Here is a 70,968-nt window from a genome sequence, read left to right on the forward strand (position 1 = left end):
GGCAACTGTTTTTTCCTGTGTCTCCCTCCCTAGAGATCCCAGCCCAGCCCCCTAGCAGAATCTGACTGGGGGAGGGGGTTGCCCTGCCACTCCAGACTTGTGATTAGAACCCCTCCTCCCACTGGCTCTGACATCACGGAATCTCCCTCCCACGTCAGAAAGTAGGAGCCCTTCCCCACATGAGGAGGAAGCTAGTGAGTTTCTTGGGGGGTCTCTGGCAGAGGTGACAGCACCCACCAGACACCCACTGAGGGCTGCAAGGAGACCCCCCTACACAGCCCCCTGCTACGAGGGGCTGCGGGGTGCCTAGCCAGGGTCAGGAGGTGAGATGGGGTCGCAGTGGCAGGAAGGGGGCAGAGCTGGGGGTGGTGCCAGGTCGTTGCTGGCTACACAGGGAAAAACCACACTGCTCCATTACGGATTTCCCAAGGTTATGGCTGAATACAGGGTTTGGAATGACTTCAGGGAAATATTTTGTTTCCAAACAGACTCCATATACCAAATGATGGTGCTAATATGCTCCCCCTGAACCCTCCCCCATGACTCCAGGATCCCAGCATCTTCCTAATTTGTAGGGTAGTTCTCCTCCCAGGCTCGTGCGAAGGCGGGAAGCACCACCAGCCCCATTTCCCGCACGGGAGAACTGAGGCCCAGAGAGGCTGAGTGATGTGCCCAAGGACACTTGGAAGTCTGTGGCAGAGCAAAGCATGTTTATGCCTCCCCCGTCCCGGGTCTGGCCTGCTCCTGGGTCACTGGGTGGTGCAGGGGCAGGAACTTGGGGGAAGGGGCAATGTGAGGGCAGAGGAGGGGTGTATTGGGGAGGGGCAGTGCGGGAGTGGGGATTCGGGGGAAGGGGCAGAGTGAGGGTGGGGCATTGGAGGAAGGGACAGGTGATGTGAGGCAGGGACCTCGGGGGCAGGAGCAGCGTGAGGGCAGGACCGCAGGGGCAGGGCTTTGGGGGAACGGGCGGAGCGAGGGGGGGCTCGGGGATGAGGAGGGTTAATTCAGTTCAGTGGCAGCTTTGTCTGTGGGTGACACTGTTACTGCAGGGGGTGTTCAAAGCCGGGCTCACCCGAGGGAGGAGGAAGGGGGGGATGGCTGGGGAGGGACAGCGGGAGTGAGGGGCGCTGACCAGTAGCCGGGTACAATGCTCCTCAGACACGCACAGACACCAGCTCACCCCCGGGGGGGGGTTAAAGCCCCAGCAAACAAGGGGCGCTGGGACCATCCCCGCGGTGCAGACACATGTGTAAAGTCACCGGACGGAGACAGACCCGGCACTCACCTGCCCCGCACAGACCTGCCCCCCCCCCCGCCAGGTTTGGGGGGCGGCGGGAGCTTCGGCCGCCCCGCTCCTCGCCCCTCCCCCCGCCCCGCTCCGCTGCTTTGTGCAGGGGGCGAAGCAGCGCGGCACGTTCCTACGCGGGGCAGGTTAATACACTGCATGGGGGTGGGAGGGGAGAGGTGTCAGGTTGACCCAGGGACCCGCCCTTCCCTGGGCTCCAGAGGACGGGGCGCCCAGGGCAGGCTGGGAGTTGTAGTTCCTGGCTCTTCTCAGAGCGGAAGGGACGGCCTGGTTGCTCAGACAACGCGCCCCCTCCCAGTGCACGCTGGGTAGTGTAGTTCTCCCTCTCGCAGGCGGCCTCTAGTGGAGGAGGGGCCCTATCCTGTCACTTCGCCGCACCCCTCCCCGCTCCCTGATTGGCGGAGAGAGCGCGGGACAGAGACTCGGCGCGAGGGGTAATGCCCCGCTTCCCTCGCCCCGAGGCTTCGCCGCCCCCCGCCCCACCCCGGGCGCGCGCTGCGGCCGTTGGGATTCGAATCCTGCTCGCGGCCAGGGGCGGCCCCAGCCCCGGGGGGGGGGGGGGGGTTGCGCGGCTCAGTCCCCGCGGGCGGCCCCAGTGGGACTCCCGCCCCGGCGCTGCTGGGGGGCTCGAAGCGGGGGGGCGCGGGGGCAGCCGGCGGCCGGGGCGGGGCAGGTCCGAGGAGCGCTGAGGCGGGATGGTGAGTGGCGGCTCCGCATGGGCTGGGGGCTCAGACCCCCAGTGCCAGGCGCCAGGCCCAGCCCCTGCCGCGCCCCTGCCCCGGGAGCCGGGCTGGGGCGGGGGGGCCATAGGGCAGAGGCAGCGCAGCGTGAAAGGGCTTCACCCCCCCCCCCAGCGGGGCCTGGGGGGCAGCAGCAGGTGGGGCAGGGGCTGAGCTGCCAGGGTGCAGCCCCACGAGCGGCGGCCTGGGGCCGCGGAGCCGGGCGAGGTCCCGTCCCGTGTGCGCAGGGACCGAGGGGCAGAGTCAAGCTGAGCGTTGTCCGGCAGTTCCGGGGCTGCAGCCTCTTCGCGCCCACGGGCACTTTGTGACCCTCAGAGCAGCCCCGGATCTGCCGTGGCCCCTCCCCGCAGCCCTGCCCCGCTCACGCCGTCCCCCTTCCTCCCTCGCTCACTCTCCCCCACCCTCACTCACTGTCACCAGGCGGGGGGGGGGGCAGGCTCTGGGCTGGATTAACATGGAGGCAAATAAAATCAGGACATGTCCCTATGGGGAGGGGGTTTCAGGGGTTGCTAAAGGTGGGGGAAGCCCTCAGTCTCTGTCTGATTGTGTGTGTCTCTCTCTCTCCTCAGGAGATTGGCGTTGAGTTTCCTTGGTGAGACGCTGCTGATTCAGAAAAGGATTAGACATTTATATGGACCATATCATCCAAACTTCGCTGGTATACAAAATGTAGAAGGGATATAAATCCTTATGCTTCAGGATATAAGCCTACCACCAACTGATAGGGGTCAGGAAGAAACTTCTCCTATGGGCAGGTTAATCCATAATTGTTTGATATTGTGTTTCTCAGACTTTCCTCTGAGGCAGCTGGGCCTGTGACTTGCCCTGAAAAATAGATCATTGGTGGGCCTTTATATTATGGGGCTGATCATTTTTTGTTTTATGGTAGTGTTTAGATGTCCCAACCAAACTTCAGGGTCCCATTACAAAAACATAGTAAGAGATTGTCCTGTGCCTCAAATACAATCTAAACAAATAGACAAGATAGGCAAACAGTAGGATAAAGTATTATTAACCTCCATTTATAGATGGGGAACTGAGGCAGAGATGAAGGACAAGATTTTCAAAGATATTTAGGTGCTTAAGATGCAAACAGATGCTTAAAGGTGCTTTTGAAAATTGCAGTTTGTGAGTTAATTAACTCTTGCTGGCCCCGTCGCCTTACAATGAGATATTACATTACACGCCGATCACCACAAAGTCTCGGTGGCTTTGAGCTCCTTAGGACCTAGCCTTTAAAACGCTCTTTGCCACTGTCCAATCCCAATGAGAAGGGTGCAGGTCTCCCCTTTCTAGCTCCTCTTGGGCTGCTGGCACTTGCTGGGCAATGAGACCACGCTCTCCTGAGGGAACGGAGGTCTCTCCTTTACGGCGCTTTTCTCTCTGCCCCATTCGAACGCCCCTGGCTTGAGGACCACCTTGAAAGGAAGGTTTGGGTCTCCTTTGCTAAGCAAATTAAACCACAGGTCACTTTGACACGCCCGGCAAAATGAATGCCCTGTAACCAGGGTGTAAGGTCTTATCCCTCGCACGCTTAAACTAGGAGAGCCTTTTTGTGCCTGTGGCTGAGCGACACCCCACCCCTTGAGAAGGCTTGAGCTTCCGTTTCTCTTAGTGACAGGAAATTCCCCCACAATTATTTCTACTGGACTTTTTTGAGATTTGAAGTGAAATCTTACTTGCCACCTATCCAGGTCAGATGCAACATAGTGTGGCGAAGGGGCAGCTGTGGGGGATGGTGGAAGCCGTGGGAAAATTCACCCCTTTTCTCAAAAAAGCCAAGAAATGGCCCAACCATGCAAATGTCACACTGTCTGGAAAAGAACAGGTGAGGTGGTGGGGGCTCCTTTCACACCCTCACTTCCACCTCATCCTTCCTCAAGTCCTTTTGCCCTGCCCAATTTACACCGCTCAACCAACCACAACTTTGACCCTTTGTTTTCTTGTGCACAAGAAAGACACCATCGCACTGATGAGTGTTCAACTGTAGACATTCGGACAGCTCCCTCAGCTGTGTCCAAATTCCAGGCCTTGTGTCTCTTTGGAGATAGACAGAGGAGATTCCTAGGGCTACGTCCGAAGGGATGTGGTGGTCCTTTCTGAAATGTGTTGATGTTCAGGTGTTGTAATCACATGCTGTGGTATTCAGAGCCAGCACGTGGGTGCACCTAACCCTACTAACAGGATTGCGTCACAAGGACGAGGGGTCTTTTCTGGTAAAGGTTAGGGAGCACCAAGTTATTTTCTTGGTGAGGTAGGAAGGTAAGTCCGGAAGGGTGTCGCTGAGAGATGGAGGATTGATCGGAAAGGAGACACTCAGCAGGATCCCTCCCTTTCCTGTTCATTTCCAGATCTTTTCACATTGGGGACTTCCCGCCCCACCCACACCGAATTTAAAGGGGCATATTTTACTACAGAAAGGGTGACCGCCCTGTAATCAGGGTTCAGGCCCCTTTTCTCCTGTCTACATTGGCCCTCTTAATGGCACCCAACATAGTCACTCTGCAGAGCAGATTCTGGCCCCTCCGCAGCCACAGAGCCCCGTACCCAAGGAGGAAGCACACGGCCTATGAAGGAAACTACAGCAAGTACAGATGAGGAACAGCCTGTTATGCAGAAACCCGAGGACTATTCATGTCTCTTTAGACGGATGGCCAGGCTTCTCAGATCCACTTCTACATATTCTCCTCCGGCGAGGGCTCCTGGACAATTCCTCTGCAAACTAATAAAGCCAAGCAAGGACCATCATTACACAGAGCTCTATTCATGTCTTCATCCCTGCCTCCCTCTCCCATTCCATCTATATTCGCCGGACTCAATGAACAGAGACTAAGTCAACATCCCCAGCACTGCCCCACTCTAGCGCCCACTATCCTGCATGATTTTCATCCCCTCCTACTTGTTCATAGCTCCCGAGACCAAGCCTGTGGGGATGCACACCTAGCACTCCTGCCCCTGTTCTATGAAGGGAGACGACACAAGGAGAGGCAAGGACAGAGACAGAGAGAGAAAGAGAGTGTTGGCCAACACACTAGAGAAGAGAGAGAGAGAGAGAGAAAAACACAGGAGAAAGGCAAGTAACTCACCATCTGGAGTCATCCTCCTCGATCCAACCTTCTCCTGCGGAGGACACACTGCTTGTGAACAGAGCAATGACAAGCCCCTGAAAATGGGGACCTTGTCTCCCTTGTATCCCCAGCTAGTCAGGAAACTCTTCTGACAAACCAGCCCCAGCTAACTGGGTGTCTGTACCTGGAGTCAGATGGGCTGTTCACAGAACCCTCAGCAAAACAGACACTTATCTCACTGACAGTGGCATTTGCTTGGCTCCCAAATGAACAGCTCTTGCCTGGCATGAACAATGCTCACAGGCTCGCTGCTCTCACTCACTTTCCATTGCATGAGGGCAGTAGACTCTGACATGTGACTTATTTTTCCTTGGTACTAAACCCAGCAGAGGAGAGAAAAACAAACAAATTAGCATCTCCATCGGCAATGTCACGTAGTCTCTTCATCTCATATATCCCACGGCTCCGCCATCAAACCATCTCCTATTACTACTTTACATCTGCAACTAGAAGGGATCCATTGTAACTGCACCCAAAATAGTCACTTTGCTCAGGAGAGTCTTGTCCCTTCCCCAGCCTTAATACCACAGTGTCCTGTACCCAGCGAGGAAGCACAAGGCCTGTGAAGTAAACTACAGCGAGTACAGAGAAGGAATTTAAAGCACTGACCGCTTACTCACAGCCAGTTGTTCAGAAGGCAGAAAGCTGAGGACTGTTCCTGTCTGGTTAGAACCGTGTCCAAGCTGTTCAGATCCACCTCTGCCAGTTTCTCCTCCGGCTCGAGCTCCTGGACAATTCCTCTGGAAACGCAGCTGCAAAAGCCAAGCATGCGCCATCTCTACACACAGTTCTAATGGTGCTTGAAATGTTGCCCTCAATCCTGCCTCCCTCTTCCACCCATCTACATCAGCCCCACTTGAACAGAGACCAATTCAACACTGACAGTCACTGCTCCACTCTCGCACCCACTACCCCGCATGGTTTTCGTCCCCTCCTACTACTCCAGGGCTTTCAAGACCTAACCTGTGGAGATGCACCACCTCGCAGGCCTGCCTGTGTCCTAAGAAGGGAGATGGCACAAGAAAAGGAAAGGACAGATTAAGAGAGAGCGTTGGCCAACACACTAAAGAGACAGAGCGAGAAAATGAGAAACACGGGAGGAAGGCAAGCAACTTGTCACCTGGAGTCATCCTCCTGGATCCAACCTTCCGCTGCAGAGGACTCACCGGTACTGGCCAGAGGACTGAGCAGCCCCTGAAAATAGGGACCTTGTCTCCCTCAACCACAGCAGAGCCTTCACCTAACTAGACACTTATCTCACGGACAGTGGTCCTTGCTCCGCTCCCAGCTGGATGGCTCTTCCCTGGCATCAACAATGCTTAGAATCTCCCAGTTCTCGCTCCCTTTCCATGGCATGTGCGGAGTGGACTCTGACTCTGCACTTGGTACTAAACCCAGCACTAGGGGGAAAAACAAATCAGTTAGCATCTCAGTCTGCAACGTGCATAGGTTCTTCTCGCATCTACCACACCTCAGGGCTCCGCCCTCAACCCTCCTCCCATTACAGCTTTAGCACTACAACTAAAAAGCACCCCACTGCACCTACATCCAAGATACTCACTCTGCACAGGAGACTTGTGCCTTTGCCTCATCTGAATCCCACAGAGCACCGTGTCCAATGAAGAAATTCAGAGCCTCTGAACAAAACCGGAGCCAGTACAGATGAGGGATTCCAAGCACTGACCGCTTACTCACAGCCAGTTGTGCGGGAGGCAGAAATCTGAGGACCATTCATGTCTGCTTAGAAGGATGTCCAGGCTCCTCAGGTCCGCGTCTGCCACTTTCTCCTTCAGCTGCTGCTCCTGGACAATTCCTCTGCAAGCGCAGGAAATGAGCAAAGCAAGAGCCATCACTACACAAAATTCAATTGGTGCAGGTAATCTTGCCCTCATCTCTGCCTATCTACATCAGGCCCACTTGAAGAGAGACAGTCAACATCCACAGTCACCCCTCCACTCTAGCACCCACTACGATGCATGATTTCCGTCCCCTCCTACTTTTTCATAGCTCCCGAGACCTAGCCTGAGGGGATGCACACATAGCACTCTTGCCCGTGCCCTATGAAGGGAGACAGCCGAGAGAGAGAGAGTGTGTTGGCCAACACAGTAGAGTAGAGTAGAGAAGACAGAGAGAAACAGAGGAGGAAGGCAAGCAACTCACCACCTGGAGTCATCCCTCATGGATCTAACCTTCTCCTGCTGAGGACACACCGATCCTGGCCAGAGAAATCATCAGCCCCTGAAAATGGGGACTGTGTCTCCCTCAAAACCACAGCTAGTCAGGAACCTTTTCTTACAAACCCACTCCACCTAACGGGGTGTCTCTACCTGTAGCCAGGTGGGCCGTGAGCAGAACCCTCAGCAAAACAGATACTTATCTCAGTGATAGTAGCAGCTGTTCCGCTCCCAGATGGACGGCTCCTGCCTGGCACCAACAACGCTCGCAGTCTCGTCACTCTCACTCATAAGGGCAGTAGACTTTGACATGTGACGTCTTTTTGCTTGGTACTAAAACCAGGGTAGAGAACAAATAAGCTACCGTCTCAGTCAGAAATGTCTCTTAGGCTCTTCTTTTCCCCTCTCACGCACGGCGGGGTTCCGCCCTCTACCCATTTAGTCCTAAAGGTGTAAAGTACAAAGCACCTCTTACAACACCCAACAGAGTCACTCTGCACAGCAGACTCTGGCCCCTCCTCACCCTTAATCCCACAGAGCCCTGTACCCAACAAGAAACCACACCGTCAGTGAAGAATACTACAGTGAGTACAGATGACTCTGTGAGTTCAAAGCACTGAGCCCTTAACTCACAGCCAGTTATGCAGAAGGCAGAAACCTGAGAACTATTCTTGTTTCCTTAGAAGGATGTCCAGGCTGCTCAGGTCCACTTCTGACATTCTCATCCGGCTGGGGCTCCTGGACGATTCCTCTGCAAACTAATAAAGCCAAGCACGAACTGTCACTACACAGAGCTCTATGAATGCCCTCATTCCTGCCTCCCTCTCCCATCTCATCTACATCAGCCCGACTAGATGAACAGAGACTGAGTCAACACTGACGGTCACCGCTCCACTCTAGCACCCACTACCCTGCATTATTTTCATCCCCTCCTACTTCTTCATAGCTCCTGAGACCTAGCCTGTGGGGATGCATACCTAGCACTCCTGCCCGTGTCCTATGAAGGGAGACAGCACAAGGAGAGGCAAGGACAGAGACAGAGAGTGTTGGCCAACACACTAGAGGAGAGAGAGAGAAACACGAGGGAAAGGCAAGCAATTCACCACCTGGACTCATTCTCCTAGATGCAACCTTCTGCTGCGTAGGACACACGCTCCTGGCCAGAAAACTGAGCAGCCCCTAAAAATGGGGATCTTCTCTCTCTCTCTCTCTCTCTCAAAACCACAGCTAGTCAGGAACCTTTTCTTACAAACACAGCCTCAGCAAACAGGGCATCCCTTTCAGGAGCAAGGTGGGCCGTGAGCAGAGCAATCACCAAAACAGACACTTATCTCATTGACAGTGATGACTGTTCCATTCCCAGTCGTACGGCTTTTTCAAGGCATTAATAATTCTCGCAGTCCCAGCACTCTCGCTCGCTTTCCATCGCATGAGGGCAGTAGACTGACTTATCACTTCTTTTCCCTTGGTACTAAATCCAGCGGAAAAACAAGTCAGTCACCATCTCAATTGGCAATGTTGGGCAGCCACTTCTTTTTGCCTCTCCCACATGGTGGGGCTCTGCCCTGAACCCTCCTCCCATCACGCCTTTATGACTACAAGTAGAAAGCACCCCTTGCGACGACACCTGAAATAGTCACTCTGCACAGACGACTCTGGTCAGACACACCAAACCTGTGGGGAAAACACGTAGAAATTGTGCTTCTTTTTGCCTTGTAACTTATTGCTTCTTGTAGCTTTTTGCTTCCAGCAAGCACGGACAAGGAGGAGCAAAGGGGACGGCTAGCTGAGGTGCACAGCGGGCCCACCACAGTCCCAGACTGCACGCCAGGGAAGATCTAGTCATTGAGTGTTGGAGTTCTTAGGGATTGGCTTGTTTTGGCCTTGTTTTCAAATGGGTTTATCTTGATTTTTGGCTTAATGTCAAAGTCGGGGTGCTTATTTCCCCAGTGAAAGTTAGCAATTGTGACTCTGGTCCCTTCCCCGGCCTTAATCCCAAAGAGCCCCACACCCAACAAGGAAGCAAACAAAGTGTGAAGAAAATCACAGCAAATACAGATGAGGAATTCCAAGCACTGACCACTTACCCACAGCCAGTTATGCACGAGGCAGAAAGCTGAGGACTGTTCATGTCTCCTTAGAAGAATGTCCAGGCTCCTCAGGCCCACGTCTGCCAATTTCTCCTCCGGCTGCTGCTCCTGGACAATTCCTCTACAAGTGCAGCAAATAAGCCAACCAAGAGCCCTCACTAAAAAAAATTCAATTGGTGTGTGAAATCTTGCCCTCATCCCTGCCTCCCACATCAGCCCCACTAGAGCAGAGACTCAGTCAACACCCACAGTCACCGCTTCACTCTAGCGCCCACTGCCCTGCATCATTTCGGTCCCCTACTTGTTCATAGCTCACAAGACCTAGCCTGTGGGGATGCACACCTAACACACCTGCCCGTGTCCTATGAAGGAAGACAGCACAAGAAGGGGCAAGGACAGAGAGAGAATGAGAGAGAGACAGACAGACAGAGGGTGTGTTGGCCAACACAGAGGAGAGAGAGAGAAAAACGTGGGAGGGAGTCAAGAAACTCACCAGCTGGAGTCATCCCCCTGGATCTAATATGCTGCGGAGGACACACTGGTCCTAGCCAGAGACATGAGCAGCCCCTGAAAATGGGGACATCGTCTCCCTTGTAACCACAACTAGTCAGGAACCTTTTCTTACAAACCCAGCCCCAGCTAATGGGGCGTCCCTACCAGGAGCAAGATGGGCCTTGAGCAGAGCGATCACCAAAGAAGACACTTATCTCATTGGAGAGTGGTGGCGGTTCCGCTCCCAGATGGACGCCTTCTGCGTCGCATCAACAACGCTTGGAGACTCATCGCTCTTGCTCTCTTTCCATTGCACGAGGGCAATAGACTCTGGCCTGTGACTTCTTTTCTCTTGCTACTAAACCCAGCACAAGGGGGAAAAACAAAATCAGTTACCCTTTCAGTCAGCAACTTTGGGTAGGCGCTTATTTTCCCCTCCTGCTCCGCCCTCAACCCTTTCCCCATTACACCGGTAGGACCAGGGCCGGCTCCAGAGCCCAGCGCGCCAAGCAGGCGCGTGGGACGGCATTGTTGGGGCAGGGCGGCATTTGACTCCGGCGGACCTTCCGCAGTCATGCCTGCGGGAGGTCCACCGGAGCCCGGGACGAGCAGACCTGCCGCAGGCATGACTGCGGCGGGTCCCCTCTTCCGGCGGGTCCGCTTGAGCTCCCGCAGGCATGACTGCGGATGCTCCACCGGAGCCGTGGGACCACCACACCCGCCGCAGACACTTCTGCCCCGGCCGCGGGACCGGGGAAGGGCGGCGCGGCGCGGCGCCCTGCTTGGGGCGCCGTATTTTATAGAGCCGCCCCTGGGTAGGACTGCAAGTAGAAAACACCCCTTGCAACGACACCCAAAATAGTCACTTTGCACAGCAGACTCTGGTCACACACACCAAATCTCAAGGGGGAAAATAAAACATACAAATCGGGCTTGGTTTTAGCCTGTAGCTTATTGCTCATTGTAGCTTGCTACTTCCGGCAAGCAGGGGCAAAGAGGGGAGAGAGAGTCAGGGGTGCACAGCGGACCCACCACAGTCCCAGACTGCACGCCAGGAGAGATCTAGTCATTGAGTGCTGGGGTTCTTAGGAATTGGCTTGTTTTGGCCTTATTTGAAATAGGATTAGCTTGATTTTTGGAATATTGTGAATTCAGGGTTCTTATCTACACAGTGAAAGTTGGCAAGTATGACTCTGGTCTCTTCCCCTGCCTTAATCCCACAGTGCCCCATACCAAACAAGGAAGGAAATGGCCTATGAAGAAAATTACAGTGAGTACAAAAATTCCAAGCACTCACTGCTTACTCACAGCCAGTTAGGCAGAAGGCAGAAGCCTGAGGACTGTTGAGGTCTCCTCAGAAGGATGTCCAGGCTGCTCACATCCACTTCTGCATATTCTCATTCGGTGAGGGCTCCTGGATGATTCCTCTGCAAACTAATGAAGTCAAGTAAGTACCATCACTACACATAGCACTACTGATGCATTTAATCTTGCCCTCATCCCTGCTTCCCTCTCCCATCCCATCTACATCCGCTCGATGAACAGAGACTGAGTCAACATCCACAGACACCGCTCCACTCTAGCGCCCAATACCCTGCATGATTTTCATCTCCTCCGATTTGTTCATAGCTCCCGAGATCTAGCCTGTGGGGATGCACACCTAGCACTCCTATCCGTGTCCTATGAAGGGAGACAGCACAAGAAGAAGCAAGGACAGAGAGTGAGAGACAGAGACAGAGACAGAGTGTGTGTTGGCCAACACATTAGAGGAGAGAGAGAGAGAAAAAAACATGGGAGGGAGTCAAGAAACTCAAGAGCTGGAGTCATCCCCCTGGATCCAACCTTCTGCTGCAGAGGACACACCCCTCCTGGCCAGAGAAATTACCAGCCCCAGAAAATGGGGACCTTGTCTCCTTCATAACCACTAGTTAGGAACCTTTTCTTACAAACCCAGACCTTGCTAATGGGGTGTCCCTACCAGGAGCTGAGCTGTGAGCAGAGCAATCACCAAACCAGACACTTATCTCAGTGACAGTGGCCTCTGCTCGGCTCCCAGATGGACGGCTCTTGCCTGGCATGAACAATGCTCACAGGCTCGCTGCTCTCACTCACTGTCCATCGCATGAGGGCAGTAGACTCCGACGTGTGACTTTTTTTCCTTGGTACTAAACCCAGCAGAGGGGAGAAAAGCAAAAAAAGAAAACAGCATCTCCGTCTGCAATGTCACGTAGTCTCTTCATTTCACAGCTCCTGTATCCCACGGTTCTGCCCTCAACCCATCTCCCATCACTACTTTACACTTGTAACTAAGAAGGGACCCATTGTAACTGCACCCAAAATAGTCACTTTGCTCAGGAGACTCTTGGCCCTTCCCCCACCTTAATGCCAAAGAGCCTCATGCCCAACGAGGAAGCACATGGCATGTGAAGAAAAGTACAGCAAGAACAGATGAGGAATTCAAAGCACTGACAGCTAACTCACAGCCAGTTCTGTGGGAAGCAGAAAGCCAAGGACTGTTCGTGTCTGCTCAGAAGGATGTTCAGTTTCCTCATGTCCACATCTGCCAACCTCTCCTCCGGCTACGGCTCCTGGGAAATTCCTCTGGAAATGGATCTGCAAATGCCAAGCATGAGCCATCACTACACACATCTCTATTGATGCTTGAAATCTTGCCCTCATCCCTGCCTCCCTCTTCCAGCCCATCTACATCTGCCCCACTTGATGAACAGAGACCAAATTAACACTGACAGTCACCCCTCCACTCCCGCGCCCGCTACCTTGCACAATTTTCGTCCCCTCCTACTTCATCATGGCTCCCGAGACCTACCCTGTGGGGGTGCACACCGAGCACACGTGCTCGTGTCGTACGAACGGAGACAGCACAAGGAAAAGCAAGGACAGAAAGAGAAAGGGTGTGTGTTGGCCAACGTACTGGAGAAGGGAGAGAGAAAAAAAAACACAGGAGGAAGGCAAGCAACTCGCCACCTGGAATCAACCTCCTGGATCCAACTTTTTCTGCAGAGGACACAGCTCTTGTGAACAAAGAAATGAGCAGCCCCTGAAAATGGGGACCTTGTCTCCTTCAGAACCACACCTAGTCAGGAATATTTTGTTACAAACCCAGTCCCAGCTAATGGGGCATTTGTATCTGGATTCAGGTGGGCAGCGAGCAGAGCAATCACCAAAACAGATACTTATCTCATTGACAGTGGCGGCTGCTCCACTCCCAGCTGGACGGCTCTTGCCTGGCATCCAAAATGCTTGCAATCTCGTCGCTCTCACTCGCTTTCCGTAATGCGAGGTGAGCCGACGCTGACCCTCCACTTCTTTTCTCTTGGTCCTGAACCCAGCACAAGGGGGTGGAGGAGAAACAAACGAGTTAGCATCTCAGTTGGCAACATCACATAAGTTCTTCTCCCATTTACCGCACCCCAGACCTCCACCCATAACCCTTCTTCCGTTACACCTTCAGGACCACCACTAGAAAGCAGCCTGTTGCTCCGCCCTCAACTCTTTCCATCACACCTTTAGCACTACAGCGAAAAATGAGCCTGTTGCACCTATACTTAAAATAGTCACGTACCCAACGAGGAAGCACATGGCCTTATGACAGCAATTACAGAGAAGGAATTCAAAGTACAGACCACGTACTCACAGCCAGTTATGCAGGAGACAGAAAGCTGAGGACTGTTCGTGTCTGCTTAAAAGGATGTCCAAGCTGCTCAGGTCCACTTCTGCCTCTTCCTCCTCCAGCTAGGGCTCCTGGACAATTCCTCTGCAAGAGCAGCTGCAAATACCAAGCATGAGCCATCACTACACAAAGCTCTGTTGATGCTTGAAATCTTGCCCTCATTCCTGCCTCCCTCTTCCATTCCGTCTGCATCGGCCCCACTTGATGAACAGAGACCGAGTTAATAGCGACAATCACCGCTCCACTCTCACACCCACTGCCCTGCATTATTTTCATCCCCTCCTACTTTGCCAGGCTTACCGAAACCTGGCCTCTGCGGACGCACAGCTAGCTCACCTGCCTGTGTGCCATGAAGAGAGACAGCAGAAGGAGAGGCAAGGACAGACTGACAGAGTGTGTTGGCCAACACTAGAGAAGAGAGAGAGAGATTAACATGGGAGGAAGGCAAGCAACTCGCCACCTGGAATCATGCTCCTGGATCCAAGCTTTTCTGCAGAGGACACACCGCTTGTGAACAGAGAAATGAGCTGATGCTGAAAATGGGGACCTTGTCTCCCACATATCCACAGCTCGTCAGGAACATTTTGTTACACACCCAGCCGTAGCTAACTGGGCATCCGTACCTGAAGCCAAGTGGGAAGTGAGCAGAGCCCTCACCTAACAAGACACTTATCTCACTGACGGTGACGGCTGCTCGGCTCCAAGCTGGACGGCTCTTGCCTGGCATCAGTAATGTTCGCTGTCTCTCCGGTCTTACTTGCTTTCCATCGCATGAGGGGAGCGGACTCTGACCCTCCACTTCTTTTCCCTTGGTACTAAACCCAGCACAAGGGGGGAAAACAAATCAGTTACCATCTAAGTCAGCAACACGCATAGTTTCTTCTTCTCGCATCTACTGCACCCCAGGGCTCCATCCTCAACCCTCCTCCAATTACAGCTTTAGCACAAACTGAAGCGACTACAGATGAGGGATTCCAAACACCGACTGCTTAATTAGAGTCACATGCTTAACAGCCTCACCTGACTCTTAGCAGGTTAATTGGAGTCAGGTGTTCTCATTAGCCTGGAGCAGCCCCTGCTCTGGTCACTCAGGGAACAGAAAACTACTTATCCAGAGGCAGGTTTATCTCCCTTCTACTACTCTGCTGTTCCCTGGCCTGGGTCTATCACAGCAGATACTGGATAGAGAGAGATTTCACAAAAACACACACCTGCTCCTCGAATATCACGAGAGCACTCCTTAGCTCCACTGCCAAGTGAAAAACATCTAGATTGTGCAGGTCTGGTTCCTCCAGATGCTTCTCCTCTGTCTGGGGCGGCTCCACTGGCCTTGAGCGGGCCTCTGCAAGAACAGCAAACCACCTATGGAAGAGCCATCACTGTCCAACATGCTACCATGCTAGATATTTTACAATATCTGTCTCCACTCTCGCACCCACAACCCCACATAATTTTCATCCCCTCCTACTTCTTCCTGGCTCCCGAGACCTAGCCTGTGGGGATCCACACCTATCCGTGTCCTATAAAGGGAGAAAGCACAGGGAGAGGCAAGGGCACAGACAGAGAGAAAGAGAGTGTGTGTTGGCCAACACAGTACAGAAAAGAGAGAGAAAGAGAAACGCAGGAGGAGGGGAAGGAACTCGCCAGCTCGAGGCATCCCCCTGGATCCAACCTTCTCTTGCGGAGGACACACTGCTTGTGGATGGAAAAATGAGCAGCCCCTGAAAACGGGGACCTTGTCTCCCTCGTATCCACAGCTAGTCAGGAACCTTTTCTTACAAACCCAGCCCGAGCTAACAGGGTGTCTTTACCTGGAGTCAGATCGGCCGTGAGCAGAACCCTCAGCAAAACAGACACTTATCTCACCGACAGTAGCATCTCCTCGGCTCCCAGATGTACGGCTCTTGCCTGGCCTGAACAATGCTCACAGGCTCGCTGCTCTCACTCACTTGCCATCGCATGAGGGCAGTAGACTCTGACGTGTGACTTCTTTTTCCTTGGTACTAAACCCAGCAGAGGGGAGAAAAAGAAAAACAACAACAGCATCTCGGTCTGCAATGTTGCACAGTCTCTTCATTTCACATCTCCTGTATCCCACAGCTCCGCCCTCAAACCATCTCCCGTTACTACTTCACACCTGCAACTAGAAGGGACCCATTGTAACTGCACCCAAAATGGTCACTTTCCTCAGGAGACTCCTGTCCCTTCCCCAGCCTTAATACCACTGTGCCTGGTACCCAACGAGGAAGCACATGGCCTGTGAAGAAAACTACAGCAAGTACAAATAAGGAATTGAAAGCACTGACCGCTTACTCACAGGCAGTTGTTCAGAAGGCTGAAAGCTGAGGACTGTTCATGTCTCCTTAGAAGGATGTCCAGGCTGCTCAGATCCACTTCTGCCACTTTCTCCTTGGGCTGGGGCTCCTGGACAATTCCTCTGCAAGCGCAGCTGCAAAAGCCAAGCATGAGCCATAACTACACACAGCTCTATTGGTGCTTGAAATCTTGGCCTCATCCCTGCCTCCCTCTTCCATCCCATCTGCATCGGCCCCACTTGACGAACAGAGACCGAGTTAACACCAACAGTCACCGCTCCACTTTAGCACCTACTGCCCAACATGGTTTTCATCCCTTCCTACTACTCCACGGCTTCCAAGACCTAACCTGTGGGGATGCACACCTCACAGGCCTGCCTGTGTCCTAAGAAGGGAGACAGCATAAGGAAAGGTAAGGATATAGACAGGGTGTGTGTTGGCCAACATACTAGAGAACAGAGAGAGGGAGAGAGAGAGACACACACAGGAGGAAGGCAAGCAACTCTCCACCTGCAGCCAGCCATTCTCCTGGATCTAACCTTCTGCTGCGGAGGACACACTGCTCCTGGCCAGAGAACTGAGCAGCCCCTGGAAATGGGGACCTTGTCTCCCTCATAACCACTAGTCGGGAACCTTTTCTTACAAACCCAGCCCCAGCTAACGGAGCATTGCTACCAGAAGCAAGGGGGCCATGAGCAGAGCAATCACCAAAACAGACACTTATCATTGAGAGTAGCAGCTGTTCCCACTCCCAGTTGGACGGCTTTTCCATAGCAGCAATAGCTCTCGCGGTCCAATCACTTTCCAATGTATGAAGGGAGTAGACTCTGATGCCTGATTTATTTTTTCCCCTTGCGCTGGCTTTAGTACCAAGGGAAAAGAACTTACCATCTAAGCGGGCAACATCGCATTAGCTCTTCTTTTCACCTCTCCCACACGGCAGCGCTCCACCCTCTTCCCATGACACCTTTAGCATTTCAGCCAAAAAGCAGCCCTTGCAACAGCATCCGACAGTCACTCTGAACAGCAGACTCTGGCCACTCCCCAGCCTTAATACCACAGAGTCCTGTACCCAACGAGGAAGCACACGGCCTGTGAACAATACTAGAGCAAATAAAGAGGAGAAATTAAAAATTTAAGTTTTAAACAAACAATTTAATACTGTAACCAGTAATGATGATTGTGAAGCTTGGTTGAGGTGGTGTAGTCAGAGGGTGGGATATTTCCCAGGGAATGCCTTACTGCTAAATGATGAACTAGCACTCAGCTGAGCCCTCAAGGATTAACGCATTGTTGTTAATGTAACCTCACACTCTACAAGGCAGCACGAATGGAGGGAGGGAGGGCAGACAGCATCGCAGAGAGAGACAGAGACACACCCTGTGTGTGTGTGGGGGGAGGGGGGGAGAAGAGAGCGAGAGATGCACATTGCCCCTTCAAGTGCGCTGACACCACTTTAAGGACATTGCCTTTTTAAGTAGGTCAGGAAGTTGAGACAGCAGCTGCAGGCAACAGACTCTTTCCACCCTGAGCCCTGTCCTGTCCCCACCCTGCTCTAGATGGAGAAGGGGTAAGTGGGGGGCAGGAGTAGGGGGAGGGGGACACCCTGACATTAGCCCCCCTTTCCCCTCTCCCCTGCACAGCAAGCAGGAGCCTCCGGGGAGAAGCTCCAAGGCAGAGGGCAGGAGCAGCACATGGCAGTGGGGGGGAAGGGACAGCTGAACTGCCGGCAATTGATAGCCTGCTGGGTGGCTGCCGCACAGGGAACTTAGCAGGGCGGGGAGCTGATGGGGGGCTGCCGGTCCACCCTGGTTCCAAGCCCCCACCAGCTAGCTGAAACGGGCTGCTCTTCCTGCAAGGACTGGATAAACCAGGCAGCTGCCAAGCAACGTTATAAGGGAGCATTGCCCAATGTTACACGAGCATGTTCCCTAATTGATCAGCAACGTAACAACGTTAACCGGGGTGACTTTAAGTGAGGAGTTCAGTGCTTTGAATACAGTATCGCTTACTCACAGCCAGTTATGTGCAAGGCAGAAAGCTGAGGACTGTTAATCTCTGCTTAGAAGAATGCCCAAACTGCTCAGGTCCACGTCTGCCACCTTCTCCTTCGGCTGCTGCTCCTCCATGCTTCCTCTAGAAGCGCAGCTGCAAAAGCCAAGCATGAGACATCACTACATACAGCTCTATTGCTGCGTGAAATCCACTCAATGAATACAGACCGAGTACACACTGACAGTCACCGCTCCACTCTTGCACCCACTGTCCAGCATGATTTTCATCCCCTCCTACTTCTTCATGGTTCCTGAGACCTAGCCTGCGGGGATGCACAGCTAGCACCACTGCCCGTGTCCTATGAAGGGAAACGGCACAAGGAGAGGCAAGGACAGAGAGAGAGAGAGAGAGAGAGAGAGAGAGAGAGAGAGAGACACACACACACACACACACACACACACACACAGGGAGAGAGAGTTCGCCAACACATTAGAAGAGAAAGAGAAAAACACAGGATGAAGGCAAGCAACTCACCACCTGCACTCATCCTCCTGGATCCAACCTTCTGCTGCAGAGAACTCGCCGCTCCTGGCCAGAGAACTGAGCAGCCTCTGAAAATGGGGACCTTGTGCCCTTCGTAACTACAGCTAGTCAAGAACATTTTCTTACAAACCCAGCCCCAGCTAATGTGGTGTCCCTACCAGGAGCAGGGAGGGCCGTGAGCAGAGCAATCACCAAAACAGACACTTATCGCATTGAGAGTGGCAGCTGTTCCGCTCCCAGTTGGACAGCTTTTGCGTGGCATCGACAATACTCGCAGTGTCATCGCTCTCCTTCACTTTCCATCGCATGAGGGCAGTAGATTCTGGCACGTGACTTATTTTCCCTTGGTACTAAACCCAGCACAAGGGGAGAAAACAGATCAGTTACCACCTTAGTTCATAATGTCTTCTAGGCTCTTCCTTTCAACTCTCCCGCATGGCACGGCTCTGCCCTCAACCCTCTTCCCGTTATACCTTTAGCATTGCAACCAAAAGCACCCCTTGCAACGGCACCCGACATAGTCACTCTGCACAGCAGACTCTGGCCCCTCCCCAGCCTCAATACCACGGAGCCCCATACCCAATGAGGAAGCACACGTGCTGTGAAGAATACTACAGTGAGTACAGATGAGGATTTCAAAGCACTGACCTCTTACTCACAGCCAGTTAAGCGGGAGGCAGGAAGCGGAGGACTATTCATGTCTCCTTAGAAGGATGCCCAGGCTGCTCACATCCACTTCTGCATATTCTCGTCCAGCGAGGGCTCCTGGATGATTCCTCTGGAAACTAATAAAGCCAAGCAAGTACCATCACTACACACAGCACTACTGGTGCATTTAATCTTGCCCTCATCCCTGCCTCCCTCTCCCATCCCATCTACATCCGCTCGACTCCATGAACAGAGACTGAGTCAACATCCACAGACACCGCTCCACTCTAGCGCCCACTGCCCCGCATGATTTTCATCTCCTCCTATTTGTTCATAGCTCCCGAGATCTAGCCTGTGGGGATGCACACCTAGCACTCCTATCCGTGTCCTATGAAGGAAGACAGCACAAGAAGCAGCAAGGACAGAGACAGAGTGAGAGAGACAGACAGACAGAGTGTGTGTTGGCCAACACATTAGAGGAGAGAGAGAGAGAAAAAAACATGGGAGGGAGTCAAGAAACTCACGAGCTGGAGTCATCCCCCTGGATCCAACCTTCTGCTGCAGAGGACACACCCCTCCTGGCCAGAGAAATTACCAGCCCCAGAAAATGGGGACCTTGTCTCCTTCATAACCACTAGTTAGCAACCTTTTCTTACAAACCCAGATCTTGCTAATGGGGCGTCCCTACCAGGAGCTGAGCCGTGAGCAGAGCAATCACCAAACCAGACACTTATCTCAGTGACAGTGGCCTCTGCTCCGCTCCCAGCTGGACGGCTCTTGCCTGGCATGAACAATGCTCACAGGCTCGCTGCTCTCACTCGCTTTCCGTATCATGAGATGAGCCGACGCTGACCCTCCACTTCTTTTCTCTTGGTCCTGAACCCAGCACAAGGGGGTGGAGGAGAAACAAACGAGTTAGCATCTCAGTTGGCAACATCACATAAGTTCTTCTCCCATTTACCGCACACCCCAGACCTCCACCCATAACCCTTCTTCCGTTACACCTTCAGGACCACCACTAGAAAGCAGCCTGTTGCACGTACACTCAAAACAGCCACTCTGCACAGGAGACCTGTGCCTTTCTCTCCTCTTAACCCCACAGAGCCATGTACCCGACCAGGAACAAAGCTGGAGCGACAAAAGATGAGGAATTCGAAGCACCGACTGCTTACTCACAGCTAGTTACGTGGAAGGCAGAAAGCTGAGGACTGTTAATCTGTGCTTAGAAGGATGTCCAGGCTGCTCAGGTCCGTGTCTGCTAGTTTCTCCTCCTGCTGCTGCTCCCGAAGATTTCTCTGCAAGTGCAGCAAATAAGCCAAGCAACAGCCATCGCTACACAAAATACAATTGATGCGTGAAATCTTGCCCTCATCCCTGCCTCCCTCTCCCATCCCATCCACATCAGCCCCACTAGAGCAGAGACTCAGTCAACACCCACAGTCACCGCTTCACTCTAGCGCCCACTGCCCTGCATCATTTCGGTCCCCTACTTGTTCATAGCTCACAAGACCTAGCTTGTGGGGATGCACACCTAACACACCTGCCCGTGTCCTACGAAGGGAGACAGACAGAGTGTGTTGGCCAACACATTAGGGGAGAGAGAGAAAAATGTGGGATGGAGTCAAGAAATTCAACAGCTGGAGTCATCCTCGTCGATCCAACCTTCTGCTGCGTAGGACACACTGTTTGTGGACAGAGAAAAGACCAGCCCCTGAAAATGGGGACCTTGTCTCCCTCGTAACCACAGCAAGTCAGGAATCTTTTCCTACAAACTGAGCCCCAGCTAATGACAAGTCTCAGCCTGGAGGCAGCTGGGCCGTTACCGGAGTCCTCCCCAAACCAGACACTTCTCACTGATGGTGACGGCTGCTCCACTTCCAGATCGACGGCATCGCCATAGGCTGGCATCGACGCTTGTGGTCTCCTGGCTCTTGGTGCTTTCCATCTCACAACGGGGGTGGGCTCTTACCCTTCACTTCTTTCTCCATGGTACTAAGCACAACAGAAGAGGGAAAAACAGAAGTTATCATCGGAATCTGCAGTGTTGTGTAGGTGGTTGTTCTCCCATCTCCCATTACACCTTTATAGCTCCATGGAGTCATGAAGAATCCCCTAGCTACCACCTGAGCTGGAACAAGAGCTGTACCAGGGAAAGAATTGTGCCCAAGCCTGGATGGGGTCCAGTCTGAGGAAAAAAAAAAAACTTACTGAAGCATCTCTGAGGGTGAGATTATCTGTGTTCAGTTTGATTAGACATAGATTTGCGCTTTTTAATTCGCTTGGTGACTCACTTTGTTCTGTCTGTTACTATTTGGAACCACTTAAATCCTACTTTCCGTATTGATAAAATCACTTTTTACTTATTAATTAACCCAGAGTTAATCTGGAGGGGGGGCAAACAGCTGTGCATCTCTCTCTATCAGTGTTATAGAGGATGAACTATTTATGAGTTTACTCCGTATAAGCTTTATGCAGGGTAAAACGGACTTATTTGTGTTTGTACATCTGAGTGCTAAAGACAAGCACACTTCTGTGAGCTGTTTTCAGGTAAACCTGCAGCTTTGAGGCAAGTAATTCAGACCCTGGGTCTATGTTGGAGCAGATGGGAGTATCTGGCTCAGCAAGAGAGGGTGCTAGAGTCCTGAGCTAGCAGGGAAAGCAGGGGCAGAGGTAACTTGGCACATCAGTTGGCAGCTCCCGGGGGTGGGGTCTGTGATCCAACCCGTCACAGGGGCCGTCACTGCCCAAAGTTCTATTGGTGTGTGAGATGCCGCCCTCCGATCCCACCCACCGTACATCAGCCCCACTTGATGAACCGAGTCAGAGTCAACTCCTACAGTCACCCCCACCACTACCAATGGAGGATCTAGTACCCATCATGCTTCTCTTCCCCCTCCCAATGCCCCAGTGGGATGCAGGCTCTCCAGCCCTAGACTGTGAGCATCCACCATTGCCCATGTTCTATGCAAGGAGAGACAGAAAGAGAGAGCGCGCACATGTTGGCCAACATATGAGAGCAGAGATACACATACAGGAAGGAGGCAAACTCAGCACCTGTAGTCACCTTCCTGGCTCTCCACAAAGAGTTATCGCACTTTGGGAAGACTCCATAGCACCTGACAATTCCTTGAGAGGGCACAAAGGATTCCCCCGAGCTTATCATGCCCCTGTGAGATGCTGAGGTCTTTCCTCAGGGGCCCTCCCCATACTCACAAATTCTTTCCACTGACAAGAGTATTTGCAGCCCTCCCTCAATACTGAACTTCAGCAAGTTTCCATTTGCTCTTACTCTGCAGATCATTGTCCGGCTTCCATCCCTAGGGATGGGCTCCGGGTGGCTGTTCCTTCCTTGGTCTCTGCCACAGGTTGGCCGATCTCTCATCTGACCAATCTCAGTACGACTGAAAAGAGGAGAGAGAGAGAGAACACTTGTAAGCTAGGTCACCACTTGTGCATCGAAGAACAACGGAGACACACGTCACTGGCTGCTGCTCCCTCCTTTATTCTTCTTCAGCTTACCCAGGGCCTAAAATACTCACCACTCCTAAGGAGCTACAGCCCTCCAGGAAAGGGACAATCCCAGACCACTGCCAGCCACAGGCAGAGCTGGACCTTCCCATGGATAGGAGAAGCATCTCTCTGCTCTCCACGAGGCACCTCACTCTGCAGATACTGGACAGAGAAATATCATTTCACAAAAAACACACACCTGCTCCTCCAACATTACAAGAGCGCTCCTCAGCTGCACTGCAAAGCGAAAGAGCTAGATTGTGCAGGTCCGCTTCCTGCAGATGCTCCGCTGCCCTCTGCAAGAACAGCAAACCACCTATGGAAAAGCCATCACTGCCAAAAACACTACAGGTGCACAAGACCTTCCAGTACCTGCCTCCACTCTCATACCCACTTCCCTGCATTATTTTCATCCTCTCCTACTTCGCCATGCTTCCCGAGACCTGGCCTCTGGGGATACACAGCTAACTCACCTGCCTGTGTGCAATGAAGTGAAACAGCAGAAAAAGAGGCAAGGACAGACTGACAGAGTGTGTTGGCCAACACTAGAGAAGAGAGAGAGAGAGAGAGAGAGAGAAACACGGGAGGAAGGCAAGCAACTCACCACCTGGAACCTATCTTTTCTGCAGAGGACACATCGCTTGTCAGCAGAGAAATGAGCAGACCCTGAAAATGGGGACCCAGTCTCCCTCATAACCACAGCTAGTCATGAACATTTTGTTACAAACCCAGGCCCAACTAACAAGACGTCCCTACCTGGAGCCAGGTGGGCCGTGAGCAGAGCTCTCACCAGAACAGACACTTATCTCACTGACAGCAGTAGCTGCTCCGCTCCCAGATGCATGCCTAATGCTTGATTTTGACAATGCTCATGGTCTCGTCACTCTCGCTCACTTTCCATCGCATGAGGACAGTAGACTCTGACCGTGACTTCTTTTTCCTTGGTACTAATCTCAGCAGAGGGAGGGAAACCAAAAAAAATTAGCATCTCCAACTGCAATGTCACGTAGTCTCTTCATTTCACGTCTCCCGTATCCCAGCCCTCAACCCATCTCCCTTTACTACTTTACAATTGCAACTGGAAGGCACCCATTGTAAAGGCACCCATAAAAGCATAAGAATGGCCAAACTGGCTCAAACCAAAAGATCCATCCAGCCCAGTATCCTGGCCATTGCCAGGTGCCCCAGAGGGAATTAACCCAACGGGTAATGATCAAGTGATCTCTCTCCTGCCATCCATCTCCACCCTCTGAAAAACAGAGGCTAGGGACATCATTCCTTACCCATCCTGGCTAATAGCCATTAATGGACCTAACCTCTACGAATTTATCCAGTTCTCTTTTAAACCCTGTTATAGTCCTGGCCTTCACGAGTTCCACAGGTTGACTGTGCGCTGCGTGAAGAAGAACTTCCTTTTATTTATTTTAAACCTGCTGCCCATTAATTTCATTTGGTGGCCCCTAGTTCTTATATTATAGGAAGTAAACTTATTTTTCCTTATTCACTTTTTCCACACCTCTCGTGATTTTATATACCTCTATCATATGCCCCCTTAATCTCCTCTTTTCCAAGCTGCAAAGTCCTAGCCTCTTTAATCTCTCCTCATATGGGATCCATTCTGAACCCCTAATCATTTTAGTTGCCCTTCTCTGAACCTTTTCTAATGCCAGTATATCTTTTTTGAGATGAGGAGACCACATCTGTGCCCAGTATTCAAGATGTGGGAGTACCATGGATTTATACAAGGACAGTAAGATATTCTCTGCCTTATTCTCTATTCCTCTTTTAATGATTCCAAACATCCTGTTTGCTTTTTTGACTGCCGCTGCACACTGCGTGGACATCTTCGGAAAACTATCCACGATGACCCTAAGATCTCTTTCCTGATTAGTTGTAGCTAAATTAGCCCCCATCATATTTTATGTATAGTTGGGGTTGTTTTTTCCAATGTGCATTACTTCACATTTATCCACATGAAATTTCATTTGCCATTTTGTTGCCCAATCACTTCGTTTATGGGAACTTTTTGAAGTTCTTCACAGTGTTCATTGGATTTAACTATCTTGAGCAATTTAGTATCATCTGCAATCTTTGCCACCTCACCTTTCTCCAGATTATTTATGAATAAATTGAATAGGATTTGTCCTAGCATTGACCCTTGGGGAACACAACTAGTTACCCCTCTCCATTCTGAAAATTTACCATTAATTCCTACCCTTTGTTCCCTGTCTTTTAAGCAGTTCTCAATCCACGAAAGGATCTTCACTCTTTTCCAGTGATGCTCTTATGAAAATAAAGTTCTTTGGTGAAGGACCTTATCAAAGGCTTTCTGGAAATCTAAGTACACTTTGTCCCAAAATAGTCACTTTGTTCAGGAGATTCTTGTCCCTTCCCCAGCCTTAATTCCAGAGTCTCATAACAAACGAGGAAGCACACGGCCTGTGAAGATAACTACAGCGAGCAGAGGTGAGGAATTGAAAGTGCTCATCTCTTACTCACAGGCAGTTATGCAAAAGGCAGAATGATGAGGAATATTCATGTCTCCTTAGAAGGATGTCCAGGCTGCTGAGGTCAACTTCTGCATATTCTCGTCCGGCGAGGGCTCCTGGATGATTCCTCTGCAAACTAATAAAGTCAAGTAAGTACCATCATCACTACACAGAGCTCTATTAGTGCATTTAGTCTTGCCCTCATGCCCGCCTCCCTCTCCCATCCCATCTACATCAGCCCCACTTGATGAACAGTAACCAAGTCAACATCGACAGTCTACACTCCACTCTAGTGCCCACTACTCTGCATGATTTTCATCCCCTCTTACTTGTTCATAGCTCCCGAGACCTAGCCTGTGGGGATGCACACGTAACACACCTGCCCGTGTGCTATGAGGGGAGACAGCACAAGGAGAGGCAAGGACATAGACAGAGAGAGAAAAAGTGTTGGCCAACACACTAGAGAAGAGACAGAGAGAGAAAGAGCAAGGCAAGAAACTCACCAGCTGGATTCATCCCCCTGGATCCAACCTTCTGCTGCAAAGTACACACTGCTTGTCAACAGACCAATAACCAGCCCCTGAAAATGGGGACCTTGTCTCCCTCATAACAGCAGCTAGTCAGGAATCTTTTCTTACAAACCCAGCCCCAGCTAATGGGGCATCCCTACCTGGAGCCAGGTGGGCCATGAGCAGATCCCTCACCAAACCAGACATTTATCTCACTGACAGCGGTGACTGCTCCGCTCCCAGATGTACAGCTAATGCCTGATTTCGACAATGATCGCGGTCTCGTCGGTCTCGCTTTCCTTCGCATGAGGACAGTAGAATGATACGTGACTTCTTTTCCCTTGGTACTAAACCCCGCACAAGGAGAAAAACAAGCAAGTTACCATCTCAGTAGGCAAATGTCACCTTGGCTCTTCTTTTCGCCTCTCCCACACGGGGGAGCTCCGCCCTCAACACTCTTCCCATTACACCTTTAGCATTACAACCAAAAAGCAGCCCTTGCAACAGCACCCGACATAGTCACTCTGCGTAGCAGACTCTGGCCCCTCCCCAGCCTTAATACCACAGAGCCCCGCACCCAACAAGGAGACACACGGCCTGTGAAGAATACTACACCAAGTATAAATGAGGTATTCCACTGGCACCGACCGCTTACTCACAGCCAGTTATGCAGGAGGCAGAAAGCTGAGGACTGTTCACGTCTGCTTAGAAGGATGTTCAGGTCCACTTTTGAGAGTCTCTCCTCCAGACAGCGCTCCTGGACAATTCCTCTGCCAGTGCACTTGCAAAAGCCAAGGGTGAGTCAGCATTACACAAAGCTCTGAAGATATGTGAAATCTTGCCCTAATCTCTGCCTCCCTCTCTCATTTGGTCTACATCAGCCCCAGACGATGATTAAAGACCAAGTCAACACCCATAGGCACTGCTCCACTGTGGCACCCACTAATATGCATGATTTTCATACCCTCCTAATTTTTCATGGGTCCCAAAGATGTAGACTGTGCGGATGCACACCTAGCACCCTTTTCCCGCGTCCTACGTAGGGAGACGGCACCAGGAAAGGAAAGGAAGGGAGAATGAAAGAGCGAGAGTGTTGGCCAACACAATAGAGAAGACAGAGAAACATGGGAGGAAGGCAAGTAACTCGACACCTGGAGTCATCCTCTAGATGCTACCTTCTGCTGCGTAGGTCACACTGCTGCTGACCAGAGGAATCATCAGCCCCTGAAATTGGGAACCTTGTCTCTTTTACAACCACAGCTAGTCAGGAATCTTTTCTTACAAACCCAGCCCTAGCTAACGGGGCATCCCTACCAGCATCAACGTGGGCCATGAGCAGAGCCCTCACCAAAACAGACACTTATCTCACTGACAGCGACGGCTCTTCTGCTGCCAGATGGACGGCTTTTGCGTGGCATCAACCATGCTCACGGTCTCATCGCTCTCGCTCGCTTTCCATCACATGAGGGCAGTAGACTGGCAAATGACTTCTTTTTCTTTGGTATCAAATCCAGCAGAGGAGGGAAAAACAAAAAAAAATAGCATCTCCATCTGCAATGTCGCATAGCCTCTTCATTTCCCATCTGCCGTATCCCAGGGCTTCACCCTCAACCCATCTCCCATTACTGCTTTACAACTGCAAGTCAAAGATACCCATTGTAACGGCACCCAAAATAATCACTTTCTCAGGAGACTCTGGCCACTCCCTAGCCTTAATCCCACAGAGCCTTGTACCCAACGAGGAAGCACACAGCCTGTGAATAAAAGTACAGTGCTTACTCACAGCCATTTATGCAGGAGGCAGAAAGCTGAGGACTGTTCATGTCTGCTTAGAAGAATGTTCAGGCTGATCAGGTTCACTTCTGAGAGTCTCTCCTCCAGGTAGGGTTCCTGGACAATTCCTGTACCAGCGCAGCTGCAAAAGCCACTCATGATCCAGCATTACACAGTTGTGAAGGTGTGTGAAATCTTGCCCTCATCTCTCGCTCCCTCTGCCATTCCATTTACATCAGCCCCACCTGATGAACACAGATCGACTCAAAACCGACAGTCTCCAATCCACTCTCATCCCTTCTACCCCACATAATTTTTGTCCCCTCCTACTTCTTCATTACTCCCGAGACCCAAGCCTGTGGGGAGCACACCTAGCACACCTGCCCATGTGCCATGAAGCAAGACAGCGCAAAATGAGGCAAGGACAGATTTAGAGAGAGTGTGTTGGCCAACACACAGAGAAAAGAGAGAGAGATTAACACGGGAGGAAGGCAAGCAACTCCTCACCTGGAATCATCCTCCTGGATCCAAGCTTTTCTGCAGAGGACACACCGCTTGTGAACGGAGAAATGAGCTGATGCTGAAAATGGGGACCTTGTCTCCCACATATCCACAGCTCATTTTGTTACACACCGAGCCGTAGCTAACTGGGCATCCGTACCTGAAGCCAAGTGAGAAGTGAGCAGAGCCCTCACCTAACAAGACACTTATCTCACTGACAGTGACGGCTGCTCGGCTCCAAGCTGGACGGCTCTTGCCTGGCATCAGTAACGTTCGCTGTCTCCCCGCTCTTACTTGCTTTCCATCGCATGAGGGGAGCAGACTCTGACCCTCCACTTCTTTTCCCTTGGTACTAAACCCACAGAGCACCGTGTTCAACGAGGAAATTCACAGCCTCTGAACAAAACTGAAGCGAGTACAGATGAGGGATTCCAAACACCAACTGCTTAATTAGAGTCACATGCTTAACAGCCTCACCTGACTCTTAGCAGGTTAATTGGAGTCAGGTGTTCTCATTAGCTCCCTGCTCTGGTCACTCAGGGAACAGAAAACTACTTATCCAGTGGCAGGTTTATCTCCCTTCTACTACTCTGCTGTTCCCAACTGGCCTGGGTCTATCACAGCAGATACTGGATAGAGAGAGATTTCACAAAAACACACACCTGCTCCTCAAATATCACGAGAGCACTCCTTAGCTCCCCTGCCAAGTGAAAAACATCTAGATTGTGCAGGTCTGGTTCCTCCAGATGCTTCTCCTCTGTCTGGGGCGGCTCCATTGGCCTTGAGCGGGCCTCTGCAAGAACAGCAAACCACCTATGGAAGAGCCATCACTGTCCAACATGCTACCGTGCTAGATATTTTACAATACCTGCCTCCACTCTCGCACCCACGACCCCACATAATTTTCATCCCCTCCTACTTCTTCCTGGCTCCCGAGAACTAGCCTATGGGGATCCACACCTACCCGTGTCCCATAAAGGGAGAAAGCACAGGGAGAGGCAAGGACACAGACAGAGAGAAAGAGAGTGTGTGCTGGCCGACACAGTACAGGAAAGAGAGAGGGAGGGAGGGAGAGAAACGCAGGAGGAGGGGAAGGAACTCGCCAGCTCGAGGCATCCCCCTGGATCCAACCTTCTCTTGCGGATAGAAAAATGAGCAGCCCCTTAAAACGGGGACCTTGTCTCCCTCGTATCCACAGCTAGTCAGGAACCTTTTCTTACAAACCCAGCCCCAGCTAACAGGGTGTGTCTACCTGGAGTCAGATCGGCCGTGAGCAGAACCCTCAGCAAAACAGACACTTATCTCACTGACAGTAGCATCTCTTCGGCTCGCAGATGTACGGCTCTTGCCTGGCCTGAACAACGCTCACAGGCTCGCTGCTCTTACTCACTTGCCATCGCATGAGGGCAGTAGACTCTGACGTGTGACTTCTTATTCCTTGGTACTAAACCCATCAGAGGGGAGAAAAAGCAAAAAAAAACAGCATCTCGGTCTGCAATGTCGCATAGTCTCTTCATTTCACATCTCCTGTATCCCACAGCTCCGCCCTCAAACCATCTCCCGTTACTACTTTACACCTGCAACTAGAAGGGACCCATTGTAACTGCACCCAAAATGGTCACTTTGCTCAGGAGACTCCTGTCCCTTCCCCAGCCTTAATACCACTGTGCCCGGTACCCAACGAGGAAGCACATGGCCTGTGAAGAAAACTACAGCGAGTACAGATAAGGAATTGAAAGCACTGACCGCTTACTCACAGCCAGTTGTTCAGAAGGCAGAAAGCTGAGGACTGTTCATGTCTCCTTAGAAGGATGTCCAGGCGGCTCAGATCCACTTCTGCCAGTTTCTCCTTGGGCTGGGGCTCCTGGACAATTCCTCTGCAAGCACAGCTGCAAAAGCCAAGCATGAGCCATAACTACACACAGCTCTATTGGTGCTCATCCCTGGCCTCATCCCTGCCTCCCTCTTCCATCCCATCTACATCGGCCCCACTCGACGAACAGAGACCGAGTTAACACCAATAGTCACCACTCCACTTTCACGCCTACTGCCCAACATGGTTTTCGTCCCCTCCTACTCCTCCAGGGCTTCCAAGACCTAACCTGTGGGGATGCACACCTAGCACACCTCCCCATGTCCTAAGAAGGTAGACAACATAAGGAAAGGCAAGCATAGAGAGGGTGTGTGTTGGCCAACGTACTAGAGAACAGAGGAACACAGGAGGAAGGCAGGCAACTCTCCACCTGCAGCCATTCTCCTGGATCTAACCTTCTGCTGCAGAGGACACACTGCTCCTGGCCAGAGAACTGAGCAGCCCCTGAAAATGGGAACCTTGTCTCCCTCATAACTACTAGTCGGGAACCTTTTCTTACAAACCCAGCCCCAGCTAACAGAGCACAGGGAACTTAGGGGGGCAGGGAGCTGATGGGGGCTGCCCGTCCACCTTGGTTCCAAGCCCCCACCAGCTAGCTGAAACGGGCTGCTCTTCCTGCAAGGATTGGATAAACCAGGCAGCTGCCAAGCAACATAATAAGGGAGTGTAATCTATCGCGCCGGGGCTCAACCCTCCTGAGGGCAGGAGGGGAGCCACGCCGACTCACTCCACGTCTTCTGTGGAACCGGCTGAACAACAGTAAACAGGGTTAGGAAGCTCAGGCCCTCGGTTGCAGGGGCTCAGCAGCAACCAGCACAAGGAGCTCAGGCCCTCGGGTGCAAGGGCTCAGCAGCAAACAAACGGTAGTTATATAGGCCCAGGTCCCTAGACCGGAGCATTGGGTGAGGGGGAAAACTGCCACCCGTGAGTGGGGTGGCAGGGGGGACAGAGGCCCACCCACTCCACTGTGTCCTAGCCCGGGGCCCTAGCAGCAGCTGTCACCGCTGCTGGTCAGTGGGGTCCTGACCGCAACACACTGACATCGGGACCTCTGCGTCTGCAGCCTGACAAGGGTCGGCTACCCCCGGGCTACTTCCACTTTCCCCCTCAGGGCTTACCTCGTCCAGGGCACCGGGTCCAGGCCAGTCAATCAGCATAGGCTCCTCAAGGCCAGGGCTTGGTGGCAGGTCCGGCAGCTCCTTGGGGAAGTCCGGCCAGGCGTGCTCGGGCGGCTCCTCCGGGTAACAGCAGGGACGGGGAGGCTCCGACGGCTCCTCTTCGTAGTGGGCGCGGGGGAGTTCCGGCAGCTCCTCCCAGTACCGGGCCCAGGGAAGCTCCGGTGATTCCTCTTCATAGCAGGCGCGAGGAAGCTCCGGCCAATCAGGACAGCTGCCTCGGGCCCTGGAGAGTTCCCAGTCAGGAGCTCCCGACGGCACGTCTGCTCCCTGCAGCGGCTGGGCTCTGACTGAGCTCTGTCTGCCGGCTTTTCTACTTCCTGTCCCGCCCCTTGACTTCCGGGGGGGGGGGGGGGGGCGGGGACAGGTGGTGGTGGCTCCGCCCACTTATGTGTCTGCAAGGGCACTCCCTCTGCTGGGCAGGAGGGGAGCCACACCGACTCACTACAGGGAGCATTGCGCAATGTTAAACGAGCATGTTCCCTATTTGATCAGCAACATAACAACGTTACAACGTTAACCGGGGCGACTAAGTGAGGAGTTCAGTGCTTTGAATATAGTATCGCTTACTCACAGCCAGTTATGTGCAAGGCAGAAAGCTGAGGACTGTTAATCTCTGCTTAGAACAATGTCCAAGCTGCTCAGGTCCACGTCTGCCACCTTCTCCTTTGGCTGCTGCTCCTCCATGATTCCTCTAGAAGCGCAGCTGCAAAAGCCAAGCATGAGACATCACTACATACAGCTCTATTGGTGCGTAAAATCCACTCAGTGAATACAGACCGAGTAAACACTGAGTCACCGCTCCACTCTCGCACCCACTGTCCAGCATGATTTTCATCCCCTCCTACTTGTTCATAGCTCCCAAGACCTGGCCTGTGGGGATGCACACCTAGCACGCCTGCCCGTGTGCTATGAAGGAAGAAGGGATAAGGAGAGGCAAGGACAGAGACAGAGAGAGAGAGAGAAAGAGAGTGTTGGCCAACATACTAGAGAAGAGACAGACAGAGAGAGAAACATGGGAGGAAGGGAAGCAACTCGTCACCTGGAGTCATCCCCCTGGATCTCACCTTCTGATGCAGAGGACACACTACTACTGGCCAGAGAACTGAGGAGCCCCTGAAAATGGGGACCTTGTCTCCCTCATAAACACAGCTAGTCAAAAACACTTTCTTACAAACACAGCCCCAGCAAATGGAGCGTCCCTACCAGGAGCAAGGTGGGCCGGGAGCAGAGCAATCACCAAAACAGACACTTATCTCATTGAGAGTGGTGACTGTTCCACTCCCAGTAGGACAGCTTTTCCTTGGCATCAGTAGTTCTTGAGGTCCCATCGCTCTCGCTCGCTTTCCATGACATGAAGGCAGTAGACAGTGACACGTGACTTCTTTTCCCTTGGTACTAAACCCAGCACCAGGGGAAAAACAAGTAAGTTACCTTCTCAGTGGGCAATGTTGGGGAGGCTCTAACTTTTCGCCTCTCCCACACAGTGAGGCTCTGCTCTGAACCCTCATCCCATCAGACCTTTAGGACTACAAGTAGAAAGCAACCCTTGGAATGACACCTTAAACAGTCACTCCGCACAGCACACTCTGGTCACACACACCACATCTGTGATAAGCATGATTTGGCTTGTAACTTATTGCTTTCTGTAGCTTGTTGCTTCCAGCAAGCAGAGGCAAAGGGGGGCGAGAGTCAGGGGTGCACAGTGGGCCCACCACAGTCCCAGACTGCAGATGCCAGGAGAGATCCAGAGACTCTGGTCCCTTCAAGCCTTAATCACACAGAGCCCCATAGACAATGAGGAAGCAAACAGAGTGTGAAGAAAATTGCAGTGAGTACAGATGAGGAATTACAAGCTCTGACCTCTTACTCACAGGCAGTTACGTGGGAGGCAGAAAGCTGAAGACTGTTCATGTCTGCTTAGAAGGATTTCCAGGTGGCTCAGGTCCACTTCCGCCAATTTCTCCTCTGGCTGCTGCTTCTGGATGATTCCTCTGCAAACGCAGGACATAACCCAAGAAAAAGCCATCACTACACAAAATTCAACTGGTGCATGAAATCTTGCCCTCATCCCTACCTCCCTGTCCCACGTCATCCACATCAGCCCCACTAGAGCAGAGACTCCGTCAACACCCACAGTCACCGCTGCACTCTAGCGCCCACTGCCCTGCATCATTTTGGTCCCCTCCTACTTGTTCATCGCTCCCAAGACCTAGCCTGTGGGGATGCACAGCTACCACACCTATCCATGTCCTACGAAAGGAGACAGGACAAGGAGAGGCAAGGACAGAGACAGACAGAGAGTGTGTTGGCCAACACATTAGAGGAGAGAGAGAGAGAGAGAGAGAGAGAGAGAGAAAGAGGAAGTCAAGAAACTCACCAGCTGGAGTCATCCCCCTGGATCCAACCTTCTGCTGCAGAGAACACACTGCTTGTGGACAGAGAAATGACCAGCCCCTGAAAATGGGGACCTTGTCTCCCTCGTAACTACAGCTATTCAGGAACCTTTTCCTACAAACTCAGCCCCAGCTAACGACAAGTCCTGGCCTGGAGGCAGGTGGACCGTTACAAGAGTCCTCAGGAAACCAGACACTTATCTCACTGATGGTGACGTCTGCTCCACTCCCAGCTTCATGGCATCTGCATAGCCTGGAATCAACAACGCTCGCTGTCTCACGGCTCTTGGGCGCCTTCCATCTCACAGTTGGGGTGGACTCTTACCCTTCACTTCTTTCTCCGTGGTACTAAGCACAACACAAGAGGGAAAAACAGAACTTATCATCAGAATCTGCAGTGTTGTGTAGGTTCTTCTTCTCCCATCTCCCATTACACCTTTATAGATACAATTAAAAAGCACGCAACGCACACTCAGCCTTTGGAGCTCCTGGCCAGAGAATGCTGTGAAAGCCAAGACTATAATGGGGTTCAAGTAAGAACTAGGTACAGTAACTCCTCACTTAACGTTCTCGTTATGTTCTTGAAAAATGCGACTAAGTGAAACGATGTTAAGCAAGTCCAATTTCCCCATAAGAATGAATGTAAATGGGGGGTTACGCTGCAGGGAATTATTTTTTGCCATACAGGACAGTACTATAGTTGGGGGGTGCCCCCGCCTTACCCCACACGGGCACAGCCCACTGGCACTGGCGACAATGAGGCAGGCAAGGAGGCTGAAGGTGCTGTAGGCTAGCAGAAGCATGTTGCACAGGAGCAGCGGCAGCTTCCCCTCTCTGCAAGCACCAGGGTCGGGGGCCTCAACCCTCGGCCGCCTCTTCCCCCAAGGCCCCACCCTTAACCTGCCTCTTCTTCCCCCCTCCTTCCCTTTTACTTCACACACCGAGTCCTCGCTCCTGCCCGCAGCCATCAGCTGGCTTGCGGCGTTTGGAAGCAGGGGAGGGAGGGGGAGCCTGCACAACGAGTCTTCACTCCCCGTCCCCGGACGCCACAAGCCAGCTGATTGCCACAGGCAGGAGGCCGTGGGGGAAGGCACTGATCCGCGGGGTCTGCTGGGTTGTGGTGAGCTGGGAGGATGTTGGAGAGAGATGGGGTCTGAGGAATCCCTTGAATGGAAGAATGAACTGGGGGAAACAGGCGTGTAGGCTGGGGAAAGTTGTTGCAGGCTGGGGGGTGTTGGGGAGGGAGGGAGGGGGCGGAAGGGGGCTATGGGAGAAGGCATGTATGGGGGAAAGTAGGGATGGGGTGCAGGTTGGGGTGGCCTAGGAGGTGTTGGAGGGAGAAGAAAGGATGGAGGGGCCCAACGGATGGGGGGATAGATGGGGGCGGGCTGGTTTCGGCTAGAGGAACGGGCGTTCAGATTAGAGAAGGCTGCAGACATAGGGGGCGGGGTGGGTGGGTTGGGGACCAGGGAAGCAGGTTGGGGTGGGCTGGGGGTTAAAGCAGGGGGACGAGGAAAGTCAGGGCGGGCTGGGGGGTGCGGGAGGGAAGAGGAAGTTTGTGGGGGGCTGAGGAGGGTTAGAGAATGTCACGGGGAGCTGGGGAGGTTGGGGGTGGGGAAGGTCACGGCGCACTAGGGATGCAGGGGGGCTTGGGGCACCAAGGGGGCTTGGGAAATTCACAGTGTGCTGGGGGCACCGTCGGGGGAGGGAAGCTTGCGGCACACTGCAGGTGTGTGGGGAAGGTGGTGGCCCATGAGGAGCTGGGGAAGCTCACAGCAGTGCGGGGGCACGGGGGGGGGACATGGGGGGGGTTAGGGAAGGTTGCAGGGGCTCTGGCTGGGCGGGGGGGGGCTGTGGGCGCCGGGGGGAGGCGGGGGGGCTGTGGGAGCCCGTGCGGGGGAGGCAAGATGCGCCGGGGGGAGGAAAGAGGCGCTGTGGGAGCCCGTGGGGGGGAGGGAAGACGCGCCGGGGGGAGGCGGGGGGGCTGTGGGAGCCCGCGGGGGGGAGGAAAGACGCGCCAGGGGGAGGCGGGGGGGCTGTGGGAGCCCGTGGCGGGGAGGAAAGACGCGCCGGGGGGAGGCGGGGGGGGGGCTGTGGGAGCCCGTGGGGGGGAGGAAGACGCGCCGGGGGGAGGCGGGGGGCCTGGGGGAGACCCACGGGGGGAGGAAAATCGCGCCGGGGGGAGGCGGGGGGCCTGAGGGAGCCAGTGGGGGGGAGGGAAGACGCGCCGGGGGGAGGCGGGGGGGCTGTGGGAGCCCGTGGGGGGGAGGGAAGACGCGCCGGGGGGAGGCGGGGGGGCTGTGGGAGCCCGTGGGGGGGAGGAAAGACGCGCCGGGGGGAGGCGGGGGCGCTGTGGGAGCCCGTGGGGGGGAGGAAAGACGCGCCGGGGGGAGGCGGGGGAGCTGTGGCAGCCCGAGGGGGGGAGGAAATACGCGCCCGGGGCAGGCGGGGGGGCTGTGGGAGCCCGTGGGGGGGAGGAAAGACGCGCCGGGGGGAGGCGGGCGCGCGGTGGGAGGCCGTGGGTGGGGGGAAAGACGCGCCGGGGGGAGGCGGGGGAGCTGTGGGAGCCCGTGGTGGGGAGGAAAGCCGCGCCGGGGGGACGCGGGGAGGCTGTGGGAGCCCGTGGTGGGGAGGATAGACGCGCCGGGGGGAGGCGGGGAGGCTGTGGGAGCCCGTGGTGGGGAGGAAAGACGCGCCGGGGGGAGGCGGGGGCGCTGTGGGAGCCCGTGGGGGGGAGGAAAGACGCGCCGGGGGGAGGCGGGGGGGCTGTGGGAGCCCGTGGGGGGGAGGGAAGACGCGCCGGGGGGAGGCGGGGGAGCTGTGGGAGCCCGTGGGGGGGAGGAAGACGCGCCGGGGGGGGCTGTAGCTGGAGGTGCCGGGGGGGCTGTGGAAGCACTTAGGGGGGCCGGTCCCAAACACTCCGCGGGGGGGGGCGGGGTCGCTGGGGGTGGGGCACGTCCCGGCGCCTCCCGCCCACCGCACTAGCGTCCCCCGGTTACCACGGGCGACCTCCGGTCGCCGACGTCACTTTCGTTCCAGGCGCCGCCCTGCGAGCGCAGCCCGTCTCGCCCAAGGCACCGCCCGCTGGGTGCGCGGGGGCTGATGGGAGTTGTAGGCCGGGGCGCAGTGCCACTCCCACAAGCCCCTGCGTCCTCCCGCCCTGCTCCCCTCCCCGCAGCGGGGGCTGGGGGCTCGGGCTGGGACCCCCCCCGCTATTAACCCTCCCCCGCCCCGGTGATGGGTTGAACAGCTGGAGACTGGGGCCGTGCGCAGAACAGATGCAGAACGCTCCAGTGCCCGAGAGAGCTGGACCCGGCTCGATCCTATCGGCTTTAAACCCCGAGCCACAGACTGGAGCCAAGGGGGCAACACTGGGGAGGGAACGTAGCGGGGAGGGTTTTGCTAGGGGAACAGCTGCTATTAATTACTCCGCCTCCCCCTGGGATCCCCTCCCTCTCCCCCCCCCGCCTCGTCACCCCCCAATTCCTCCCCCTCCCCAGCCCCGTCACTCTCTGATTCCTCCCCTCCCCGGCTCACCTGGGGCTCCGCAGGCTGCCAGCCGCAGTGTGATTCCCCTGCAGCCAGGGGTCCTGTCTCCCAGCAGCACCCCCAGCTGCTCGCTGTATGGTAACCCGAACAACAGGTTCTAAACCCGCTTCAAACTTAGCAACCAGTTCCAGCGAACCGGCTCCGGCTCCCCACTGTACGTAGGTATCTGTGCCCCCCACGACCCCCTAAGAAACCAAGGGAACCCTACAGCCTGGACGTAGAGATATCTACGTCCAGGCTGTAGGCTTCCCTTGGTTTCTTAGGGGGCCGTGGGGGGCACAGATTCCCCTCTATGCTGCACCATCACACAGTGGGGAGAAGGTCTGTCAGCCCACAGGTGTGAATAGCTCCAAGCTGTCTGGAGCTTAGGCCCCATCAGTGATGTTTCTGAGAAGACAACGGCAACCCCAGTCACCTGGGCAGACCATGGCCGGCCCACCTCTGAGCAGCGTTTGCCCAGCTGGAGAAGCAGGGCCAGGGAGGTACCGCTGGTTAAAGGTCAGCTGCTGAGGGCTTTGGGGACACACCTGAACCGGGCCAAGGGGAGGTGTAGTGAGTGGGTGTGGCTCCCCTCCTGCCCAGCAGAGGGAGTGCCCTTGCAGACACCCAAGTGGGCGGAGCCACCTCCACCTGTCCCCGCCCCCTGGAAGTCAAGGGGCGGGACAGGAAGTAGAAAAGCCGGCCACCAGAGCTCAGTTGGAGCACAGCCACCGCCGGGAGCAGATGTGCCTGTGGGAGCTCCTGACTGGGAACCCTGCAGTGCCTGAGGCAGCTGTCCTGACTGGCCGGAGCTTCCTTGCGCCTGCTAAGACGAGGAGCCACCAGAGCCTCCCCGTGACTGGTACCCGGGGGAGCTGCTGGAACTCCCCCGTGTCCACTACGAAGAGGGGCTGCTGGAGCATCCTTGGCCCTGCTACCTGGAGGAGCCGCCTGAGCATGCCTGGCCGGACTTCCCGGAGGAACTACCGGACCTGCCACCGAGCCCTGTTCCCGAGCAGCCTATGCAGCTTGACTGGCCTGGATCCAGTGCAAGCGACGAGGTAGGCCCTGAGGGGGAAATGGACAGTAGCCCAGGGGTAGACGACCCGTGTCAGGCTACAGATGCAGAGGTCCCGATGCCAGTGTGTTGCGGTCAGGACCCCACTGACCAGCGGCAGTGATAGCTGCTGCTAGGGCCCCGGGCTGGGACACAGTGGAGTGGGTGGGCCTGTGTCCCCCCTGCCACCCTACTCGCGGGTGGCAGTTTTCCCCCTCACCCAGGTGTAGGGACCTGGGCCTATATGCCTACTGTTAGTTCACTGCTCAGCCCCTGCAGCAGAAGGGCCTGAGCTTAGTGACTCTTGGCTGCTCACCCCTGCTCCAACGGGCCTGAGCTCCTTGTACTGTTTACCGCGCAGCCCCTGCAACCAAGTGCCTGAGCCTATTGTACTGTTTACTGCCCAGCCCTGCCACCGAGGGCCTGAGCTCATTGAACTGACTGCTGCTCAGCCCCTGCACCAGAGGGCCTGAGCTTTCTAACCCTGTTGACTGTCGTTCAGCCGGTTCAACAGCAGACGAGGAGTGAGTCGGTGTGGCTCCCCTCCGGCTGAGAGGAGGGTCGAGCCCCGGCTCAACCGATTACAGGAGGTCAGAGCAGAGGGCTTGGGCTGACCAGGATGGGCTGGGCTGTAACTTCCCTCTCTGGCTAACCAAGGATTTGCCCCACTGTCTAGCTGGCTAATGAACCCATTGTTACCAGCGCTGGCTGCGTGGCTCTGCAAATGCTGCCGGAAATGGTACGAGTCTCCTCTGGGGTCTCAGCGGGACTCAGGGGGCGGCAGGCTCCTCCAGCCTAAGGAGGTGGCGGGGCCTCTGGCTTCCCCTAGAAGAAGATTTGGACCCCTTGGGAGTCTGGCTCAATGAAGGGGGCCCTCCCAGAGACTGCTCCAAAGCTGGGGTCTTAGTACCCGTCCTGTGGATCTGCAACAGTGGGTCCAGCAGCTGGCTGGACAATTCTTCCCCCCACCCCTAGTCCTGTCCTCCCGACTCCCATACTTGCCTTCTCCTGGTAGATCTCCAGGTAGGACATGGAGATGGAGAAGTCCCACTCCTCAGCCCCGGGTGAGCGGCTCGCCTCCCGTGTCATCTGCAGGACATCCCGCAGTGCCCGTGGGATCACACCTGGCTGTTCTGTGTTGCCCAGCATGGTGTGCATCTTACCTGGGGTGGGGGGGTAAGAAATGACTTCCTCAACTTCCACAGCCCCCCGCCCCGCCTCTGGGCTCAGCCTCCCCCTCACTCACCAGCACTGGTGCGTCCATAGGCCAGCACACTGGCGTTCTGCCCCTCCAGCAGGTGGCGCAGGACAGGCCTCACGGAGCTGCTGTAGATATTATTCTGGGTGGCTTGATCACCCTAGAAGGTGTCGAACCTGGAGACCAGGGTAGGGCATCCTCTGATGGCAAGGGAGGAGCTCAGCCCAGGGGCACCCCCAACTGGAGACACCCCACCTGGGGACACCCCACCCCACTGACTCGTACTGTATAGTCTCCATCTTGTTGCTCCAATTGATCTCTACGGAGTGGGAATCCAGGCTGCGGATGCAGGGGTCCCCCTGGCTGCAGGGGTGCAGGCGGACGCACACTCGCATGTGGGCTGGGGGGCTGGCACGGCGGGGCTCAGCCAGGCTCGCTTTCTGCTGGGACAGCATGGTGGCCACCCCAGGGGCTGGGGGGGGAGCTCGCTGCTGGGGGGAGGGGAGTTAGAAGACTGCTAGATGGGCTTCCCCCCACTCCACTCCCCAAGTTGAGCTAGGGGGTGAACCTGCTGCTCTCTGCCCCCCATTGCCCCCCCCACAGCTTTCGGGCTCCTCCCCTCCCTCTACCGCTCCCTTCCCGATGCCCTGCCCCTCCCAGTCCCCTCCAGCTGCTCCCTCGGATGACCTCGATGGGCGCGGCGCGTGCTGGAGAGTGAGCGGCTCGCTTGACACGTCCGGAGGCTCGGGTGGTGCTTGCCACTCTAGCCGCCCTCTCTGTGGTCTGGAGGTCTCTGCGGGGAATGCTGCCCGGGCTGGGGGACGGTTAGTACTTGCGGGGGAGGGGCGCCATTCCCCGGCCTGTGTGCACGCTGTGCTGCTGGGGCTCTGCGCCCCCCCCAGTGACTGAGGCGGTGGGGGGGGGGCAGGATGCCTGGGTCCTTTCTTTTTTCTGAGCAGGGAGCTGGAGCTGCTGGATCCTGCCCCCCAGGCCAGGGCTGGGGAGCCCTGAGAGCCTGGGCCTAGCCCAGCCCCAGGGCCTGGCGGGGGGGGGGGGTGCCCTGTGCCTCCAGTGTGGGCTGAGACCATGTCTCATTGCCCCCCTGTGGGGAGTAGCTGGGGGTAAGTGCGGGTGGCTGTGACATCCCAGGGGAAGGGTGCTGCAGGCAGGTGCTAATGAGCACCAGCTTCCCCCTCGTTGTTCTTGTCCTTCGGAGATACGGAGCCCTTCTTCCTATGGTATTTTCTCCTTGGTGGTGTTTTGGGCATCAGCTCAGGTTCAGCACTTATGTTGCTGTTCAAAAAACAGAACACAAGAGAAGGATTTTATTTCCTTGCCTGAACATGATGCTGTTCAACCCTTAGCAGCAGCCTGTTATTCATTACAGTGGGGACAAGGCCAAGTGATGCCATAAGGCTGTTGTACTTAAAGTACTATACAGAGTCTTTTCAGGGGGATTAAGGCAAAACACCACATTTATTAGTAATACAGGTATTAATTAATACTCTACAATATGCATATGAGATATATCTCAGTCATGCATTCACACACACACAGACACGAACACACTCCGTCTTGCTGTTGTTACCAACTAGTTGCTCCCCTTAACTGCACTGGCCAGGTGAGTTAGATGGGGGAGGGGTGGAGCCGGGCTTCTGCCGATCCGGATCGATGCTCGGATGGTGACAAGACGAGACCCGGTGTCCTCCTGCAAGACACCTCACACTTATAGCAGCTTCCCTCTTATGCAAATCTAGACCAGATTCAAAATCTGGGTCTGTGTCCGTTGGTCTGTTTCCGTTGGTCTTTGTGCTGCTTTTCTCTGGGTGTTGTCCCAATGCTGCTCAAAAGAGGGTGTTTTTTAAAGAAGGTGCTGGCTTCTAATCCCTGAGGCCGTCAATATGTCTGTGCTTCTTTGTTGGGCCCACTTGACAAGTTGTATTGTCCTTTGCTCTGGCTCCCATTCCCTGGCCAACTGTTGTCGCTGTCTGGAGGTGGGTGTCTTCCAAGCCTCACTCATTCACACCTCATTCAGTCAAGAGGGCAATTGATTACAGATTGGGGGGGGGGAGATCTTATTCTACTTCTAGCAAAAAGGCACATGTTTCTTTTACTTTAACTATACTATTCTTAGGGGCTATAACATTTGATACAAAGTTTCCTACCAATTTTCTATATAGGGATCTAATACAAAGTTCTATGAAAATAGAGAGGCCCAATGCCAAGTCGTATGAAATACAAAATGACATCATGCAAGATGCAATGTCATAAAGATACTTAATACAGAAAGATACTTAATAGAAAATAACACAATGCAACGTCATAAAGATTCATAGAGATAGTTAATACAGAGATTTCTCTACGTTGTCCCCCTTTTGACCTCTCAAGAACAATTCTTGAGTGGTCACCATTTTAAAATCTCTGTTTCAAAGCTATGTATTGGGTCATGATTTCAGAATGTGGTTTTAATTTGGAATACATCTGTTTTATCCAGCAGCACATGCAGAGCATTAGAACTAACATAACAGTTAGGATTACTAATAGAACAATGATGGGATGGAAAACTATATTTAGGACTGGTGACCAACCTTTAAACACATAGTACCACTGGTGGATACTTAATTGTTTTGCCTGTTCAGCCACCCTGAGTATTTCTCCTCCCTCATGGAGGATAGCCAAACTTCTGGTTTGGATTTTCTCTCGAGTTAGTTCATTAATTTGTTTGTTGTTGTACATCCATCCATATAGGTCTGTCCTTAATGCCTAGGGAGAAATCAGGATCAAGGTTTTCCGGTCCAAGGTCCCCATATCTATTTCTTTTTCTTTGTATGTTGGAAAATAGAATACTAGTTTAGGGGTATGTAGTATGGAGACATTACACGTACATTTCTGCACCGGGGGATCTGAATGAAATTTGTTTTGCCATATTACAGGTTCCAGACCTACAACACAGACACAATTCTTTCCATTAAAATATACTTTGGTGGAGGAATTATCCATTTCATCCCAGAAACATGTAACTAATTCTCTGTTTTGGAGGGAGCATGGCTCCTCCAGGACAGGAAGTGTGTGGCACACCCATTGTTGTGGGGACCACTCCTCACACCCTCTATGGTCTACTATATCCCCTTTAACATTCATGTAAGTTCCAGCTAGCCGGGGAACCCAAATATGTTGTCCTTGGATTACTGGCAGTGCTGAGAATGGCCAAAGTACTGTAGTTACCTGTGCATCTCGGGCTCTTAGCACTTGGACTGAAATACTTCCGCTCAGTTGTTGTACATTAAGGTAAGAATGTAATGGTTTGTACCATCCAGCAATATATGGTGTAAATAGATTACTTTGATGGCGTGTCAATAAAGGGGCTAGGACCATCATATCCTTGGCCCTTACCCAGTCCATTTCCCTCTCCATCAACATTATGGAAAGAATTTGTTCTGAGCACCACAGAGCCATGGCAGTTTTATCTGCGATCTCTCTCATGGTAGCATATTCTGCCCAGAAAGTATGATTTATATGTTGCCATGTAGACCATTGTAGATCTACAGTATCTATAGCTGTTTGCACTAACTGAGCAATTTGGTGTTCCTGCCCCTTAGTTATTGAGCAGTGCAGGGTTTCCATGGCACTAACTTTATTTCCTAGTGCTTCAAGGTCTATGGAGTTCAGGGCACTAGTTCCTGTTCCTATTCCCCCCCAGTATGGTATCAGCTACACTTCTAGTCCTTCTTCCAGGAATATGTTCTCGTAATAATGCCCGGTACCATGCATCAAATATGGGGGAACTGTATGGGGCACACTCGGGCTTCACCTCGGCCAAGTTGTTCTTATTCCAGCTCATGGTGACCTGTAGGGTATAAATCATGGGGGCCACTTGCACCCGAATACAGGGTTGTCTTTGGAGTAAGTGGGGGAAGTTCACAGTTTCTGGATCTGGACCATTTCTAATGAGAGAGTTTACACTTCCAACAGGAATAGTCTCATTTACCCAGATCATTATTGTTCTTGTTTCTGTTGGCTCTGGTTTAAAAGGGGGGATGGTTTGAGTTCCAGGGAGGCCAGGTTTACAGGAGGGGTTGGAGCCCCACCTAGAGTCCCCTGGGGCTGACACAGCATAGGTGCATCCATAATCACCAGGAGTCATGTTTACCCAGACTTGGACCGATATGAGTGCGAAGATCCCCTGCAGCGTGGTGTTGGTCACTGGTATTTCCTGTGGCATGTCCCAACTGGTCCAGTTATACCATTGAATTCCCCATTGTGGGTCCGGTTGTTGTTCTGTTTCCAATGCGTGAATTATCATCAATGTTACTGGAATCCAACTGCTCCATGCCTTGAGCGCCATCTGCTGGTTTGGGTTCGTTAGTGGTGATGGTATCTGTAGCTTAAGAAAACAATTTTAGTTGCGAGATATGAGCCCATTTTAGCTTGCCCTCTTTATCTATCCGGTACACCAAAGGGCTGAGCCGGTCCACAATAGAATATGGACCTATCCATTTAGATTCCAAATTGTGCTCCCTTCTACCCAATTTTAAATACATAACCAGATCTCCGGACTCCCAGAGCTGGGAGTTACCAGCTTTTTGCTTATGGAGTCTGTTATTCATTTTATCAATGGCCTCATTGATCCGGTATTGCAAGGTTAATTTGTCCTCCTGTAATTGTTTGAGCCAGTGAAAATAATCATGTTGTGGTGTTACCACATGTATTTCCCCTGATCCTAAACCCATCTGTGTGGGATCAATCATCAGTTTCATCGGCTGTCCAAATAAAATTTGAAATGGCTGAATTTTTGTTTTTAGCCGGTTGCTACTGCGGATGGCAGCCAGAATTAGAGGCAGCTTCTCTGGCCAATTCTTCCCAGTATTACTTACTTACCACCTTCCTTAGGGCTTCTTTAATCGTGCGGTTCATGCGCTCTACTTGCCCTGATTGAGGGTGATAGGGGATGTGAAATTTTTGTTTAATACCTAAGGCTTGTAATAAGCTAGTAAACATTTCCCCTACAAATGGTCCTCTATTGTCCGAATCTATTATCTCAGGAGTTTCATAATGACAGACCACCTCTAGTAAATTATTTTGCAGCTTCTGTGGTGGTGTTTCTTCTGGTGGGGAATGCCTCTACCCAACCAGAGAAGGCATCTATGATTACCAGTAGGTACTGGAATCCCTCTTTGCTCCGTGGGAATTTGTCTATGTAGTCAATTTGTATTCTATGCCAGGGACCTACTCGTCTCTGGTGCATACGGGGCTGGTAATGTGGTGGCCGGGCTTTATCCTGAGCACACCTGATGCAATTTTGAACCCAAGTTTTAACATCATCTTCCATCCCTTTCCACTGGGCTACCTCTCTTAGCCTGCTTAGCGTCCCTTCCACTCCCTCATGCATGAACCGATGTGCAACATTAACCAGTTCCTGTTTTTCTATCTTTCCTGGGGTTCTGTGTGGGGAATGTAAACAGTTATTGTCATTAATAAATTCATCAATTGACTGCGGATCCCCCATTACCTTTCCCGCCTGACTTCTAGTTGCTACTGCAGCTATATCATACTGCCGTGCTATACCATCTACTTTATTATTCCAAAAACCCTCTGGAGTGTTCTGTCTGCTATGTGCCTTTACATGCCTGACCTTTAAACAGCCAGGATGTTGTGTTACCCATTGGTAAATCCATTTCCACTCCCCTACGTACGAAATGCTTTTCCCATCTGCTGCCTTCCACCCATTTCTTTCCCAGTCATGCATCCAGTATTGTATTCCCTTGACACAGAAATCACTATCTGCATAGATAAACACAGGTCTGGGGTTGTTCTTCTATTGCTGTAGTACCCGATCTATGGCATGGAGTTCAGCATGCTGGGCTGACCCATGATCCAAATAGCCCTGTAGTATTTCCTCTTCTAAGTTAATTGCTGCATATTTAATTTTCCTTATGCCTTTAAGCACCATTGAGCTCCCATCTGTGAACCACACGTGTCCCTCTATCCCAATGGTATCTAGCTCCTCCAAGGGGGGTGCCTGTATCAGGGCTATTCTTTGCTCTAATGTAACCTTGGGGCAGTCATGTTGATTGCCTTTTTCAATGAGAGCGTGAACGGTCTTGGTGGTGACTCCTCTGTTGATCAGTGTGAGGGTCCACTGAGCCATGCGGGTGTTTGAGACCTTGCCCCCAACCAGTTTCCCGGACAGAATGTACTTTAAAGGGGTTTGGGTACTTTGGATTGTTAAGGGAGCCATTCCAGTTAGGGGTTCAAAAGACTGGACTGTCCACACCGCTGCCAAACATTCCCTCTCACAGGGATCAAAATTCATTTCTGGCCCCTGTAACTTCCTAGATTCGTAAACTGGTCCCGGTAGCTTATCTTCTTCGTTCGTTTGGAGGAGAGTAGCTGCTAATGCCAGGTCGTTAGCCGTGAGTCAGATTACAAACGGCTGGGACTCATCTGGGAATCGCAGAGCAGGGGCTGTCAGGGCTTTTTGTTTAAACACCCTTAGAGCCTCCTCTTGCTCTGATCCCCACTCCCACTTTACCTTTTTCTTAAGCAGTTTCCACAAGGGCAGTGTAATCTCAGCATATTTGTAAATATGAGGTCTTAGAAAATGAAACCCTCCCAACAAGACCCGTAGGGAATGTTGGTCGGTAGGAGCCGGCATTTCTATCAGGGCTCTTACTTTTCGTTGGTCTACCTGCCTCCCTTCCTTTCCTATAACAATGCCTAGATAAGTCACTTGAGACTGGACCAGCTGGGCTTTTTCTAAGCTAACTTTAAAACCAGTCTCTTGGATTAGAGCCAAAACATTTTCAGTTAATCGTTGTACCTGTGCCTCAGTTTCCCCCAAAATTAAAATATCATCTACATAGGAAAACACAAAGGACCGATCTTGTGGGCTAAGGCGATCCAGCATGCCTATGACATGTTTGAGCTATAGCTGGGCTATTGTGAAATCCTTGGGGTAGACGCTGGAATGCCCATTGCTGCCCATTGACCGTGAAGGCAAATCTATCCTGCGAGTCCGGGTGCAATGAGATAGCAAAGAAGCAATTAGCCAAATCAATGACTGAGAAATACTTTGAAGTAGCCTGAACCTTTTGAATTACCTGGGTCATATCGGCTACTATAGGGGCCATAGGGATTGTGCCTTTAACACACCTATAGTCGATAGTTAAACGCCAAGATTTGCCGTCTGCCTTGAGGACTGGCCAGACGGGAGAGTTAAAAGGGGAGTTAGTTTTTTGAATGACCCCCTGCTGTTCTAAGTCCCGGACTGTTTGCTGTAACTGTGTTTCAGCCTCCTTGGGAGAGGGGGATTGTTTTTGAGGGGGTACCAAATCCCCAATGATTTTTACACAAGCCTGTATTTTCCCACAGTCCGTTTTCTTTTGAGTCCAGACAGTGGGGAATTTTGAGCGCCACACCACAGCTTGCTGAGTTGTGGTGGTGGTGGCTACTGGTCCCCCTTTGGTTAGAGGGGTCCTCTGTTCCACTTTTCCCTTATGGGGAGGGGGCATGTCCACTTTCCATAAAGTGCCCCGTGGTAAATCAATCACTAGGCAATTTTTAAATAGCCAGTTTGTGCCAAGAACCATATCATTTGTCATGTCTGGGGTCTGGATCAGCTCTCCGTGGGTTCTAAACCCTTGCACGGAGAAAGGCACTTCTGCCCACTCCCATCCTGTACTGGGCTTCCCTTGAAAGGACTGCGGTGTGACTTGTTTGATTCTAGTGCCAGCTGGTGGCTGAGTTCTAATTAGCGAGACTGCAGCTCCTGTGTCAATTAAAGCCAATGTAGGAGCACATGTGCCCTGCTGGATATAAATACATGGTCGACCTTCGGGGTCCCATGCAATTTTACTGATGAACCTCCAACGTGGTGCTCCTACATATGGAGGAGGTTCAATATCCAGAGGGTCTCCCTATACCGTATCTCCTGGGAATGGGAGGGGGTCTGTAAATACAGAAGGAGTAGGGGGAGGGAGAGGAGCTGTCGGCGTTAGTATGCTCGCTACTCTCCCCTCCTTAGAAAGCATCTGAAGTTGAAAAGCTTCTGCCAATAAGTTCCGTGTGGGTGCCCCGTCCCACTTGTCTCTATCTGCCCCGTGTTGCATTAACACCTTCCAGGCCATGCGGCGAGCGTCTCTGTCAGTTAACCCTTCCTTGCCTGGAGCTGGGGTGTTTATTTTAAATTTCTGGAGGTCTGGGTACAAATTATCCCTTTGTCTTCCTCCATAATACCCTCTACCCCGAGATCTACCTCTAGTGTGTGCTCCCCGTGCCCCAGTTATGCCTTTATTGCTGCTTTCATTAGAATAAATAACCGAGGGCTCTAATGCTGTAACATACGCCACTCGTTCCTTTTTTATTGTAGGGGCATGACCGGAATATGTAAGTATTTGCCGGACCATGTCTCTTAGTTCCCGTAATGTGGCAGGCTGGCCGGGTTGCCACACTCCCAGTCTCATTGCATAAAACGGTTGTAGGGAGGCAGCACATTCTCTTAAAGAATATACGCTGAAAGGCACCAGGTCCAGTTTAGTGGCCGTATCACGTGTAACTAAGCCAGCCATCATCTGCATGAGACCCCATCGGGTTAAAAACGTTCCAGGGTCCTCATCGATTTCCTGTGAAATCGCAATGGCTTGGGCCACAAAATTACACCTGCCCATTAGTTCTGCAAATCTGGTAAGAACATCCATTAGCTGGTAATCCCCACCAATCCTGAACCTGTCTATAAGCCCCTGCATATCTGGGGCTGCACAAATGCTCATTAAGCGGTGCAGTTCTTGTGAGTTGAGATCCTCCCTCTCTCCCAGTACAAGAGCATTCACGCTCCATCTAGAGAAATTTTCCTGTTTTAAAATCCCCAGCCACTTTGCCATGGCCTGGAGATCGGAGGCAGAAACAGGCACCGTGGTTACTGTTTCACTCCCACCATCCTTCCTCGTGGTGGTGCCTGTTCTCTTAGTTGTTGTTGAAATGGCATTTTGGCTCTCGGAGGGGGAATCTACCCAAATATCCCCTTCCCAATCTCCAGAGGGGTCTAACAAGTCTGCCCCATCTGGGGTCTCAAATATCCCTTCTCCTGAAGTTACTGCTGCAACTTGTCTGTTTGCAAATCCCACTTTTTGTTTTAGTTGGTTGATAAGTCATTTTCCATAGAAGCCAAAGACTGCTTCTTTTTTTATTGGACTTGAGGGTTTATGTATTAACATAAATTAGCTCAATATATCTTCTAGGTCCAGAATCGTATGGACATCCGCTAACACTTGATCAGACCAAGGGCTGTGTCCAAATTTTTGCAAAATTCGTTCAAAAGGGGTAACATTTTTTACAAACGCCGAGACTGCTCCAAAGCTGGGGTCTTAGTACCCGTCCTGTGGATCTGCAACAGTGGGTCCAGCAGCTGGCTGGACAATTCTTCCCCCACCCCTAGTCCTGTCCTCCCCACTCCTATACTTGCCTTCTCCTGGTAGATCTCCAGATAGGACATGGAGACGGAGAAGTCCCACTCCTCAGCCCCGGGTGAGCGGCTCGCCTCCCGTGTCATTTGCAGGACATCCCGCAGCGCCCGTGGGATCACACCTGGCTGTTCTGTGCTGCCCAGCATGGTGTGCGTCTTACCTGGGGTGGGGGGCAAGAAATGACTTCCACAGCCCCCTGCCCCGCCTCTGGGCTCAGCCTCCCCCTCACTCACCAGCACCGGTGTGCCCATAGGCCAGCACACTGGCGTTCTGCCCCTCCAGCAGGTGGCACAGGACAGGCTGCACGGAGCCGGTGTAGATGTCATCTTGCATGGCTTGATCACCGTAGAAGGTGTCGAACCTGGAGAACAGGGTAGAGCATCCTGTGATGGCAAGGGAGGAGCTCAGCCCAGGGGCACCCCCAGCTGGAGACACCCCACCCCACTTACTCATACTGTATAGTCTCCTTGTTCCTCCAATTGCTGATCTCCACCGAGCGGGAATCCAGGCCACAGATTTTTGCCCAGCCGGAGAAGCAGGACCAGGGAGGTACCGCTGGTTAAAGGTCAGCTGCTGAGGGCTTTGGGGACACACCTGAACCGGGCCAAGGGGAGGTGTACTGAGTGGGTGTGGCTTCGGGGGTATTTGAGAGACATCCGGGCCTGGGGATCCTTGGTGTAGTGATGGTGTAATGGACTGTACTCGATGAGGGTTCTTGGGGCATTTGGCCTTTGTGTCCCAGTTCATTACATTTAAAACATCGCCCAGCTGACGGGTCACTGGGCCGAGGTGGGTTGCTGGAGACTGGTGAGGTGGGACTGTAGGTGGTTTGAGGTTTTACTTGGGTTGCAGCTGGGGTCTTGATTGGCCCCCTGTGGTAGGATTTATTGTCCATTTGTCCTTGGTTAGATTCGCTCCCCTGGGTGGTAGCTTTTTTTCTTTTCTGCCACAGCCATCCGTTTGGCTCTAATCTCCCCTGCCTCAGTGAGACTCTTTTGGTTTTCCATCTTGTATGTAGCGTGTAATGTCCTCAGGAACCCCATCCAAGAACTGCTCCATCAGTATCGGGAGGTTTAGTTTGTCCATGGATTTAACATTGGCTCCTGATAACCAGGAAAAATACTGCTTTTCAAGGTAGTAGGCATGTTTTGGAAATGACACCTCTGGTTTCCATTTTTGGGCTCTTTTCCGAGAAGGATGGTCAGTAGGTGGAAGAGGGGTTGGATTGGTTGGATCATTCTGCTTAGCCTTTTCTAATTCCAGTTCTGTCTGGTTTAACTCCATTTGTCTCCTGTGCTCAGCCTCTTTGGCTTCCATCTCCCTTTTGTGGTTAGCCTCTTTGGCTAGTTGTTTCTCCATCTCCCTCTTGTGGGCAGCTTCTTCCTTGGCCAATTCTGCTCTAACTAGGTCTATTTGCAACCTAGCAAGTTCCAGTTTGTCAACTGTGTCACTGCCACTCATGTTTGTGCCTTCTGGTGCTGGCCACATCCCTCTGCAGTCAGGGAACTGGGTTGCTTGCTAGTGCTGGCCACACCCCTCTGCAGTCAGTGAACTGTTTCCCCCAATTCCTACCCCTTTCTATTCCCGGATAGACTGAATAGAAAAGAAACACAAACTCTGTATTTGCATTTGGTGTTATGCTGATGTAGCTGGTTCACAGCTACCAACTGTGCTTTAGACTGAGAAAGAGAAAAAAAAAGTCCGCCTCCTCTTCACAGCACTAAACAAACCGGTCTAGCAAGTGCCTCTTGCAAATTCTAAGTATCTCTCAGTAGGGGTCTCTTCTAACAAAAGCCTTGCTAGAAAACCCTTATTCCCTTCAGCCAGCCTCGCTGAAAATCTCCTAACAAAACCTTGTTAGAAACCGAATACTTCTAACCCCCCCTCCTCTCTCAGGTTGCTTTCCTGCTCTAGAAGAAGAGAATAGCTCTTTTCAGCTTAGCCCGGCTGAAAAAAACTCCTAACAATACCTTGTTAGACAACCTTGTTTGTTTGCCTTCGGGGTATTTCTCCCTCCTAACCTGCATTCCTGCTTTAGGAGAAGAGAATAGCTCTCAATGGCTCTCTGGTTCAAGTCACCGCTGCTCACCATGTCATAGGTTTCTCCCCCACTTGGAGCTTTTGGGTTCACAAGATGGGGACCTACATGGACTCCCCTAAACTAAAATCCTAGTTTAGATAAGATGCGCTGCCATCAGTCAGTTTTCTAAGTGTCTGACACACTGCCTGTTCCCCCAACCTTCCCTGGGGAACACAGATTCAATCTCCCTGACTCTCTCTACACCCAGGGAAGCAGCCCACTTCCCCCCACCCTCTCTCCTAGCCACTCTGGAGAGATACACACCGATTCAACTTTGTGAATCAACCTCAGGAGGAACTCACTCTTTTCCCCCCCCCCCCCGCCCTTCCCTTGAATCTCCACAAGAGAAGGAATTAACCAAGTCCCAAGAAAAGAATTTATTAAAAAGAACAAAAAAAGAAAGTACACTATCTCTGTCATACCAGGATGGAACAATACACAGTCTAAATTATAAACCTGGAGAGAACTCCCCCTCCCCCTTTCTTTCTCAGTAAAAGCAAAGTACAGCAATAGAAATAGAGATTACTTCAGCAAAACACACAATTGCCAATGCAGAAATAAAAGTAAAATACTTGTTTGCCTTTCTAATACTCACTAGACTGAATAGAAGAACAATACTGCAGAAACCTGGGAGGACTTGATTAAGATGTCTGGACTCCCTTAACTCCCAAGAGAGACTCTCTAAAACAAAGTGAATGGCTTGCCAATTACAGAACCAGTTTCTCCTCCCTTGGTTTTCACACCTCAACTGCTAGAACAGGGCCCCATCCTCCCTGATTGATCTAACCTCGTTATCTCTAGCTTGCTTCTTGCTTGCCTATATAAACCTGCCCCTGGAAATTTCCCCTACTTGCATCTGAAGAAGTGGGTATTCACCCACGAAAGCTCATGCTGCAAAACGTCTGTTAGTCTATAAGGTGCCACAGGATTCTTTGTTGCTTTTACAGATCCAGACTAACACGGCTACCCCTCTGATACTTGACACCATGCAAGGCACTGCATTTAGCCGTATGGAGTGGAAATCCATCAACCTCATGAAGAAACTTGCACAAATACAGACAGACATCATCTTCCTTTCCAAATGCAAACGGATGGACATCATACCAAATGGACTAAAGGTAAAAAATCCACTGCTATCTACATACTACACGGACCACAGTGAGAGATTATGCCATACTCTATCAAAGAAACTGAGGAACCACCTGATCAGCCTCCTATACAGCAAACAGGAAAACATCAAAAAAGAGCTCTCCAACCTGGAGACTCTCATCAATAACCAAACTTCCATACAAACGGACTTCACTAAAATACAACAGGAGATCTACATCACTCACTTCACCTCTCTACAAAGGAAAAAGGACTGTAAGCTGTCTAAACTCCTACCTGCTACATGGGGCCACAACCGTGATACCCCTAACCCACCCAGCAATATCGTCAATCTATCCAACCACACACTCAGCCCAGAAGAAACGTCTGTCCTATCTCGGGGACTCTCTTTTTGCCCTGCCACCCCCACCAACATGATACAGTTCTGCGGCGATCTGGAAGCCTACTTTCGCCGTCTCCGACTCAAAGAATACTTTCAGGACAACACTGAACAGCGCACTGATACACAGTTACCCTCCCACCAACAGCACAAAAAGAAGAACTCCACATGGACTCCTCCTGAGGGTCGAAATGACAGTCTGGACCTATACATTGAATGCTTCCGCCGACGTGCACAGGCAGAAATTGTGGAAAAACAACATCGCTTGCCTCATAACCTAAGTCGTGCAGAACGCAATGCCATCCACAGCCTCAGAAACCATCCTGACATTATAATCAAAGAGGCTGATAAAGGAGGTGCTGTTGTCATCATGAACAGGTCTGACTACCAAAAGGAGGCCGCCAGACAACTCTCCAACACCAAATTCTACAGGCCACTTCCCTCAGATCCCACTGAGGAATACACTAAGGAACTGAACCATCTACTCAAGACACTCCCTACACTAACACCGGAACAAGTCAACATACCCTTAGAGCCCCGACCAGGGCTATTCTATCTACTGCCCAAAATCCACAAACCTGGAAATCCTGGACGCCCCATCATCTCTGGCATTGGAACTCTCACTGAAGGACTGTCTGGATATGTGGACTCTCTACTCAGACCCTATGCCACCAGCACGCCCAGCTATCTCCGTGACACCACTGATTTCCTGAGGAAACTACAATGCATTGGTGAACTTCCAGAAAACACCATCCTGGCCACCATGGATGTAGAGGCTCTCTACACCAACATCCCACACGCTGATGGAATACAAGCTGTCAGGAACAGTATCCCTGATGATGCCACAGCACAACTGGTTGCTGAGCTCTGTGCCTTTATCCTCAGACACAACTATTTCAAATTTGATGACAATATATATCTCCAGATCAGTGGCACCGCTATGGGCACCCGCATGGCCCCACAATATGCCAATATTTTTATGGCTGACCTGGAACAACGCTTCCTCAACTCCTGTCCACTCACGCCCCTTCTCTACCTACGCTACATTGATGACATCTTCATCATCTGGACCCATGGGAAGGAGACTCTGGAAAAATTCCACCACGATTTCAACAGCTTCCACCCCACCATCAACCTCAGCCTGGACCAATCTACACGGGAGGTCCACTTCCTGACACTACGGTGCAAATAATTGATGGTCACATTAACACCACCCTATACCGAAAACCTACCGACCGCTATGCCTACCTTCATGCCTCCAGCTTCCATCCCGGGCACACCACAAGATCCATTGTCTACAGCCAAGCACTGAGGTACAACCGCATCTGCTCTAACCCCACAGACAGAGACCAACACCTACAAAATCTCCACCAAGCATTCTCAAAACTACAGTACCCACACGAGGAAATAAGGAGACAGATCAACAGAGCCAGACGTGTACCCAGAAGCCTCCTACTGCAAGACAAACCCAAGAAAGAAACCAACAGGACTCCACTGGCCATCACATACAGTCCCCAGCTCAAACCCCTCCAGCGCATCATCAGGGATCTACAACCCATCCTGGAGAATGATCCCACACTTTCACAGGCCTTGGGTGGCAGGCCAGTCCTCGCCCACAGACAACCTGCCAACCTGAAGCATATTCTCATCAGTAACTGCACACCGCACCATAGTAACTCTAGCTCAGAAACCAACCCATGCAACAAACCTCGATGCCAACTCTGCCCACATATCTACACCAGCAACACCATCACAGGACCTAACCAGATCAGCCACACCATCACTGGTTCATTCACCTGCACGTCCACCAATGTAATATATGCCATCATATGCCAGCAGTGCCCCTCTGCTATGTACATCGGCCAAACTGGACAGTCTCTAAGGAAAAGGATAAATGGACACAAATCAGATATTAGGAATGGCAATATACAAAAACCTGTAGGAGAACACTTCAACCTCCCTGGCCACACAATAGCAGATCTTAAGGTGGCCATCCTGCAGCAAAAAAACTTCAGGACCAGACTTCAAAGAGAAACTGCTGAGCTCCAATTCATCTGCAAATTTGACACCATCAGCTCAGGATTAAACAAAGACTGTGAATGGCTTGCCAATTACAGAACTAGTTTCTCCTCCCTTGGTTTTCACACCTCAACTGCTAGAACAGGGCCCCATCCTCCCTGATTGATCTAACCTCGTTATCTCTAGCTTGCTTCTTGCTTGCATATATAAACCTGCCCCTGGAAATTTCCACCACTTGCATCTGAAGAAGTGGGTATTCACCCACGAAAGCTCATGCTGCAAAACGTCTGTTAGTCTATAAGGTGCCACAGGATTCTTTGTTGCTTTTACAGATCCAGACTAACACGGCTACCCCTCTGATACTCTCTAAAACAAAGAACAGGAAAAAAAAAACTTCCCTCCACAGAGATTTGAAAATACCTTGTCCCTGATTGGTCCTCTGGTCGGGTGGTCATCAGGTACTGCTTGTTAACCCAGTACAGCTAAAAGAGACCTTAACCCTTAACTAACTGTTCATGACAATGTTGAACAGCACTGGTCCCAGTACCGACCCCTCAGGGATACCACTATTTATCTCTCTCCATTCTGAAAACTGATAAAATATTCCTACCCTTTGTTTCCCATCTTTTAACCAGTTACTGATCCATGAGAGGACTTTCCTCTTACCCCATGATGGCTTACTTTTCAAAAATCAATTTAAATTAAATACTTTTTTTAAATGTATATTTTTTTAGAAATCTAGACCTGTTGTGTTTTGGTTTAACTTGCATTTTCCTTATGTTAAATTTGCATAATCCTAACAAAACATTTACTTTATTCATATCTTTTATATATCTTATTGGTCCTGACACCCCCCTGTAAATTCGAACACCCCCCCCTAATTTCAATTCCTGGGGAAACCACTGGCCGGGTCCGTTCTGGGGGGCCGTGAGCCAGACCCCCACGTCTGCCCTCACTCCTCATCCCCAGCCAGCTCCAGACTAACAACCCCCTCCAGTCCCTCCCTCCTTCTGCTCAGCTCCTTAGCCCAGGCCAGGAGGTCACCTGACCTCTGTCTCCCACACGTTCAGTTGTCACCTTTGCAGAGGAGGGGCCCAGGCCATCAGTTGCTAGGAGACAGAGTGCCAGGCATTTAGGTGCACTGGCCCCCTGCTCTGCAGCAATCACACCCCCTTATCCCACCACCTAGGTAGTAAGAACTACATAGGGGACACTGAGACACCAACATCATATTCAGAGAAAAGATTAAGAACATTCCCACTTTGTTACAGTGGTTTCTATCCCAGCTCTGGGAGGGGAGTGGGATCTGGGGGTTAGAGGTAGGGCTGGGAGCCAGGACTCCTGGGTTCTCTCTACAGGGGAGTGCTGTCTAGTGGTTAGAGCAGGCCAGGATTGGGGCCCTGAGCCCCCTTACCTTGCTGCAGCGGGAGGACCACATCCTGTTTCTGGGTCCCAGCGGGGGCCTCGCTGTGGTGCAGAGGCTTGGGCTGACAGGCCTTGTCCAGCTTATTAAAGCTTTTATTCTATGCAACTATTTAAAAAACAACAGATCTTAGAAAACATTTTTTTCTTTATAAAAAACTAGGACAACGTGGCAATGGCAGGTGGACAGAAGAGGGACATTCTCCTTCCTCAGTACTTTCTCAGCTTCTGGGCAGCCCCCGTGTAGACTTGGTAACAGGAAGGGGAGGTGAGTGCCAGTCAGCAGAGCTGGTGTGATTGAAATATCCCGGCTTGTTCTTGTGGAAAATTTCTTCCAGTTTTGGTGGATAATAAGCCCCAAAGACTATGGCCCCTTCCCAGCCTTAATCCCACAGAGCCCCGTACCCAACAAGGAACCACATGGTCTGTGAAGAAAACTACAGCAAGTACAGATGAGGAATTGAAAGCACTGACCGCTTACTCATAGCCACTTAAGCAGGAGGCAGAAAGCTGAGAACTATTCATGTCTCCTTAGAAGGATGTCCAGGCTTCTCAGGTCCACTTCTGCCATATTCTCTCCCGGTGAGGGATCCTGGATGATTCCTCTGCAAACTAATAAAGCCAAGCAAGAACGATCACTACACAGAGCTCTATTGCTGTGTTCAATCTTACCCGCATCCCTGCCTCCCTCTGCAGTCCCATCTACATCTGCCCCACTTGATGAACAGAGACTGAGTCAACGCCAACAGACACCGCTCTACTCCACTATCCACTACCCTGCAGGATTTTTGTCCCCTCCTACTTCTTCACCGCTCCCGATACACAGCTTTTGGGGCTGCACACTTAGCATGCCTGCCCGTGTCCTAGGAAGGGAGATGGCACAAGGAGAGGAAAGGAGAGAGAAAGTCCATGGGGCTGATCAATGGACACGTTCAGTAGGCAATTTGGGGTCTGTGCATCAGTGGCTTAGTCGTATGATAGCTGAGGGTGGGGGCTGCACTGTGAGGTAGAGGGGTTTAGGGTTCCCAAGCAGTACTGAGGGAATGTGGGATTCAGAACCCTTGGAGAATAAGGGCAGGATGGAGGGGGTTGAAAGGCCCGAGTGTGGCTGGGAAGGGTAACAGGAATTGGAGAGGGAAGCCTGGCAGGCCGTGGGTGGCATAGGGAAATGTGGTGTTGGGGAAGTGGGGCCCAGCAATGGAGAAATAGGTTGGAGCCAATTGGGGTTGAGGTGTAGGGATTGGGTGTCATGGAGGATGTTGGGGTGCCCTGAGATGGGGAACAGATGGGGTGGATTGGAGGGCTACGTGCAGTGGGCAGATTGGGGTGGGGTGAGTGGAGTGCTGGCAAATCTGGGGATGCCGGAGCAGGTTGGAGGAGGTTGAATGGGTCCCGGTGGGGGGCAGGCTGGAATGCACTGAAGGAGATGCTGGGTGCATTACCTCGAGTGGCCACCTGGTGTCACTAAATATTTTCCTCCCAGAGCAAGAGTGAAACCAGGTGGCCAGTCCAGATAACTCACAAACCATTTCCCCTCATCAAGGGACAGTGACAACGAGGGGCCAGTCGGGGTTAATGCACAAAGTATTTCCCTCATGGAGCAGCAGTGTCAGTGGGTGGCCTCTTGGGAGAGTGCAGACAGCATTTATCTCATGGAGCAAGACACACACCGGGTGGGCCAGGGCTGGGGCCCTGCGTGGCCACACGGTGTCACTGTTGCTCCACGCAGGAACTGCTCTGTGCAATACCCTGCGTGGCCACACGGTGTCACTGTTGCTCCACACAGGAACTGCTGTGCATTACCCCACATGGCCACACGGTGTCACTGTTGCTCCACGCAGGAACTGCTCAGCGCATTACCCCACATGGCCACACGGTCTCACTAGTTATTTCCCTCCTGGAGCCACAGAGACACTAGGTCAGGGGTCAGCAACCTCCGGCAGCCACTTGCCAAAGACGTCACGGGAGCCGATTTTCAATGGCACGCGGCTGCCTGCCAGGACTCCAGGGTGCCAATAACAATCCTGCCAGTGCGGCAAGCCGCAGGGTCCACGCTCCCAGGCTGGAGCACCGGGCCGAGCGCAGCAAGCCGCCGGCTCCTCCACCGGATCCCTGCCGCCACGCGCAGAGCTCTGGGGCCGGGGCTGTGCGCTCCCGCGGGGCAGCGTTTGGCTCTGCAGGGAGAGAAAGACGCTCCCTGCTCGTCCGGAGCCCTGCCCCCGCGTGCGCAGCGCTCTGGGGCCAGGGCTGTGCGCTCCCGCGGGGCAGCATAGGCTGGCTCTGCTTTGTAGCCTGATTTGGGGTGTTTCTTCACTCACAGAAACTGTCTCTACAGAAGCAGAGATTTCTTTCTCTTTCCCTGCTTCTCCGTTTGCGTCACTGACTGCTTCACTTATTTCCACCTCCTGAACTGTTACTTCAGAACTTCCGTCTTCTATCAGCAGACTCTCAGTGGCTTCTGCACTGCCAATTTCCTCCTCTGACTCCACAGATTCAATCTGCAACTCCATTTCTGAAGGTACTGTCTGCTTGAGCTAATTCTCTTGTTTTACTTCTAGTCACTGGTCCAGTAGATTTTTCTACCTCTGTCGGTTCCACCATACCAATAGGGATGGGAATCAATTCTTCAACCTCCTCTGCTATATTTTCTCCCTTTTCTAGTTCTTTAATCTTTTCCAACAACCGACCACGGTCTACTCTATAGGCTACCAGCATCTGCTGAACTTCCCTGAATAACTCCATCTTTTTATCCAATTTCTTTCCCAATGAACTACAAGCAAGCATTCAACAGCTATTCCCTTCACCACTTTAGCTCTTTTCTTTTTCTGCTCTGTTTCTTCCTCAAATACATTGTTCACAAAACCCCATGGGTTTCTCAACTGCTCCAAATCTCCACCATGTTCCTGAATATATCTCCTAGCAAAGTTTTTTCCAAAGCCAAACTGCTAGCAACTCCAACACATTCCACTCCTGCTCTATCTTCACTTTTAATACTCTTAATATGAAATAGAGAATTCATCTCTTTCTTTTTCTAGTATATTCACTAGAATCAATCCTCTGTTGATTTAGCTCTGATACAAAAAGGCATCCCTTTACAGAAACAACAGGAATAACACCCCTTAACCGGTTTAACAGTGTATATCATAAAAAGTCCCAAGTAAATAGAGGGAGTGGGGATACGTTCCCTCCCTTCTCTCGATGGCTTATAGCAGATCGAGAGGTCTTTCCCCTGTCGGGACCTGCCAAATATCGGGGGAATACTGAGGCAGATGGATCAGAGGTGCAGTCCGGAAGAGTTAATGGGACTGAGACAAGGTATCTTTGAACTATTCAAGTTCTGACTGATTGCGGCCTTTCTGGCAGCTATTAATACCTTGCTGTATTAACTCCCCGCCACCACTAGTGTGGGTCACTGAATTCCGTGCGGCTGTAAATATTTTATCGGTACCATTCGTTATATTTCAACTTACAAAGCCCCTTTCTGCGTGCATATCACTTTTAAACAATAATATCAAAAACTAGTCATAAGCTAAGGTAAAAGTAAAACCTTAGGAGGTTTAACCACAATACAAAATGGATATACTGGGTGTGCTGCCAGCAGCAATAACCACAGGAAGTTGACTCTGACTCTGTTTTAAGAGAGATTCAGAGTTTACTGAAATTTTTAACCATTTAATCACGCTTCAAAGAAAAATTCTCTAAAGGGTCCAGGAATATCTGGAATTCCCTGGATTCCTGTCACACACTCCTCAAATCTTCTCCTGCCTGGCTCGCCAGCCTGTAGCCTGATTTGGGGTGGGTTAGTAGGGACAGTGGAATTTATCCACTTTATTAATTAATTAGAAAATTAATTATTAAATAAAACTAAATTATGTTGATGATAATTAATAGATATTAATCATATAGGTATGGCTCGCCAATATGTGTGATCAGAAGATAAAGTTCATCTTGAATCAGGCTTCACAGAATTTATACAAGGAGATTGGGGATATATGACAGGAAATTACACTGAAACAAAATTAGTCAATCAAGACCTTTTATTTAAAATCAATGAATCAATAAGTAAATGCAAAAATGTTAAAAGCAGTTTGAGATTACAAAGTTACAAAATATCACAGTTCTTTGAGATATAAATCTATGATAATACAGTTCTAAATGCACTCTGTAGCACTAGGGTGTTCACACCTTTGATAGATAAGTGATGAAAAATGGTTGAGTTAACCCTTTATAGACTAGATGCTTTAAAGGTAAAGCAGAAATAAGAATTATTTCATACTTACAACTTTGAAAAGAAATAACACCACGAATTATCAGTAGTTGACAGCTTTCGTAGGCGTAGGCAGGGTGAGGCGATGGAAGATAGAAAGATGGGTGTATCGCCTGCCTAATGGTGGATTGTCACCCTTTTTATAGGGAGAAATCCTTCCTCCTATGCCCAAATTTGTCTTTCCCCCACGGAAAGGTGAGGGTACCTATTCTCATAGGCTGACCTTTTATGTGCGTATGAATGACAGATATGTACACAATTTGGGTGGCTTGATCACCATAGAAGGTGTCAAACCTGGAGAACAGGGTAGGGCATGCTGTGATGGCAAGGGAGGAGCTCAGCCCAGGGGCACCCCCAGCTGGAGACACCCCACTCGGACACCCCACCCCACTTTATACAGTATGAGTGTCTCCATCTTGTTCCTCCAATTGATGATCTCCACGGAGTGGGAATCCAGGCCGCAGATGCAGGGGTCCCCCTGGCTGCAGGGGCGCAGGCGGACGCACGTGGGCTGGGGGGCTGGCATGGCGGGGCTCGGCCAGGCTGGCTTTCTGCTGGGACAGCATGGTGCCCACCATGGTTGGCCAAGTCTTCCCCCAGTAGCATGGGGATGGAATAATTGTCATAGACAGCAAAAGTCCACGTTCCTGACCAGCCCTTGTACTGGACAGGCAATTCAGCTGTAGGTAAGGTTACAGATTTTGACATGAATGGAGAAATTGTGATTTTTGACCTCTGGGTTGATGAATTTCGGGTCCACTAAGGACTGGTGGATAACTGACACGCTCGCTGCGGTGTCTCTCCATGCCGTAATCTTCTTCCCGCCCACTCTCAAGGTTTCCCTGCGATTCGGGGGTATTTGAGAGACATCCAGGCCTGGGGATCCTTGGTGTAGTGATGGTGTAATGGACTGTACTCGATGGGGGTTCTTGGGGCATTTGGCCTTTGTGTCCCAGTTCATTACATTTAAAACATCGCCCAGCTGACGGGTCACTGGGCCGAGGTGGGTTGCTGGAGACTAGTGAGGTGGGACTGTAGGTGGTTTGAGGTTTTACTTGGGTTGCAGCTGGGGTCTTGATTGGCCCCCTGTGGTAGGATTTATTGTCCGTTTGTCCCTTGTTAGTTTCGCTCCCCTGGGTGGTAGCTTTTTTCTTTTCTGCCACAGCCATCCATTTGCCTCCAATCTCCCCTGCCTCAGTGAGATTTTTTTGGATTTCCATCTTGTATGTAGCATGTAATGTCCTCAGGAACCCCATCCAAGAACTGCTCCATCAGTATCAGGAGGTTTAGTTCGTCCATGGGTTTAACATTGGCTCCTGATAACCAGGAAAAATACTGCTTTTCAAGGTAGTGGGCGTGTTTTGGAAATGACACCTCTGGTTTCCATTTCTGGGCTCTGAAACGCTGATGGGCGTGATCAGGGTTTATGCCCATTCTGTATCTGGCCTTGGATAGGAACAGTTTATAGTCGTTCATTTTGTCCTTAGGCATTTCAGCTGCCACCTCGGATAAGTCTCCGCAGAGCTGTGACCTCAGCTCTACCATGGACTGGTTTTCAGGGATGCTGTACCCAATGCAGGCCCTTTCAAAGTTTTCTAAGAAGGCCTCAACATCATCACCTGTCCTGTAGACGGGAAATCTTTTCCGAGAAGGATGATCAGTAGGTGGAAGAGGGTTTGGATTGGTTGGATCATTCTGCTTAGCCTTTTCTAATTCCAGAGCCTGCTTCTGGATTTCCAGTTCTTTCTCTTAACTCCATTTGTCTCCTGTGCTCAGCCTCTTTGGCTCTGTGATCCTCCTCTTTGGCTTCCATCTCTCTCTTGTGGTTAGCCTCTTTGGCTAGTTGTTTCTCCATCTCCTGTGCTCCACCTCTTGTGCTACCAACTGTGCTTTAGACTGAGAAAGAGGGGGGGGGAAGTCCCTCTCCTCTTCACAGCACTAAACAAACCAGTCTAGCAAGTGCCTCTTGCAAATTCTAAGTATCTCTCAGTAGGGGTCTCTTCTAACAAAAGCCTTGTAGAAAAACCTCCTTCCCTCCAGCCAGCCTAGCTGAAAAACTCCTAACAATACCTTGTTAGAAGCTGAATACTTCTACCCGCCCCCTCTTCTCAGGCGGCCTCCCTGCTCTAGAGGGAAAGATTAGCTCTCAATGGCTTCTGGTTCTGAATACCATCCCACCACTGCCTACCATGTCATAGGTCTTCTCCCCCACTTGGACCTGCATGGACTCCTCTAAACTAAAATCCTAGTTTAGATCTGGTTTTTGCTGCCACCAGTCAGTTTTCTAAGTGTCTGACACACTGCCTGTTCCCTCAAACTTCCCCTGGGAACACAGATTCAATCTCCCTGAATCTCAACACAAAGGGAAGCAGCCCACTTCCCCCCCTCCCTCTCTCTCCTAGCCTACTCCAGAGAGAGACACACCGATTCAACTCCGTGAATCAAACCCAGGAGGACTCACTCTTCCCCCCCCCCCCTTCCCCTGAATTTCCACAAGAGAAGGAATTAACCAAGTCCAAAGAAAAGAAAATAATTTATTAAAAGAACAAAAAGAAAGTACACTATCTCTGTAATACGTGCAGGGAGGCATTGATGGCTCCGCTCTCCTTGAGCAGCAGGCCACGGTTGCCACTGCGCCGGTTGTCCTCAGAGCCAGCCAGGTCAACGAGGCAGAGCTTGGCCACGCGACGGCGATTGGTGCGATCTCGGATGACCTAGATGGGCGGGGGGCGCGGCGCGTGCCGGAGAGTGAGCGGCTCGCTTGACACGTCCGGAGGCTCGGGTGGTGCTTGCCACTCTAGCCGCCCTCTCTGTGGTCTGGAGGTCTCTACGGGGAATGCTGCCCGGGCTGGGGGACGGTTAGTACTTGCGGGGGAGGGGAGCCATTCCCTGGCCTGTGCGGGCGCTGCGCTGCTGGGGCTCTGCGCCGCCCCCCCCCCCCCGTGACTGAGGCGATGGGGGGGGCAGGATGCCTGGGTCCTTTTTTTTTTTTTCTGAGCAGGGAGCTGGAGCTGCTGGATCCTGCCCCCCAGGCCAGGGCTGGGGAGCCCTGAGAGCCTGGGCCTAGCCCAGCCCCAGGGCCTGGCGGGGGGGGGGGGGTGCCCTGTGCCTCCAGTGTGGGCTGAGACCATGTCTCATTGCCCCCCTGTGGGGAGTAGCTGGGGGTAAGTGCGGGTGGCTGTGACATCCCAGGGGAAGGGTGCTGCAGGCAGGTGCTAATGAACACCAGCTTCCCCCTCATTGATCTCATCCTTCTCTCTTAAGGAGCGCTTCTTCCTAGAGGTAGGGCTGGGAGCCAGGACGCCTGGGTTCTCTCTACAGGGGAGTGCTGTCTAGTGGTTAGAGCAGGCCAGGATTGGGGCCCTGAGCCCCCTTACCTTGCTGCAGCGGGAGGACCACATCCTGTTTCTGGGCCCCGGCGGGGGCCTCGCTGTAGTGCACAGGCTTGGGCTGACAGGCCTTGTCCAGCAGAGCCACGGCTTCCTGCTCCTTCTGCCTCTCCTTCAGCTTCTGCAGGGGAGGCCGTGTCAGTGGGGAGGCACAAGGGGGTTGGAGGCTGGAGGGAACCAGGGAAGCGTTGTGGGGCTGTCTATGGGAACAGGCTATGGGGTTGGGCTCTAGAGTCCTCAGGGATGTGGGGCTCACCACCTCCACCTCACAGCGCGTCTCCTCCAGCTGGGGCTGCAGGGCCACCCGCTCCTGCCTGGGGATGCTGAGCAGCAGCAGCCTCCACCCGCCCCCTCCCCCCCGCTGCTTCTCTAGCTGCTCCAGCGCCAGCAGCCGCTGCACCAGGCTTGGATCCAGCTGCTCCAGGGGCAGCAGGGAGCTGGGGAGACAAGAGACCATTACCCAGCGACTCCCCCCACAGCCCCTCCCCAGGGCTCCCACCCCTCACCTGACGGTCTCGGCCTCGGGGGGGCTCCGCCTTGGGAGGGCTCTTGGCTCCGGGGCCGGCACCCTCACTGCCAGCTCCAGGGTCCTCGGGAGGTGCAGCTGTGGGAAGAGAAGGGTGAGGCCAGGCTGGGGTCTCCCCGCATTCATCCCTCAACCCCGTGGAGCCCAGCCTGGCCCTGCCTTACCTGGGGCCTGCAGCGTCTCCTGGGTGAAGGGCCAGTTCACCACCGGCTTGGTATTGGCAGCAAAGTTCCGCATGCTCAGCGTGTCAAACTAAAAGTGTAGCTCCGGGGCGACATTTTCTACGATCACACTGTGAGCCAAGCCCCCCAGGGAGTCCTGGGGAGAGAGAGAACCCAGGAGTCCTGCAGCTGCCCCCGCTCTAAGCCACCAGCCCCCACTCCCCTTCCAGAGCCGGGAGAGAACCCAGGAGTCCTGGCTCCCAGCCCCCCTGCTCTGACCCACCAGCCCCCACTCCCCTTCCCGAGTGGAGAGAGAACCCAGGAGTCCTGCACCAGTCCCCCCACGCTGGCAGAGCTGTGCAGGGCATTGGACTGTGCATCTGGCGCTGCCCCTTCCCCGTATCTGGTTTTTGTCCCCTTGGCTCTCTCTGCTCCAGGCCCCACATCTGGGAGCTTGATGCTGAGCCTCTGATGCCCAAGAGCTCCCGGCTCCATTGCAGGAGAACAGCAGGTGGGAGCAGAGCCAAGGCAGCGTCCTGGTGTCTGCACCCCCCCCCCCCAAGGATTGGACCCCAGCATCCGTTCCTCCCCTGCCCTCGGGAGGACCCCAGCACAGCTGCAGCAGACGGTGAGCTTGCTCTCACGGTACGGCACGTAGGGCAGCCCCTGGTTGAGGGTCTCCATGACCTTGCTGAGCACATGCAGGGAGGCACTGATGGCTCCGCTCTCCTTGAGCAGCAGGCCGCGGTTGCCACTGCGCCGGTTGTCCTCAGAGCCAGCCAGGTCAACGAGGCAGAGCTTGGCCCCGCGACGGCGATTGGTGCGATCTCGGATGACCTCGATGGGCGGGGGGCGCGGCACGTGCCGGAGAGTGAGCGGCTCGCTTGACGCATCCGGAGGCTCGGGTGGTGCTTGCCACTCTAGCCGCCCTCTCTGTGGTCTGGAGGTCTCTGCGGGGAATGCTGCCCAGGCTGGGGGACGGTTAGTACTTGCGGGGGAGGGGCGCCATTCCCCGACCTGGGTGCGTGCTGTGCTGCTGGGGCTCTGCGCCCCCCCCAAGTGACTGAGGCGGTGGGGGGGGCAGGATGCCTGGGTCCTTTTTTTTTTTTTTCTGAACAGGGAGCTGGAGCTGCTGGATCCTGCCCCCCAGGCCAGGGATGGGGAGCCCTGAGAGCCTGGGCCTAGCCCAGCCCCAGGGCCTGGCGGGGGGGGGGGGTGCCCTGTCCCTCCAGTGTGGGCTGAGACCATGTCTCGTTGCCCCCCTGTGGGGAGTAGCTGGGGGTAAGTGCGGGTGGCTGTGACCTCCCAGGGGAAGGGTGCTGCAGGCAGGTGCTAATGAGCACCAGCTTCCCCCTCATTGTTCTCATCCTCTCTTACGGAGCGCTTCTTCCTGCGGGATTTCCTCTGTGATGGTGTTTGGGGCATCAGCTCAGGTTCAGCACTTCTCTTGTGTTCTGTTTTTTGAACAGCAACTTAAGGACTTTATTTCCTTGCCTGAACATGATGCTGTTCAACCCTTAGCAGCAGCATGTTATTCATTACAGTGGGGAGAAGGCCAAGTGATAGGTAATAATTGGAGACACACCAATCTCCTAGAACTGGAAGGGACCTTGAAAGGTCATCAAGTCCACCCCCTGCCTTCACTAGCAGGACCAATTTTTGCCTCCCCGGCACATTTCCACCCCTGCTGCCCCCCGCCGAGCAATCCACCCCCCAACTCTGCCCCCTGACGCATTTCCACCCCTACTGCCCCCCAGCACCCTGTGCCCAGCCCCTCTCACCTGCTTCCTCTGTATGGCCAGGATCTCTTCGGCTCCACTGGGCATGGCCTGCTGCCCAACGGGGGTCTGCCCTGCGGAGCAGGGGGCAGGGTTAGCTGGGTAGGAGCTAGGACTCCTGGGTTCCGTCCTGGCTCTGGGAGGGGAGTGGGGTCTAGTAGTTAGAGTGGGGAGGGCGGGGGGCTGGGAACCAGGACGCCTGGTTGTCACGGAGTCACCGGGCAATGCTCTGGAACTGCTCCCCACCAAGCCAGTCAGAACTTTGGGGAGCCTCCTCCCCCTTGGAGCAGACTGTCTGCAGGGCAGGAAACTCACACGGCTTCACCTCCTGGGTCTGACCTTAGAGCGCTCAGCATCCTCCGCCCCTCCGTGCGCTTCCCCCAGCGAGCCCGCCCCGGCGGGGTCCTGGGGGGGCAACAGGGTCCTGCCCCCCCACTGCGCAGTCAGACTCTCAGCCAGCCAGTAAAACAGAGGCTTATGCGGTGACAGGAACAGGGTCTAAAACAGAGCTTGTAGATACAGCGAACCGGACCCCTCGGCCGGGTCCAGTGATTTCCCTACACCCCCCCCCTGAATTTTCCCAACACCCCCCCCAGTTTTGTGAGCTAGTTACATACCAATTTAGTATGTAAATGCCCACAGACAACCTGCCAACCTGAAGCATATTCTCACCAGTAACTGCACACCGCACCATAGTAACTCTAGCTCAGGAACCAATCTATGCAACAACCCTCGATGCCAACTCTGCCCACATATCTACACCAGCGACACCATCACAGGACCTAACCAGATCAGCCACACCATCACCGGTTCATTCACCTGCACGTCCACCAATGTAATATATGCCAGCAATGCCCTTCTGCTATGTACATCGGCCAAACTGGACAGTCTCTACGGAAAAGGATAAATGGACACAAATCAGATATTAGGAATGGCAATATACAAAAACCTGTAGGAGAACACTTCAACCTCCCTGGCCACACAATAGCAGATTTTAAGGTGGCCATCCTGCAGCAAAAAAACTTCAGGACCAGACTTCAAAGAGAAACTGCTGAGCTCCAGTTCATCTGCAAATTTGACACCATCAGCTCAGGATTAAACAGACTGTGAATGGCTTGCCAACTACAGAACCAGTTTCTCCTCCCTTAGTTTTCACTCAACTGCTAGAACAGGGCCTCATCCTCCCTCCCTGATTGAACTAACCTCGTTATCTCTAGCTTGCTTCTTGCTTGCCTATATAAACCTGCCCCTGGAAATTTCCACTACTTGCATCCAAAGAAGTGGGTATTCACCCACGAAAGCTCATGCTGCAAAACGTCTGTTAGTCTATAAGGTGCCACAGGATTCTTTGCTGCCACTAACTTCCTGAACCCTGTGAACTAATGTCCCTTTCCACCCTCATCACCGGAGTGGAGAGGTGTGCAGTTTGTGGTCTCCAAGGCTTGCAGGGTAGAGCAGGTTCACCTGTCTGTGCCCCAGGGCTGTGGCATATTCTACCTATTGACCTGAGCAATGCTAAGACCTTCTACAAGGGGCATAAACCCCCATCTGGCCTGTTCAAACAGGGGTCTGTCTGTGGGTCTCATGCTGAAGTAAATGCACTCTCTGCCTGAAGATTGTAGAGTTAGACTTCAGTGCATGAGTCTTGACTCCAGCATGTGCGAACAGTTCCTCCATTGATCAGAGTGAATATCTTGTCCCCACTACACTTAGATATAATGAATATACTGAAGTAGACTGTCAGACTGTGGTCTTGGTCACCTGTAACATGCTCTTCCAAGGTGCCTAGAAGCCTCTGACAGAAGCACCACAAGAATAAAACCCATAATTTCCTTACTTCCTCTGTGGGAGCAGATCACTTGTCAAAACGTCTGTCTGTCTGTCTGTCTCTCTCCCTCCCCCCCCCCCCCCCCAGGCCTGAACTGGAACCAAATGCTGAATGTGACAAGGTAAGGCCCAAGTTGGGCTTTCCTAAGACAAATGTAGTAAGTTAACTGTACTGCTGAGTCCCTGAGTCTAGATCTCTTTGCTGAACTGATAGAATCACTGTCACTGGAGAATGGGTCTGGGGGATTGGTCTGTCTCAGCTGTCTGAAGTCAAAATTTCTAAGGAAGTAAAGACCTCTCAACTTTGGTTCTTGGTATATTCTGGCACTAGACTGAGACTTCAGAGACCTGGCTTCAAATACAAGACTTCCTGTATCATCTTGGGTGAGTCACTTAGGGACAGATTTTTAATGATATTTGTCTTTAAAAATCTGGCCCTTACCCTCAATGTCTTGGTTTCCAATCTTCTGCTTTTATGTTGTATCCCTTTTTATTCACCCTTCTGTGTCTGTTTACAATGTCAGCTTCTTAAGGCACAGATTCTTACTGCTCTACTGTTTTGTACAGCGCCTAACACAACTGGGCCCCAGTCTCCATTGGAATCTCTAGGCACTATCATAAAACATGAGTAACATTAAAGATTTGTATCAGAACATTTTATATTTTCAGTTCCCAAGTCAGCCTCATTTTACAACTTGCTTCCATTGAGCTTTGACCAACCTGTCTGAAGACCTGTGCACCCAGATTGTGTAGGCTTCTGGTTGAATCACTCGCTTTCCTCACTTCTCACACATGTCTATGCAAGAGAGCTATGTGGATTGGGAGTTACAGTGCAGTGCTCGGTTTGTAAGGAGAGGAGAGGTGCTAATGCCTATGGAGTTTGTGCCTTTTCTAATCCTTCTGGTGCAGGGAGGTTGTTGCCTCCCTAGTAGCTGGGAATCGCTTGCAGCCTCAATCTAGGGCTGTTGAAAAGTGACACTTAAAGGTGCTTGACCAAGATTTTCAAAAGTGACTAGTGATCTTGGATGCCTCAGTTTGTGGGTGTGGGTGTCCAACTAGAAACTCTTGAAGGGATCTCCCCACCGCCCCTTGAAATTGCTGAGACTCTGAAAATCAGACCTCTCTAGGAAGTTTGGGTGCCCAGCCTGAGACAACGTAGTCAGTCTAAAAAAATCTTGACCTTAAAGTCCCAGTGGAGGAAGGACAAATCTGACTCTTTGAGGGGTGGTGTCTGTAACACCCCGTCCCTGCTGTGTCTTTGCTCCATGAGCAGGCATCCTGTGTCCGTAGTAGGCAGAACATCACTCGGTGGGTCTGCCCTCCTGCCACTACAAACCAAAAAGAGCAGTTCCTGGCTTGTTAGCAGCAGGGCTGCAATCAGTGCAGAGTGCATCCAGAGTCACTGGCTTTGCAACCTTCCTTTCCCCCCTTCCCAGGACACAGAATGCTTGCTGCTGAACCCCTGTTTCTGTGGGGCGGGGGCCTTCTCCTACAGGCTCCAAAACACCTGCAGAAAACCTTCATTATTCCAAATGAAGGCAGCCCTGTTGCAGGACTGTCAGCTCAGACTGAACCACCGAATGGGACAGAGCAGCAGGCAGGAAACTGTAAAGGTAAATATTGCTAAAACTCTGTTGATGGAGCAGCAAGGAAGACTGGGACTGTGGAGGTCCCTTGGGGGTTTATGAAAGATCTGATAGGTCAGTAGGTGGCAAAGATGCAAGACAGACTAACTTACCCTGCAAGGGCTCTTTGCTGTCTCCAAAGCGGAGTAAGATTTGTCCTGTGCTAGATCATTCAGCAGAGTTTTTCATCAATGTGCAAGATCTAAATGAGAGAAATTGGACAGTCTATACAAACCACTTCAGTCTGAGCAACTAATGGGTGGGGAACTGTAGAGGAAAATATCTTAAAAGCTTCAGTTTGGTTCAGTGTCTCGTGTTTAAGAGCAAAAGTAATTAGTGTTTGGACTAGTAACGCTCTTGAGATGCATGAAACAAACTGAGGAGGAATAAGAGGAGATTGCAGCCCCTCCCATCTCACTCTGCCTCAAAGTGAGGAGCTATGAGATGGGATCAGCTTTCACTATAGGAAGTGTGAAATCCCATAAGAGGCATTGGTTGGAGGATTCTGTTAGAGCAGCCTATTGGGTGGGGGTGGAGAGTCCAGAGTCCTCCTATGGACTAACATGCTATCTATCTCATCAAAGGGTCTCTGCATAGAGCGGTGTGTGATCATACCAGGTGCATACTCTAATACTATTCTTTGTGATGTTGATTAATGCACAGATACAAAACTTGTGTTTAAAATAGCTAGTGTGCTCCTGTTTCAGCTTAGTGTAAGGTTTCTGATTGGCACAGCTCTTAGCAGTAATGTTCTGCAGTATTTTTATGAGGCTTGTCTTGGGAGCCATGAAGACAAGAACCGCTGGCATTGGACCTCTTCTGTAGGAAGCCTTTCACGTGGAACTAACTGTAGCATTCTTCACAGAGAGCCATTTGAAAAAGAGTGGCACTTCTCAGAGCAAGGAGCAGCCCCAGAATGCCAAGCCACTAGAACTGCCCTCGAGTATCCGGTATGTTCCTCCTTGGCCTCAGGCTGGGGGAGAGAAAAGAAATAGACTAGTGAGCTGGAATGACTAAGTTGTTATCTATCAAGTACCTTGGTTGAAAGCTTTGGTATGATTGATCAAAGGGGGTTTCAAATCCACATAATGTACCAACTTTTTTGGGTTATAGATTTTCATCAGTTTAATACAAAATAGGTCTCTTGAGAGGCGGCATGGCCTAGTGAATTAGGCACAGATGGGACTAGAACCTAGGTATGACTGTGCAAGTCACTTGTGTCTGCTTTCCATTTTTTGGATGGGAATAGCACCCTCTTCCCCCCAGGGCTGAAGTACGGAATTGTTTGTAAATCTCTAAGTGCTGCTTGGAGGGGAGGAGTAGGGTGGCTAAGGATGGCTGCGCAGCAACTTCATAGAATAGTTTGGACAGACTCTTACCTTAAGTGTCTAGAATATCTAATGGTTTGGCCCTTTCCTTCGCTTCTGCAGCTGCTGATTCTTCTACCTGCACAAGAGAATAGTAGTAAAGATCCACCAAAGCCAATTGAAATGCAGTTGTTGCTCTCAGTTCTGTCCTTTTTTCAACCTCTTGTCCCTCTGAGGCTCTGTTTGATCTTGTGACATCTACAGCATCTTCTGTAGTTGGGGAAAAGTGGCAACAAATTCTGGCACTACAACTAAGCTAATGTACAAAAACTCTTCCAAGCAAACTAAACCTTTCACATGGTGCTGGGTATGGACAGTCCACAATACACTTTCGACTTTGGCGCATGCCCTGCCCCACCTTGCGTCACTGATGCTGGCTGTGAGAAACTGGCGTCTATCAGAAACTCGCATCTATCACTGACTGAAGCT

At 52.2% G+C, this 70,968-nt stretch overlaps 1 protein-coding gene and 3 long non-coding RNA genes across 4 annotated transcripts in view; 1 reads left to right on the forward strand and 3 right to left on the reverse strand.

Annotated features, from left to right (window-relative positions):
- Positions 1-16,032: 16,032 nt before the first annotated feature.
- On the reverse strand, positions 16,033-18,348 carry LOC123371957. Its single transcript, XR_006580021.1, has 3 exons — positions 17,953-18,348; positions 16,825-17,028; positions 16,033-16,070 (listed from the first exon to the last, which is right to left on the reverse strand). It is a non-coding gene; the product is annotated as an uncharacterized LOC123371957 (long non-coding RNA).
- Positions 18,349-25,131: 6,783 nt separating this feature from the next.
- On the reverse strand, positions 25,132-29,010 carry LOC123371953. The gene is made up of 5 exons (XR_006580018.1): positions 28,567-29,010; positions 27,911-28,256; positions 26,290-26,411; positions 25,792-25,977; positions 25,132-25,257 (listed from the first exon to the last, which is right to left on the reverse strand). It is a non-coding gene; the product is annotated as an uncharacterized LOC123371953 (long non-coding RNA).
- A 3,078-nt stretch (positions 29,011-32,088) lies between these two features.
- On the reverse strand, positions 32,089-33,374 carry LOC123371959. Its single transcript, XR_006580023.1, has 3 exons — positions 33,333-33,374; positions 32,827-32,946; positions 32,089-32,350 (listed from the first exon to the last, which is right to left on the reverse strand). It is a non-coding gene; the product is annotated as an uncharacterized LOC123371959 (long non-coding RNA).
- A 33,728-nt stretch (positions 33,375-67,102) lies between these two features.
- Positions 67,103-70,968, forward strand: part of LOC123371184 (inner centromere protein-like) — an 8,218-nt gene continuing 4,352 nt past the window's right edge. The window contains exons 1-4 of the mRNA XM_045018485.1: positions 67,103-67,137; positions 67,636-67,669; positions 69,043-69,160; positions 70,038-70,122. Of these exons, the coding sequence (XP_044874420.1) occupies positions 67,103-67,137; positions 67,636-67,669; positions 69,043-69,160; positions 70,038-70,122 (272 nt within the window). The remainder of the gene's footprint in view (positions 67,138-67,635; positions 67,670-69,042; positions 69,161-70,037; positions 70,123-70,968) is intronic.

The sequence above is a fragment of the Mauremys mutica genome, chromosome 5, assembly GCF_020497125.1.
Source record: "Mauremys mutica isolate MM-2020 ecotype Southern chromosome 5, ASM2049712v1, whole genome shotgun sequence".
Taxonomy (NCBI): Eukaryota; Metazoa; Chordata; order Testudines; family Geoemydidae; genus Mauremys; species Mauremys mutica.